The 72089-nt window shown below is 39.9% G+C and overlaps 3 protein-coding genes across 6 annotated transcripts; 2 read left to right on the forward strand and 1 right to left on the reverse strand.

Annotated features, from left to right (window-relative positions):
• The first annotated feature begins 27351 nt into the window (after positions 1-27351).
• On the forward strand, positions 27352-30958 carry LOC147636898 (cytochrome P450 704C1-like). 2 transcript variants are annotated; one of them, XM_086800473.1, is made up of 6 exons: positions 27352-27780; positions 28372-28587; positions 28693-28983; positions 29064-29426; positions 29571-29771; positions 30545-30958. In XM_086800473.1, exons 1-6 carry the CDS (start codon positions 27436-27438, stop codon positions 30737-30739), a joined length of 1611 nt encoding a protein of 536 aa, XP_086656599.1. In that variant the 5' UTR covers positions 27352-27435; the 3' UTR covers positions 30740-30958. The 2 variants fall into 2 exon arrangements, with proteins under 2 accessions (XP_086656599.1, XP_086656600.1); XM_086800474.1 differs by having other exon boundaries at positions 27455-27802.
• Positions 30959-40528: 9570 nt separating this feature from the next.
• Positions 40529-42097, forward strand: LOC147636899 (uncharacterized). Its single transcript, XM_086800469.1, has 2 exons — positions 40529-41831; positions 41928-42097. The coding sequence occupies exon 1, from the start codon at positions 40625-40627 to the stop codon at positions 41549-41551; it is 927 nt and encodes a 308-aa protein (XP_086656595.1). The 5' UTR covers positions 40529-40624; the 3' UTR covers positions 41552-41831; positions 41928-42097.
• A 4487-nt stretch (positions 42098-46584) lies between these two features.
• Positions 46585-48275, reverse strand: LOC147636900 (uncharacterized). 3 transcript variants are annotated; one of them, XR_015266297.1, is made up of 4 exons: positions 48018-48275; positions 47611-47911; positions 46988-47524; positions 46585-46895 (listed from the first exon to the last, which is right to left on the reverse strand). XR_015266297.1 is itself a non-coding variant. In XM_086800472.1 (3 exons), the coding sequence occupies exons 1-3, from the start codon at positions 48057-48059 to the stop codon at positions 47223-47225; spliced, it is 477 nt and encodes a 158-aa protein (XP_086656598.1). In that variant the 5' UTR covers positions 48060-48275; the 3' UTR covers positions 46585-47222. The 3 variants fall into 3 exon arrangements, 2 of the variants coding, with proteins under 2 accessions (XP_086656598.1, XP_086656596.1); XM_086800472.1 differs by having other exon boundaries at positions 46585-47356; XM_086800470.1 differs by having other exon boundaries at positions 46585-47524.
• Between the last annotated feature and the right edge of the window lie 23814 nt (positions 48276-72089).

A 72089-nucleotide genomic window follows, 5' to 3' on the forward strand; every position in this document is an offset into this window, starting at 1 on the left:
CTCCCATATCTCTTAAAAGCTTGAAGTCTTAAAGTGGATTGCTAAACTCGCAAAACTCAGGATACAGAAGACGGTGTGAGCATTTGTGTGATACGATCCTCCAATACGAATACTTCCGCTGCATGTTACATCGATATCAGATTTAGCTTGTCCACACACACCGTCCTAGCGTGAGGGCATCCTTGGATGGTCAGATTGCATTCTGGCACACGACCACCGATTTCAGCATCATGTCTACAGTGGAGTGATTGGCAGGCAGGAATGATTGAGTACATCACTGGTAAGCATAACCTAGTAGCAGATGCTTTTAGTCGAAAGGCCAGCATCTAGGCAGTCCAGGAATCTACCATTCTCGAAATCACAGGGAAGGACTTAGATAGCATGAAAGACCAATATGTCTATTCCCATGAGTTTGGTATTTGGCCCTCACCTCTGAGCCTGGCCATTATTTAGTACAGAACGGTTGGTTGTTCTTCAAGAACCGCCTCTGTGTCATTTGGGAAAAGCGATCAACTCTTCTCCATGATGCCCATGACTCCTTAGTTGGATGACATAGGGGTATCAACACTACCCTCGAGAAATTAGAATAGTCCTTTTATTGGCCAAAAATGAGGCGTGATGTATATTCACATGCTCAAGCCTATAATCTTTGTCAAAAAGTAAAGGTTCCACATACAAAGAAGGCTGGTTTATGTCAACCTTTGCCTATCTCGGACGGACCTTTCATCGACATATCTATGGACTTCCTAGGGCCTCTACTAGCATCCACTGCATCCACTGGATCTCTAACACTCTGTGTTTCACCATTATAGAACGCTTTAGTAAATTCTGCATGCTCATCCCATGCACCTCCAGGATATTTTATTCTAACGTAGTCAAGGTCATCACTAACCAAACTGATCCGACTGAACCCGTAAGTCTCATGGTCATATCAAGGAAGAGACTTGCACTTGAATAATAGAGTCCAATGATTTTTTCCTCATCAAGAGGCACATCTGTTGATTCTTTTCCATATAACAAGGGTTATCCGGGATTTACTTCAACTATTGTAGCTTAACAGAGTTGAGTCTCATTTTAGGGATCCATCAAACCAGCCTACCCAATCCAGTCCCATGGGTTAGCCAACCGCCCAACCACTGTAGTGATAGGATCCATTTAGGAATTTGGTTATGTTTTACCCTGGGTACCAGGGAAAAGAGTTCCAAGGTACCCTAGCTGGCGCTTCAAGCAAATTTCAAGATAGTCACACCACTTACACACCCAATATGAAGTTACCTTTTTCAAAGATTCAACTGTCTTTAAAACAATCTTTTAATGAAACCATAGTATCACTGATCATAATCCTCCAAAATATCTAGCTTGAATTCTAATTTCCAATCATTACTTCATCGGTGTACCTATGGCATCATTGGCAACCAGAACGCTCACCACCTATTCACTCAGGGGCCTTTTCAATAGTTCCTAGCTCATAGTACCCGGCAATATAATCAAATAAGAAAATCCAGATGGACTCTTCGTTGAAGATTAGTGAGATCAACCAACAGATCCATATAAAAGAGCCATGGACTCATCCGTTGAGGACCAGTAAGGACAATCTATTGGATAAATGTAATCCCAACTCCTTAGTCCAATTTAATGTGTGGTTGTTAGGCTAGTGGTCAGTGGTTGGTGTGTAAAGCCTACAAATGGTTGGTGCATGTTGTTCATGCAACTCATGTAACGAAAAATAGGGTAGAGGAGTCTCTAAATAAGGTACAAGTCGTGATCAAGTGATTATGTAAGTTTGGTTCATGCCTAATCATAATTAGTGTCTTCTTGTGTTAATCTCAAAGTAATTTTTTGCATATACGAGTTTTTGTCCCTCATATTCCATGATGTTTTGTACAATCTTTGATCCACCTTGAGTATGTTTTGATCAATCTTCATAGCTTAATTATCATATCCAACATTTGATATTAGAGCTTGATCCAATTAGGTTTAGTTGATTAGCAAAAATCTTAATCAATCTCTTAATCACCATAGCCAGTTTTTCTCTGTTTGAACCACATGCTATAGATTTCTTCCGTGCTTGCATCTGAGGAGATGATACTCCAATATTTTGATATAGGCTTTTAGCTTTGCTCCCACGCATACCCTAAATCGAAGATCATAGGCCAATTTCATCGCAGCTACACGAATTTCCCATCGCCATCATTGCAGCCCGTTTTCTGCTAATTCAAACCATTCGCCGTCATCTCAACGAATTGGCCTAATTCCTCTGAGGTGATTCAATGTCATTATGTGAAGATTCAGCATACAAAATCTTGAAGCATATGGTCCACTGTAGCTGCTGTACGACACGTTTTTCCAGTCGCCTATTTTTTGCTTCACTTGCTCCAACAACATGGTGATACTTATTTTGATTCATATTGATGATATTTTTATTATTTGGGCTTAGATCATCTATATGAGCAAGTTTTCAACATCAAGCATCAGCATCATCATGAGCTCCAAATCCCTCGACAAATTCAACAGATCTGCAATCACATTTTCTTTCCCTGGTCGATACTTTATTTCAAAATCAAATTCCTGCAGGGTTTGCATCCATCTCCTTTGACACATGTTGAGATCCCTTTGGGTGAAGATCCACTTCAAACTTTGATGATTTGTCATCAAGGTGAACCTTTGTCCCAAAAGATAATGTCTCCACAACTTCAGAGCATACACTACTGAGAGTAACTCCAAGTCATGGACGGCATAATTCCTCTCATGTGTTCTAAGTTTTCTGGATTCATAGGCCACTGCATGACCTTCTTGCATCAAAGCACCGCCTAAGGCAAACCCACTAGCATCAGTAACTACCTCAAAGGGTTTGGTAAAATCCGGCAATTTAAGGACAGGGTTGGTTACTAAGGTTGTCTTTAGCTTGTCAAAGGCACTCTAACACATTGCAGTCCACTCAAAAAGTGTACTCTTCTTGAGAAGGCTAGTTAAGGGGGATGCTATCTGAGCATGCCTAGGTATAAAGATCCTATACCATCCCTAGGAATCCTCTGACTTCCTTTTACTGACTTGGGTTCTAGCCATTCTACGACTGCTTGGATCTTTGCGGGGTCAGGAGAAATCCCATCCTTTAACACTATGAATCCCAAGTATTCCACCTAGTCAATAGAGAAAGAACATTTGCTCTTCTTTGCAAAGAGTTGGTGTTTCCTTAGGATTTCTAGGACCTTGCGCACATGATCTTCATGGTCTGCAGCATTCTTTGAGTATACCAAGATATCATCAAAGAAGAAAAAAACAAAATCATCCAAGCATTCTTTGAGAATATCTTGCATAAGACGATTGAATATTGCTGGGGCATTAGTCAATCCTGAATGCTATCTTTGGGATGTCCTGCTCCTTGATTCTAATCTGGTAGTACCCGAATTTGAGATCTATTATTGTGAACATTTGTGTCCCACTTAACCGATCTACAAGTTCATAAATCCTAGAAATAGGATACTTATTCTTAATTGTTAATTCATTCAGTCCTCTATAGTCAATATACAGAGTCTTAGCGTTCCATCTTTCTTCTTTTGAAAGAGAACGGGCGCACCCCAAGGTGATACACTGGGTCTGACGAATCCCTGTTCTAACAATTGTCTTAACTATTCCTTAAGTTCTATGGCTTCAAGGACTAGCATTTTGTATGCACGCTGGGCTACTGGTGGCTGAGCTTCAGGAGTTAATTCAATCTCATGATCTACTTTACGAGATGGAGGCATCTCAGTCAACTCTTCAAGAAACACGTATGCATACTCACTTAACCACTCTGGTTCTTTAGCCTTGCATTTTATGTCTACTGGATTCATTTTAATGACAGACATAGCTTGCTTCTTTCTGAGCCCTTTTAATAATTTGGAAGCCTTGACTAATTGTAGCACTCGAGATCCGAAAATTCCAATTCCTTGAACTTTATTCCCGTGAAGGTCAAGGAAAGATATGGTTCCTTTGTGACAATGAATGTCAGCCTGATTCTTTTGGAGCCAATCCATTCCAAGGATTCCATCATATATTCCCAGGGGTATGACTCTGAACTAGCACTCTGTTACGTTCCCATCTAGGCTAAACTGAATAAGGTCAGTCTCAAGGTGAGTGAAAAGAATCTTCCCATTGGCTAATTCCACTTGCATAGGTTTCCTTGATTTTTGATTTAGGACTAATTTACACAGACATCCTGGGGAAATAAAAGAATGAGTACTGCCTGAATCAATCAAAAGCTTGAATTGCTTACCCTGGTACTCCGCTGGAGTCTGGAAGACTGAGAATTGATGGTTATTCCCTTGATGCTCTTCTATAGCTGCATAGATCTATCCTTTCTCTTCCTCTACTTCCTCGGCTATGGTGACTGCTCTGGCTGCTGCAGCCTGAGGTGAAACTCTCTCTCTTTGGTTATTCCAATTCTGGGAGGGAGTTCAGAGATTGCTTTGCATGCTACAGGCTAAGATGGCACTCTTCTTGGGTTACCCTGATTCTAGCACGGGGGTCCCTCATTGGTGGATTGATATGAAGGAGTCGGTCTCTGAACTCGGGGACCCTGGCTTCCTTGGCCCACTGAAGGAGATGGGTAATCCTTGAGCTAGTGCCCAAATCCTTGACATCCCCAAAGCATTTGTTCTCGCTTCGAAGCTCTTCCCTTTGCATTCTGGAGAGAGCCAGAGTTCCTAAGAATGTACTTCGGGGGAAAGGTCTTCCTTCATTTTTGAAGCTTCCCATCTCCACATTCTGGTTTTAGGACCTTTATGTCTCTTTGGGGAGGCAGAAAGTTGGAAGAACTTCCCGGTGTCTAAAATCTTTTAAACGATGAGGGAGCTGGCTTTGGCGGGACTTTCACAACCAAGGCTTTGGCAAAGTCCTTTGCCATTCTGACAGCTTCGGCCATGGACACTGGCTTGGCATTCTTGACCAGTGTGTCCAAGGGTTCGTTCATTCCCTAAATGAACCTGGCGAGGAGTTGCTCTTCATATAGAGGTGGTGAATATTTGAGTAGAAGAGCGAAAATCATCAACTACTCCTTCATCACCCTCACACCCCTTCTCCTTCCACCATGGATCATTGCTTCCTAGGGACCGGCATCACACCCCATTCTCTTTCCATGGATCATTGCTTCCTAGGAACTGGCATCACACCACATCTCCCTGGTTTCCCCTCCGTCATCACCACTATCCTCGCCACCCTCTCCTTCCACACCATCGAGAGCCCTATGGGAATTTCTTTCGATGGAGGTTCCTCCCGCACTCCACCCCTCAGTTCACCCCACCTCACCCATTTTTTTAACGCTGACTTCCCTCATCACCACCTCATCTTCCACTTCACCTCGATCTCCTATTTACATCGACATGAGCTACTTACTTCAACCACTACCACCCTCATCCTCCCCTCCACCAAAACACAGTCTTTCTTGACAGCACCACCAGTTCCTTCGAGCTTCACCTCCACCATCTTCTCCACCACTCCCCGGGTTGGGCTCTTTTTGAGTCTCCCCCAAACAATCCCGACCACTCCGGCAGACTTGACGAGGCTTCCTGCGGAGTGCTATCTAGTAGCTGACACATTGATGGAAGCCCTTCGATGGATCACAACCATGGGACTCATTCATCGAAGAGTCCTAGGTGCCTTCACCAATGCTAACCGACACTTGCATCGGTCGATCTATCTAGCAAAGCAAACCACTCAGGAGGCTGAGCTGTACTTATCTCCCATCCTTGGTGAGGATGCCATGGCAGCCATTCGAGAGCGGGAGCATACACTTTTGGTGGAGACCCACCATCAACATGAGTCAGAGATGTAGGCCCTTCGGTTGGAGCATGAGAGAGAGCTCGCCACTTTGCAGGATGCACATGAGGGCGCTCTTACAGAGTTCAGTCACAGCAACATGCATTTGAGTTAGCTAATCTTCGCCAAAAGGCTTCATCTGCAGAGAGGACGACCTTGCGGAGTTCCAGCATCTCATTGAGCAACGTTGTTCAGTTGGCCATCCACACTCCAGATCCACCACAGGTCCACCAAGGTTTGGGACTATTGCCTCCTCCCAGGGAATGCCACTCATGATGGCTAATTCGGCCTTTTGTCATTTTATTTTCTTTGTTTGCTTATGGGCATGTACTGGCCATGGCCAACTTTCATTCTGTATCTTGTATGCCTGGACTTCGTGCCGGCTTGTCGGATGAAGTGCCAACAAGGAGCTCCCTGTTCAACCATTTTTTTCTACACCTCGTTGGATGAAGTTGCCCAGGAGACTAGTTGAAGTTGCCTAGGAGCCTAGTTGATTCATTTTTATTTATGTTGTATGTATCCAGGAGGTTTTCCTGGAAGGATCATTGTATGAGGTATGCCTGTGGTTGGCAGCCTTCTTGCCGGATGTTTTTCCCGGAGGCCAGCCTTCTTGCCGGATGTTTTTCCCGGAGGCTCACCTATGTTTTCTTGGCATTCACTAGGACGGTGAATTGAGTAGTAGTGGGCGACCTGTGGACGGGAAGCCAGTTCCTCCACACTCCACTGACTGCGCCGACCACCGTCACCGCCGCTGCCCTCCGCCCGATGCGCTGACCGACGTCACCGCCGGTGCCCTCCAACCGACCGCCACCATCACCGCCGGTGTGCTCTGACCACTCCGACCATCAGTGCCCTCCGACTACTCCAACCGCTCTGATCACCATCATCGCCGGTGTGCTCTGGCCACTCTGACCATCGGCGCCCGACTGCTTTGACCACTCCGACCCCCGGTGCCCTCCGATGGCTCTGACCGTCGGTGCCCTCCGATGACTCCAATCACCGGTCACTGCCGGTGCCCTCCGACCGCCAGTGCTCTTCGACCCCTCTGGCCGCCGCTGGTCCCCTTTGACATCTCACACGTGCATGGCCAACTCCAATGGCACTCATGGAGGTAACACACCTCTCCCTTTCCCAAGGCAGGGAGAGATCCTCTTCGAGATCCTGAGCACCATCGTCCTTTCCCCTCTCCCTTTCCCAAGGTAAGGAGAGATCCTCTTCGAGATCCTCTTGAGCACCACCCGAGGAGGAGGACACCCAAGGAGGAGCTAAGGGGAGCACTCTTTGGGCAGCGGACGGTCGGGGACATACTCTCATAGGAGAGGACACTCTGGTGTATCACCTTGAGTTCTAGCATAGTCCTTCTATCAGAGCGGAGTCTCCCTTGTATCATTCCTTTTTGGTATTATGATTGTAGTGTTGTGCTCTGTGTGGTGTTTTGTCTATCTCTTTGTATGAGCGAGGTGAGTGTGGTGTGAGGGGTGTGTGTGGTGTGAGTGAGAGTCTTGAAGGGGTATTGCGGTGCTAGGTGGTGGTCGTAGAGCACGGTAGACAATGTAGAGCCTAGGTCTTGCATGTCTAGCCAGTGAGGTCGACTCACCCTTGGCGAGTATACTTCCCTGAGAGGATCCACGCTCCCTTCTCCCCCAACCATAGTGTTTGTGGCGGTTGTCTTTGAGTTCCCTAGCGAGAACAAGGAGACCAGCGGAGTCATCCACAGGGTGGATGCGTTTATGCCTGATTTATGCATGTTTATGCATAACAATTATCTAGAGAGATCTTAGGGTTTTAACAGTGGTATCAGAGCAATCTATAGTTAATTGTTGTTAATTTTTCTTTCTTATTGTAAATATTTTAGCATTTTTTAAAGTAAATTTTAGTATTTACTAAATAAAAATGTTATTTTATTGATTTGTGTTGATGATTTGGACGTGGATCGTCGATATAGTGGTTGGAACACATGTTACTACTATTCAATGGGGATGATGCTATTTTTCTCTATTTTTTATGGTTTAAAATAAGCATTAATGGAAATTTTTACCAAAATACCACATATTTTATTGTGGATATTTTTGGTAGAATGGATTCCTTGAATTTTTACAATTTTTAGGAATTTTTTTCTATTTTTTAGAAATTTTTAGAGCATTTTTATGGTTAAAAATATATTTTTATACACTGGACCGTTATCTATAGCGGTCCACACATGGAGTAAGTACACTTTACACTTGGACAGTGTCCTAACATTGTGAGGCCCGAATGGGATGCAAGATGAGCCCGCATGGCCATAGGAGTTGGAAAAAAATGCGTAGCAATTTCTAGTACATCCTTTTTTACGCTTTTTTTGCGGATATTCTATCCATTTTTTCCCAATTTTTTGCTAAAATGCAGCAGAGGCAGCATGTTGATGCATGGAATGCTCTCCCGTGTACGTGGGATCCTCTTCTTCTCTCAAACCTGAATTTCTCTTCTATTTTCCTCTCGCCTATGAGAACGCTTCTTAAGGCACAATTTTATTAAACACTAATCATAATTAATTTTTAATTATGATTAAGCTTGGTTTAATAAAATTCTTTAATCAAAAGATTAATCAAGTATTAATCCTCTGATTAACAAAGAAGAGATGGGGTGGAGAGAGAGGAGTTTATTGGAGAAGAAGGAGAGAGGAGAGTGGAGAGAGAGATCCTCTTCTCTCCCTCGCTGTAATTCGCACCGCACGTCGGCGAGGGGAGGGGGGGGCGCACTACACAGCAGTCGGGCAAAAAAATGCCTCCCCCCTTAGAAAATTTTTATAAAGCTTTGTATTAAAGCTTTTAAAATAAAAGCTTTATTATCTTTTTAAAAAGTTAAAAAATCTATTTAAAAAAAGAGATTTCTTTTTTATTTAAAAAAAAAGCTTTTCAATGCTTTAAAAAAAGCTTGAAAAAAAAAGCTAGAAAAATAGATAAAATATGAGATTTGGGAGGAAAAAAATCTCTAAAAAATTTCTCAATTTATCTTCTTGAAATCTCTTAGGTTTCCACATTCTCAGGAAACCTTTTGGCTTTCCGAATTCCGGAAAATCTTTTGACCTTTCGGATTCCAGAAACTTTTGACCTTTCACATTCTGATTTTTTTGTCTTTTCATTTTCCCGAAACTGTTGGCTTTCCGTATTCCAAGAAAACCATTGGGATTCCGAAATTTTTTGACCATTTGTATTCTAAATGCGTTCGGGGTAAACTAAAAATTTCAAAAAAATCTTAAAAATTAGTGGAAAATTAGACAAAGATTATTTTAAATTTCTAAAAAATGTGGGGTTGGTGTTTGGCATGTGGTGTGTCCATTCGGGAACCTATGACCATTCAAATTCCTTTAAAAATATATTTTTGGCCCAAAATATAAAAAATCCATAAAAAATTATAAAGTTTCATTGGATTTGAGAATTGTCAGGTGGAATTGGAAATTTCGTGAATGATGGGATTCTCGAGAAAAAATAGGAGTTTTCTAGAAATTATTTTTTAGAAATCCTAAAAATTGGTATTTTTAAAATATCAATGGTATTTTGGCAAATCTAATTGCTAAAAATTTTCTGAAAAAATATAGGTTTGGAATTCAATAAGATAGGTTTGGTGGAATTCAAAATTATCGTATTTTGAGGTGCTATAAAATTAGGAAAAATTATGATAATTTTTTTTCTCGAGAATTTAATATTTTGGAGGGTTATTTAATGTTGAAGTACATTTTCTCATGTTGACATTAGATAGATGCGGGTTATTCTATTTGGATTAATTCTAAACTATATTTTCATGATTTTTACCATTGTTTAGCCATTCTTTTTGGACATGTTCCTTAAGTTTTTCAATGATGGCTATGATCTGCGTTCAATGTGTGTTTCACCTTTGACCCTTTTCCATGATAATTTGTTTTACACTTTTTTAAGTGTGGTTTATACTTAATTTCCTAAGCCTAAAACAAATTCTATAATGGGTTAGTTGATCGGTTTGTTTTGGTGGATTTTATTGGATGTTTTCTAAGTTTTACATGGACTCATCAGGTTCTGCCTAGATCACTTGTGTCTAGGGGTTTTTTATTGAGTGCTACACACATGTGTTTCACTTGCTTACTTTGGATTTTTGTTTGAACAACACCACATTCATATACTCCGGATTGATGAGTTGGCCACCAATTTTAATGCTTCTTTTGGCATGTTTAATGTCCATTAGATGGCATGCATTGATTTTTAGCATGTTTAATGTCCATTAGATGGCATACATTGATTTTTATGATCAACTATGGTTTTCATGGATTCGAGGAGCTTCTATGCTTTTATCCATGGCTTATAAGGATCTTTGATCTTTTGGATAATACCATGTGCTTTGAAGGTAGAACTTGCCTTCATTTTTTGCACTTAATTTTGGAGTATATTTCTTGTACTCTTGTACATATTCCAACTCGGATACCTAGTTGTTTATGTATCTAGGTGAGTTATTTTTCTATCCTAGCTTATTGTGTTTATTGGGTAGTTATCATTAGAAAGGCGCTAATAATTTAAATTCTTTTCTAATGATGTACTCGAAAAGAGTTATTCCTTGATGTGGTCTCAGGAATATAGAGACAGGTTTTAGTATGTGAAAGTCTATGATAAGGCCATTTTATTCCTTTTATACATGATTTTATTCATATTTCTAGACGGCATACTAGGGAGTTTCAAATTAATAAGGTATGTATGGGTGGTATCATGGTGGTATGGGATGCTAGTGATCCCTCACATATATTATCTTGTGGGATAATTTGGGCTCAAGATTATTGCTTTGCTTACATCACTTAGCATGTTGACCTCAACATTCAAAGACAATCTCATTTTCTGAATTCATTTAAAGTTATTGTGTATGCATTCTCTAGATAAACTTCTTTTATCTATAGCCTACATGTATTGATGAGTGTAATCTCGTCCGCATATTCATTTGTTGAAATCTCTTTCTTTAGATTTCAATGAGTTATCTTGTTGTGTTCAGATTAAGGAAATTTGGATTCTTCCTTTGTTGGCATTTCTTTCTCTAGTTCCGTACTTTAGGTGATTTATACACTCTAGCTGATGGCTTACAGATGTACATATGTGACTCATCGAGACGTTGATGACTCTCTATGTTGATATGGGTAACTCGGGACGTCGATAATTCCATGAGCAGATGTGGGGTACATCGGATACCTGGGTTCTGCTGTTATAATGCCATGTTTTCCTACTTTATTCTGAATGGTTGACAACGAGGAAATTACTTTGAGTATGATCATCCATAGTCTAATGGGCAAACACAGCATATGAATTAGATTGTAGAGGATATGCTTCGTGCATATGTCTCTGGAAAAGCATCAAATTGGGAAAAGTACCTTCTAATGATGGAATTCGCCTATAACAGTTCTAAACATATGGCTATTGGTTTTAGTCCATTCATGCTTATGTATGGGTATCAACCCAGGGCACCTATTGATGTCGGTCATCTTAAGGACATCGAGCTTGATGCATCGATGGATTTCTTACGTGATATGCAGGAAATGCTGACCAAAGCTTAGGATTCTATCAGGAGTGCTCAGGATAGGGCACAATTTTATGCTGATAGGGGATGCTCATCTCAGTCTTTTGAACCAGGAGCATTGGTTAATTTTAAAGTTCCTAAAGATTTTCAGACTTTGTCAAAAGGGAAATGCTCAAATTTATCTCCTAGATATTGTGGTCCATTTTTATTTATACATCGGGATTGGCACGGTTAGGTATGAACTTAAACTACCTCCACATGTTAAAGTTCATCCAGTTTTTCATATCAATAGATTGAAAGGGAAATTGGGAGGTGAGGATAACATAGTTACTCCTCCTCAAGAACTCGTTGAAGTCGAAGAATTATCCTATGTTCCACATGAACTTGATAAGGTACTTGAATTCAGGGAAAGGAAACTTTGTAGTTGACTAGTCCATAAGGTTAAAATTAGGTGGAAAGATAGGGAAATAGAGGATTCGACTTGGGAGTCGGTTGAGATTGTCCAGCGCAGTTCTCCTTCTTTTCATTGCAAGAGTGAAATATTTTGAGAGACGGGAAGTATGTTATATGCAAATTATGTGTGCTATGTTATATGCAAATTATGTGTGCTATGTTATATGCACATTATGTGTGCATATACTAGGAGGCTAACCCACATGGGAGCATGGGAATAAGCTTGTGAGAATGAGAGCATGGGAATAAGCTCTAGTGGAGCATGGGTTAGGACTAACCTTAAGGGTTAAGGTTAGGTTCAGGCATCCAAGGGTCACACATGGGAGATGGAGAGTTAAGAGTAACTTAAGGGCCCTCTTATATAATAGGGGCATGGGGCATGTTGAGATACCGAGCTCATCTAGTGACACGATGAACACTGATGACCCGCCTGGGGGATAGGCCCCACACTTACACCACTGGCATGGTTGGTGAGATCATGGGTGATATGCGGCCAGTGGGATGACAGGCTGTGTGACAGCCATTCTAGAGACTAGCATAGTTATAGCGCCAGCTCATTTAGTTGGGTTCATACTATAGAGAACCCTAGTATGTATTTGGTTGAGTACCTTTCATATTGTGTGTACTCTTCTCTTTATATATGGTGTGTTGAGTGTTGAGTGAAGAAGAAGAAGATTTTCGGCCTCTCACCTTATGTGTTCTCTTTTAGGATTTTGTGAGTGTGTGTGTGCTTTGCAAGAGCTCAAGCTCTCTTCTCCCCTGCATCTTTCGATGGTGTTAGAGCCTGGTTCATGCTAAGGGCTGAGCTGCAAGCAAGAGAAGCACAGGAAGCAGTACGAGGGTAAGAGCTTCAACTACTCTTCCCTATTTGTGTTGGCGACTACACCCTTGTCGGGAGCTCTATGGGAGGCACCGGCAAACGATCTCTAATTGGGGAGATTTCTTCATGGGAGTAAAGCTATAGGGCAACTATATTATCCTATCGAACAGCGTTTTTTGGAGCAACAACATTAGTCCCAGAATTTACAACAACAACAACAACAACACGCAGGTGGAAGATGCCAATTCAGAGGCAGGGGGAGTTAGAGGTCGTGGAAATCGGCAAAGGCAGTATAATGATACACATGGATGCTTTTATTGGTAAGCCTGGACATGTGCAGGGCAGATTGTTATAAGAAGCAGGTTGACATGCAAAATGGAAAATTGCAGCAAAACAACTATGCATCCTCGAGCAGAAACAATGAGGATAATGAAAGGTTGTTTGTTATGTAGCATGTCGTGAATGCCATGTCTGAAAATGTTGAAGCAGCACATAAAGATGATGTATATGGTACGTTGATTCAGGTGCTTCAAACCACATGACAAGTCATGGGGAGTGGTTCAAGGAGATGAAAAACCTTGAAAGACTAGGTTTTGTGGAAACAGGGGATGTGAATGTGAAGAGAATGAAGTCTATACAGACTAAAGGAATTGTGACAGGGCTGCCAAAGTTTAAAGTTGAAGGTATGCAGAGAATATGTGAAGCATGCCAAGTTGGAAAGCAAACAAAGCATGTATTTTCACGTAACAGAAATGTGAGAAAAAATGCACTAGATGTTGTGCATTAAGATGTATGGGGTCCTACGAAGACCATGTCTATGGGAGGCTGCAGATATTATGTGACATTTATTGATGACCGCACAAGGAAAGTGTGGGTATACTTCATGAAGGAGAAGAGTGAGGTGTTCACTCATTTTCAGAATTTCAGAGTTATGGTTGAAAAGAAATCAGGGAAATATGTAAAGTGTATACGGTCAGATGGAGGGGAAGAGTACTTCTCCGACGAGTTCTCTGAATTTTTGAAGAAGAATGGTATTTGGAGACAGTTTACATGCAGGTACACTCTGCAGCAAAATGGAGTTACTGAGCAGAAAATAGGCACATTGCTGAGATTGCGCGAGCATTGATGGAAGAGAAGAATATGCTGCATAGCTATTGGGCTGAGGTTGTTTCTACAGCAGTTTACATCATGAACAAGAGTCCAACTGCAGCCATACATGATGTAACTCTAGAGGAGAAGTTTACTGGCAGAAAACCTGACTTGTCTCATCTGAAAGTCTTTGCATATGTGCATGTGCCAGATGAGGTGAGAACTAAGCTGGATCCAGAAGCAAAAAAATGTGTGTTTATTGGATACTCCCTTGAGCAAAAGGGATACAGGTGTTATAACCCTGCTACACATGAAATGAGGGTAAGCAGGGATGTTGTCTTTGATGAGATGAGTAGCTAGTATGCTGCTGAAAAAGAAGCTATTGGGACTGATGTGAGTGGAAATGTGGTTTCACAGAATACAAGTCAGCAATCACAGTCTTTCAGTGGACTAGGAGAGTCCTCATCTAGTGTTTCAGTTGATAGACCATGGAGTGGCTGGCTACGTCATAATACTGGTCCTGCAAATGTGATTAGTATATCACGTAAAGGAAAAGAGAAAGTGGTTGAGCCCCTTAGTATGCCTGACATTTCTGCAGGTCATTCTCATGTTGATGGAGAGTCTAGTGGCTCAGAGATGAGCCTTGATGAGGAGCTTGGGATACCAGCTATGAGAACACCTAGTGTAAAGAAGGCTATGGAAGCCATGAATGCAAAGCTACAAAGATCCACGAGAGTGAAGAATCCTGTGCAAAGGTTTACCTATGATGGTTATGTGGCATATCACTATGCATACATGGCAAAGGTTGTGCAAGTTGTGGAGCCCACATGCATTGATGAGGCTGTTGGAAATGTGTGTTGGGAGGAGAAAGCTATGGATGAGGAGATGGATGCACTATATGGAAATGAGACTTGGGATTTAGTGCAATTGCCTAAAGGCAAAAAAGGCATTGGATGCAAGTGGGTGTACAAAGTAAAACATAACAGTGATGGAAGCATAAGCAGGTACAAGGCTAGATTGGTAGCCAAAGGATATGCGCAGACATATGGCATTGATTATGAGGAAACTTTCAGCCCAGTTGCCAAGATGGCAACAGTGAGAGTTGTGATAGCAGTGGCTGCGTCAAAGAAATGGTCTTTACATCAAATGGATGTAAAGAATGCATTCTTACATGGGGATTTGCAGGAAGAGGTGTATATGTTGCAGCCACTTGGTTATGAGGATGTGAGTCACCTCGAGCATGTTTGCAGATTGAAGAAAGCCTTGTATGGCTTAAAACAAGCACCAAGGGCATGGTCTGAGAAGATTTCTGAATATCTTGTCACTATTGGCTTTCATGTAGCCAATGCAGATTTCTCGCTGTATGTGAGACACAGTCATAGAGGGGTTGTGCTTGTTGTCATCTATGTAGATGACTTGATCATTACGGGGGGCCATGATGCAGAGATCTTTGATGTAAAGATCTTACTTCGACAGAAGTTTGAGATGAAGGATGTGGGGGAGCTCAGATATTTCTTGGGCATTGAGGTGATTACGTCACCACATGGTATTGGATTACTGCAGAGACAGTATGGCTTGGATATGTTGTCCAAGTATGGTATGACAGGCTGTAAGCCTATCTCAATGCCATTGGATCAAAATGGCAAGTTGAGTGCAGATTCAGGAGAGATTTTGGATGATCCTACTATGTATAGGCGCATAGTAGGAAGCTTGATCTACATGACGATCACTAGGCCAGATTTGAGCTATGCTATTGGGTTGGTGAGTCAGTTTATACAGGTTCCTCGAAAGCCACATTTAGATGCATTGAGATGCATACTGAGGTATGTGAGGTCTACTCTGCATTGTGGACTATTTTATGAAACTGGGACGGAGATATGTGTACATGGGTACACAAATGCTGATTGTGCTAGTAGTATCTCAGATAGAAGATCTACTAGTGGCTTCATGTTTTCTTTGGGGAGTGCTGCTGTGACTTGGAGCAGCAAGAAGCAGCCTACGGTTGCTCTATCTAGTACAGAGGTTGAGTATAGCGGTGCTACTATGGCAGCATGTGAGGTAGCTTGGTTGAGAAAGCTACTTGCAGATTTGGGTCTATCATCAGTGGATAGACAAGTCATTTTCTGTCACAACATTAGCACTATACAGTTGGCCAGGAACCTAGATTTTCCTGCTCGTACGAAGCATATAGAGATCCACTACCATTTTGTCAGAGAGAAGGTCTTGGCAGGAGACGTTGAGCTTGTTTATGTCAGCACAGAGGATCAAGTAGCTGACATCTTCACCAAAGCATTGGGTACAGAGAAGCTTCGCAGATTTAGGGCTTCGCTTGGTGTACATGAGATGGAGTTGAGCCCGAGGGGGAGTGTTGAGATATCGAGCTCATCTAGTGAGGCGGTGGACACATTGATGACCCGCGTGGGGGATAGGCCCCACACGTACACCATTGGCATGGTTGGTGAGATCATGGGTGATATGCGGCCAGTGGGATGACAGGCTGTGTGACAGCCATTCTAGAGACTGGCATAGTTATAGCGCCAGCTCATTTAGTTGGGTTCACACTATATAGAGAACCCTAGTATGTATTTGGTTGAGTACCTTTCATATTGTGTGTACTCTTATCTTTGTATATGGTGTGTTGAGTGTTGAGTGAAGAAGAAGAAGATTTTCAGCCTCTCACCTTGTGTGTTCTCTTTTAGGGTTTTGTGAGTGTGTGTGTGTGCTTGCAAGAGCTCAAGCTCTTTTCTCCCCTACATCTTTTCAGGGCACACTCAAGGGAGGCTTAGGCTATGGTCTCTTGATGTTATCTTGAGGCTAGGTTATTTTATGTTCTCTTGTATAGAGGATCATAACTATTGACCTACCATTTCACACTATAGCTTCATGCGATTGGATTGGAGTTATACCTCTTGATGATATGGGACATTAAGGTAAAGGTATGATTTACTTCATTATAATTCATGTGTGCATCCCTTGGGCAAAGGGTGGATGAGTTTATGCCTGATTTATGCATGTTTATGCATAACAATTATCTAGAGAGATCTTAGGGTTTTAACACCTATGGTTTAGGGTTTATGAAATAGGCTTATGCATAGCCTTTATGCATAAGGCTATGCATAGCCTTTATGCATAAGGGTTTATGAAATAGGCTTATGCATAGCCTTTTAACACTTATGGTTTAGGGTTTATGAAATAGGCTTATGCATAGCCTTTATGAAATAGGCTTATGCATAGCCTTTATGCATATATGTTGTTATGGATCACCCTGACTCGCCTTGAAACACATCCAACAAGAGATTACTTGGTAACCCGCAATTGTTGTGAGGATCTTTCCAATGGCCGAGCTCGTAGCCCTCTAGGTCTCCAAGCTTTACAACTCCTTGAGAAGCAATTCCATCGCATCTCTCGCGAGCATGCGCGTTGCACTGCGTGTACTCATCCCTCCTCTCACCTCAATTCACTCACACACACTCACTAGCATGCATTAGAGAGAGAGATTAGGAAAAGGATTAGCAAAGAGCAAGACTCTATTGCACAATGGGAGAGTATGCTTGTAGATATTCACTTATATACATGGCCATAAGTGTTCACACTCACTTAAACTGTGGTCGATCAGACACTTTAGGCTCACAAGAGGCCTAATGCTATTAAAATAACTACTCTCATAATATATCAATGAATTACATCACTTGGGACTTCATCCTAACTTGTTACCACAAGCTCTTGAAGTAGGAATTGCCTTAGGTATTCCATCGGACCATTACGGGCGCCCGTCCAAGTTATAGATTTGGATACCATTGCTTCATATCTTGAATGTATGACCTTTTGGTGTATCTACCTTCACTCCTTGATGTAAGATAATGGTGGTAGATCTTGTTAACCCTAAGAATGGATTAACATAGGCTTATGCATAATCCCTCATGCAAAAGACTTAGGATTTAGGCTTATGCAATAGAATTGGAGTTTATGCAATTATAGGCTTATTCATAGGCTTAGGGTTTATGCATAGGCTTAGGGTTTAGGGTTTATGCATAGGCTTAGGGTTTATGCATACGCCCTTATGCAGAGCTTATGCATGCCTAGAAGTTTAAATGTGTAACTAATCACTTAACCTCAGGTTATATTTTGTAGGTCTTGCATTGTTGTCCTCTTCTTGCTTGACATTGCCAAGGTAAGCTCTCTTATTCATGCAACCTCATGTTTATGGCAACCTCATGCTAGTTTAGGGTTTAGGCTTATGCATATAGATAGGGAATTATTGTAGGCCATCTATAGAAGGTTTTTTAAGTCAAAATAGGAGTGGTTATCTGTGAGTAGGTGGTTATAGTGGAGGGGGAGCAATATTCTCTACTATCCTTCTCTTGTAAAAAAGAGAAGTTATCTTTGTCTTTAATAGTGGGGAGCATGTGGAAAGTCCTTAGAAGCTATCATCCAAAAGGGGCACTATCCACCCTGCCTGTCTAAGTAGTAATGTAGAAGGTCTCAACAATTTTCTAATATCACATGTTGCCTTGTTTGTTTAAGCTTTAAGCATTCGTCTGTTTAGAGCATTCTTGCATTGTTGTCCTCTCCTTCAGCTTGACATTATCAAGGTAAGATCTCTTATTCATGGAACCTCGTGCCAGGTTTAGGGTTTAATACTCATGCCAGGTGTCAGGCAAAATTCTGAAAGGTGTTTTGGGTCTGTGTACATATGGGATGCGTGGTGTGTGAATAAGCTTTGCCCTGAATGCCCTGGCAAATGTACAGAGCGGGTGGTTTTGCAATGAGCTGGTATACGTGTTGTTTTTTTTTTGGGAGCAGATGCTGGAGATTTGGAAGTTTTTATTGTAGCAGTGTGGTGTGCGGGTGGTTACCAAATGCAGGGCACCGACTGATTCGAAAGAGAGGCTGCTTTTGGAGCTGGGAAAATAGACGATTTTTTTATGTCATGATGCTGATGATTCTGAGTTTGTGGGCAGCTTTTGTTTTGGAAGGTTGTGGGCACTGTATGTTCATCTGAATACAAAGAGAAGGAGGGGCCATCCTTGAGGCTTTGAGGCTTTAATAATAAAAATATATGATGCAATGTGACCAGCTTGTAGGAGGCCACATGGAAGTCTTTTTTGCTGCTAGTGCAGAGCTATAGAAGTTGGCGAAGGCTGGCGAGTCGGGCGAATTGTGCGAAGGATGCCGCCTGGAATAAAGATGGCCTGGCTAAAGGTTTTGCTACAATAGAGAAGTGGCCAGTGTAGAGACGAAGCTGCTGGGACTGTTCGAAGGAGAAGAAGACGGGCTGCTGGGGCAGCCCCTAGTGTGAGGTGACGGTTCTGGGATTCGGCAGTCCAAGCAGGTACGAGGAGTCGCTCTATGGTAAGCAAGGCTCGCGCGAAGAGAAGGCCAGGGGTGGTTCTACTGACAGGTACACGGGCTGGTGTGGGCCGCGTGGGTGAAGTCTTGGTGGTAAAGGTGCTCTGGTGAGTCTGCAGAGCGAGTGGAAAAGGAAGTGGCCGCCTCGCGTGTGTGAAGGTCGCCCTGGTGATAAAGTGAAGATATAGGTTGCCGCCTTTGAGGTCGTCAGTTGGCAAGGATATTGGTACTAGAGGCGACTGAAATCGAGGGTAGTTGGGCTGGATGCAAGAGAAGGGTGCTGCGTTGAGCAGTTAGTGTTGGTGTTGAAGAGATTGTGCAGAGGCTCTGTGGTTGGCGAAGCTGCTGGTCACGACACAGAGAGAGAGAGCTGCTGAAGCTGAGGGTTGCTGGTGGGGCGCCCTCTGAAGAGAGAAGTGGCTGGTTTTGTGTGGGCGACGACTGTAGGCAGAGAGTGGATGTTGACCAGAGAGAGAGCCTAGAGCGCAGTGCAGAGTTGGAGGCTGTCTCAAGTGTCACTGGCACGTAAAGCAGCTGCAACGGTGGCTGGTAATGCTGAAGACAGGTGAGAAAGGCCGATACCATAAGGGTCGAGGGCTGATGGCAGTGAAGCAGTGAAGGAGGGTTGCTGGTGGGGCGCCCTCTAAAGAGAAGCAGAGACCGGGAGACAGAGGCTTGGTTGTCAGACACAAGGGTGAATTCCCTTGGCAGTAAATCCTGGCCAGAGTCCTGGTTTGGTGTAATTGCTGAGTTTGTTTGAAATGTGGATGGTGCTGTGTGTTTTGCTGAATGATCAGTTGTCTATCGTGTTTTTGAGCTGTATCTCTAGTGTGGGTGGGTGGTGAATCATGAGAAGTGTTCCAGCCGGTGGCTGGTGGTGCCTCCGTTGTGTTAGTATTTTCCAAGTTTGGGAGGTGAAGGGCTATAGAGGCGTGGTCTTTTTTTCTTTTTTTCACCTCACATTCTTATGGTGCCCCCATAGAGGAGAGCTCAGGTATTTCTCTTATGAGGGTGTATGCCCCAGAGTAGGAGATTGAAGAAAGGTGTTTCCAGTTTTTTCTCTTGGGTTTGAAAGTGAAGTTTGGGGATCAATATGATGTCGTATCCAGAGTTTTTTGGTGGTCCTAATGAAGATATGGCAGATTTTCTTGAAAGGATGGAGGTTGCATGCATAAGCAACCACATCAATGAGCCGGCGCAGGTATTGCGGTTGCTGAATATCTACTTGAAGGGAGATGCAAGGATTTGGTACAGAGCTTATGAGGAGTCATTGAAGGATGGTGAGCCATGCATTCCGATGACTGAGGATGGATTGAAGACTGCACTTTTGAATAGGTTTAAGAAGATTGAGGATCCAGATAGAGTTTGGCATGAAGTGCAGGGGTTGATACAGGGCGAATTGGAGCTAATTGAGGATTATGTGAAGAAATTCTCTTTGCTGTGGGAGACTTTGTGCAGGGCTTTGGGGGAGAATCAAGTACCTCCAAACATGATGAAGAAGGATCGTTTTGTTGCAGGATTGAAGGGAGGCATTCGCTGGAAGGTTGAATTAAAGAAGCCCAAATCTTATGAGGATGCAAAATCTAAGGATTGGAAATTGCAACGGATGAACCAGCTGGGGATGGTTCCAGTGGCAGTAAGGCCTGAAATGAGAAGGGTAGAAGCGGTACCGATAAGAACCGTGTTGGAAAGAGTGCAACCCACAGAAGCTTAAGTGAATAATGCCGTACCACAGGGGACAAAGGTGGTACCCACAGCTGTTATAGCTTCTCATGAAAGGCTTCAACAGGACATGAGGCAAATGGTGGATTGTATGAAGAATCTGAGTTTGAAGATGATGGAGAACATAGGTGGTGGACGTGACCGAGGCAGAGGCTATAATCAGGAAGGGGTTGAAGGTCAGACAGGTTATGGAAGTGGCCGTGGTTTTGGTAGGGGTAGACGGTTTATTCCTACATGCTGGAATTGTGGTGAACTTGAACATCTAAGTACAGATTGTGAGAAGCCTCAGCAAATGGGGGGTGATATGTATCCCTTACCCTCTTAGATTCCCAATAGGGCAAATGATTATGGAATTGAAATTAAAGGTGAAGCAGGGACCAGTGGGTTGACAAATGAGGAGAAAGGTAAAACTAAGGTGATAGATGTGGTCACCCTTGAGAAGACGAAGGAGACAGAAGCTGATGTGATGCCTTTGGGGAAACGGATGCCACAGGAAAGGGAAAGCAGGGATGCTACAGGGCCTAGCAAGAAGAAAGGTAAAGTGAAGGAAGGAGGGGATGTGAAGGTCAAGCAGAAGCGAAAGTCTGGTAGGAAGTTTCAGGTGACTGATTTTCCGCTGGGGGTTGGGCAGGATAGCTATAATTTGCAGGAGGACATGGCTGGAAGGTGCCGACTGTGGACACGCAAAGAGCAGGGGCTAGATGCGCAGGAGTGAAGTGAAGTGAGTGTTTGTATGGTTGAGTGATTGTACAGAGGCTCGTGGGGCTGATAGCACGTCAAAGAGAAGAGGGTTGCTGGTGGGGCACCCTCTGAAGTGAAGCAGAGACCAGGAGACAGAGGCTTGGTTGTCAGACGCAAGGGTGAATTCCCTTGGCAGTAAATCCTGGCCAGAGTCCTGGTTTTTGGTGTAATTGCTTAGTTTGTACAGTGTGGATGGTGCTGTGTGTTTTTGCTGAAAGTTCAGTGTCTATCGTGGTTTTGAGCTGTTCTTATTGGAGTCTTACTGGTGTGGGTGGGTGGTGAATCGTGAGAAGTGTTCCAGCCGGTGGTGTGGCTGGTGGTGCCTCTGTTGTGTTAGTATTTTCCAAGTTTGGGAGGTGAAGGGCTATAGAGGCGTGGTCTTTTTTTCTTTTTTTTCACCTCACATCAGGTATAAACCATGATAGCTTAATCCTCTTAGAAATCCTTTATACTTTCATAGACTTTTGAATATCTGAGACAATGCTTTATCTAGAAAATCCTAATCTAAAGAATTTAGGATTTCTATAGGAAAACTCTCTAATGTTCTATAAGCTTCTAGAAGTGCAGGGAGAATATACTTAGCATTGTATAAAAAAATCTGCTTGTTAATGAAAAAGAAGATGGTTAATTGGAAAATAACACTTTCCCAACATTAGCATGCATAGCTTTGAAAGTCCCGATGAATGACTGCACAATGCTTGTTGATGGATAAACATCTATCACGTATATAACACATATGATTAAACCATAAAATCATAAAGAACATAAATTAAATTACAAAAAACACCTTACAATGATCTTACAATGCAGATGCTAGAGTACAAGGATGCATTTGCATGTCTCTTGTTGTGTACACATGTTGCACCTTTGTCTTCCACTCATCTTCTACTATCTTGAATTCCTAGATACGCCCTTTCCAATGGTATTGTAGTAAGCCTCTTCTTTGCCTTTTTATCCTATGGGGATCTTTGCATGATGGTTGCATAGTCACCCAATAGTTTAGCTTAAAGTTTATGCCTTTCCACACACCCTTGTTATCTTTAACATTGTGAAGAATGCATGAGATGAAATTGCATTAGGAGTGCACCTCGGGTTGGACTATTGTCTCAATATTGTTTAATGATGAATAGAGGAGAGGATGATGTAGAAAAATGATGAGAAAGAGGTGCAACTGCGGTAGACTAGGGAATTTGAAATGCATTTACTTAAATGTACAATGTATTTTGGGGAAAACCTAATTTTTAAAATTTTATATTCTTGAGTACTGACATTTGGTATGTGGGAGCAAGTTTTGAGGTTGAAACACCCCAAAAATAGCCACACAATATTACATAAATTGGTGATGACCTCCCTAAAATAGCCAAAATATTTATGGTTGAATGTCATGTTTCTTTTGGTCCAAAGCTTAACCCAAATCTGATACAAGTGATTAAAATGTGACCCTTTTTCAAATATTTTTGGCCCTAATAGAGGTTGTCCTAGAGCTTTAGGTAGGCAAATAGTTATGTCTAATGTCCTATGGTGTCTAGTTCAAGGTAACAAATAAGACACCAATAAAATAGTATAAGTATAAATGGGTTGGCATGTTTTTATATATGAACCTAAAACTTTGGAAAGTTGGACGAATATTTAAATTTTTTTATCTTATATGGAAGTATGTAATGTGCTTTTGGTGAATTTATCTATGGAACCCACTAAAAGCTAGAAATTTTTGGGAGATTTTTCCTAAAAAAGTTTATGGTGAAATAGCCCATTAGACAACATCAAAGACTCCTCTAAAATTGCCCACGGGCTAAAAATAGTCCCTAATTTTGCCTTGGTCCAGTTCTAATATGCCTATCTAATTTTATTAGACCTCACCAACTCATGACATAATATTGTAAATGACACGATGGTTTCATATAAAGATACCGTAGTTCATAATAATTGGACTATGGAGGACTTTTTGGGTATTATGAGAGGTACTGAAATTAAAATTCCATCACCTCCACAATGGGAGGTGGGTAGATTGAAATACAATACCTCTCGATATAGAGGCATAGGTGCTGTCATTTAAAACTATGTCCACAATGGGAGGTGGGTAGATTGAAATGCAATACCTCACGATATAGAGGCATAGGTGCAGTCATTAACTTGGTTTGAGGATATCGCCCAACTAGTCAAAACTATGTCCATAAGTACCCTTGGATAATATCTTATGAATCCAGGGACCCAAACCCATCATGCATCCCCTAAATTCCAACTTCTCTCTCAAAGTGGAACTCTAGGTGTGGCACCAGGTAAGTGGCCATTAGTCTAGGTAGATAATGGATTCTAACCTCCACAATGTGGACGTGACATAACTTATGCTACGGACCACTTGTGCGTAATACTCTAGTACTTATGTTGGTTTTCATATATCTTTTGTAGACCTCTTTTGAGAGAAACAAAGAGGAAGAAGATTTCAGCCTTTCATCTTTGTATGTGTCTTATCCATTACAGTTGTGTAAGTGTGTGTGTGCTTGCAGAGCTCAAGCTCTCTCTCTCCTCCCCCAATCTTTTCAATAAGTAGAGGGGGGACCACCAATGTCCCATTGGTGTGTTATTAGCATGTTCCTAGTGGCCCACCTTAGTGATTAGTGCTAATGACTTTGCTTAAGAAGTGGCTATTGTTTAGTCCCAAATATACTTAATGAGGGTAAATGTGTGAGTTCTGGGATGAGAAACCTACATGTAGGAAGAGAAATTGTTTTCCGCTTCCAAATTTCCACTTCCAAAATGGGCTGTGCAATAAAAAAATTACTTAGTAGTGAGAAAACTCTATTATACTCTTGCTAATGGAAGAAAAAGACATATTTTAGTTCTTTTTTATAATAAGCTTTTATGATCTTAGCCTTTTAAGAAAAGTTATTATCGCAAAACCATAAAATCCTTAGATTTAATGCCCAAACAACCATGATAGAAGACTTTGTTAGAAGTAAAATGATTTGAAATGTAAAACTAAGCTAAAGTAAATGGAATTCATGGAAGCTGGAAACTTTGTTCTACAATTAAGGCATATTTAAATAGGTTGTCACTTGTGTGGCCTCAACTAGGTTTCTACACTCATCAATTTATCTAGGTAGCTACCTAATAGTTGGAGCTTCTATCTACATGGTTGCTTGGTTGTTAGATATTTTTTGACACAAGGACATAGCTTTCTCACTTGTTTTTGACATAGAAGATTTGGATACTTTAATTGACACCATTACTTTGATAGTGTGATAATGTTTAACTTCCAAGGCATAACATGAAGCTTGCTTCATGCTTCTCAATTACCCAATCGTGATCTGTCTTGAATGTGTACTAAAGAAACTTAAAAGAACGTTGAATATTTTTGATACACGATGGTAAGTGTTGTAAATTTTTAATCCCAATGTTTCCGTTTTTAGAGCTTTTGTTTGGTACAACCAAGTATAGAAAGTAACTCAAACCAAGGCAATTTCTCCATGAGAACAAATAGTCCTTTTTGGTATTTTATATGAAAAAATTTGAGAGATGGCTCTACGTACATAAAACATTCATACTATATGCCAGACATAATCCTTAGCTACCTTCATAAGGTCACATAGTTTAATGAACTCCAAGAGGTCTTATACTACTAAATAATGGTTGGTAAAAAGTTATATAGTATGCCCCTTCGTTAGGTCACATAGTTTAACGAGCTTCAATCTTACACTAGTAGATACTCGTTGAGCTACAAGGTTATATATTATGCCCTTCTTACAAAGGCTTAGTTATGATCTCACTTGTAAAGCATCTTTTATGTCGGTTTAAGAAGAGAATTATAACACCACAAGCACAAAGTAGGGATACTTTTTTATTTATCTAGAAATAAATTTTGAAATCTTGTGCTTTGTAACCCATTCAATCTTTACATATATGCAGATGCAAAGCATGCATCATAATTACGCTCAAATTTGAAAGCTTATTCTTTGTAATTATCCAGATTAAGATATACGTGGATGTTTGCACTCAAACAGCTATGTAAACTAATCTTACCACTTAACCACCCAAAGAAATTGAAGGTGTTATGATGGGTATAAGTAAGAGTACTAAACAAAATTCAATGTTGGTAGTCTAATAATAACAAATAATAGTTGTATACGAGATTTAGTTAGGCAAAGACTTGACGGTCTATAATGTCTTGTGGTGCCGATTTATGTTGTTCCTCTTTACAATAAATAGACCTCACCAACTCATGTGACTTTATATAAAGTCATGACAAGATGGTTTGACATAAAGAGCTTGTACTAGAGCGTTAGGTAGGCAAATACTTATGCTTGGTTTCTCATGGTGTCTAGTTTTACAATATCCCTATCTACATTTACTAGACCTCACCAACGCATGACATTAGGTAGGTTGCCTCTAATATCACACAATGTCTAGTTACAATTTTCCTATATACATTTATTGGAGCTTTACGTAGGCAAATTTACTTATGCTGCCGAATGTCTCGTGGTGTCTAGTTACAATATGTCTATCTACATTTACTAGACCTTACCAATCCATGACATTTTATAGTAATGACAACATGGTTTGATATAAAGATACCTTTTTTTTGTATTATAAGAGGGTACTAAAATTACAATGCCATCACCTCCACAATCAGAGGTGGGTAGATTCAAATGTAATACCTCTCAATATAGAGGCACAACTGCTATTGAGCTACGGATCAAGACCCATGGAGAACTTAGGATGCACTTGATGGAAAAAAGAGGGCTTATAATGGATGATCATTTTTTTCTACCCATGCTCATAGAACCCTACCCAATTGCTAATGTACAAGAAAAGTTAAGGAAGGGCCCATAGTGTGGAAGAGTGATCCCACACTAAGAAAAGATTCTACCCATGCTAACACAACCCTACCTAATTGCTAGTGTATAATAAAATTTAGGGAAGGGCTGACGAGTGATCCCACACCAAGAAAAGATTCTCCCTCTTCCCTCTCTCTCTCTCTCTCTCTTCCTCTCTCTCACGTGCACAAACACACACATGTATGTATGCGTGGGTTGTTATGTGTTTGTGTGTACATATATGCAAATATATATTTGTACATATATATACACACACACACACACACATATATATATATATGTATGTATGTATGTATGTATGTATATATGTATGTATGTATGTATGTATGTATGTATGCACACACACATACACATACACATACATACATACATACATATGTATGTATGCACACACACATACACATACACATACACATACACACATAATGTATGTATGTATGTAGAGAGATAGAGAGACAAAGACAAAGAGAGAGAGAGAGAGAGAGAGAGAGTTGCACGAATGTATGTAGGCAAAGAGAGAGAGAGAAGAGACAATTGTGCTTTGGAGCATGCTAATAAATCAAATATTCATTGCTCTATTCTTTGCTAATAAGCCATCTTTCATCTATGTTTAGAATGGAGAGAGAGAGAGAGAGAGAGAGAGAGAGAGAGAGAGAGAGAGAGCTATTCCTATATTCAAAGCTAATCAAATAAATATTTTGGGGAAGGGCTTATAGTGTGCAAGAATGATCCCGCACCAAGGAAAGATTCTACCCATCCTACCTATTTGCTAATCAAATAAATATTTTGAATGAAAGACTTTTTTCAAAGTTGAATTGTTTTAGTAATTAATTTGTAAATAAAAATGTACATTTGGTTTGAGGGCATCGCCCAACTAGTCAAATCTATGTCCATAAATACCCTTTGGCAATACCTTATGAACCCATGGACCCAAGCCCATCGCCCAACTAGTCAAATCTATGCCCATAAATACCCTTTGGCAATACCTTATGAACCCATGGACCCAAGCCCATTAGGCCAACCTCCCTCAAAGTGGGTGGCAGGTTGGTAACCAAAGCTAGCTTCCACAACGTGGACGTGATCGGTACAGAGTTACAACTTTATACTATAAATATATCTTCTATGAACATTAGTAAATTGTCTCCTCGCGCGCAACACATTTATTTTATCATGGAAGACGCAGTTTCTGTATGTGCATGCTTAGTTGTGGCTGCCCTTATGATAGCATGCGTGTGTTGCCACAGATGGAGTGAGAGAAAGCTTCTGAAAGGGCCCCCTAGCTGGCCTCTCATAGGGGCAGTCCTCTCCCATGCAGCCAACCTCCACCGTTTCCATGACTATGTCACAGAGTATTCTAGGCGATACAAGACCTTCCGAGTAGCTTACCCTGGCGTCGACTACTACTTCACCACCGTTCCTGCCAATGTGGAGCACATGCTCAAAACCAACTTCCAGAACTACATCAAGGTACTTCCAGAACTACATCAAGGTAATTGATATCGTTTGTAATTATGTCCGATGGGCTGCTCTCTCTCTCTCTCTCTCTCTCTCCCTCTATATATATATATATATATATATATATATATATATATATATATCCGGGCAATCAATATACGCTATGCTGCATCTAATTCACTGTACACGGATTATGCTGTGCATCATCTGACGTAAAATATAGCTATAAATCTCTCTCTCTCTCTCTCTCTCTCTCTCTCTCTCTCTATATATATATATATATATATATATTTAAAATCAATATACGCTATGCAGCATCTAATTCCTGTCCTGGACTGTACACGGATTATACTGTGGAACATCTCAGGTAAGTCCTGTACAGGCTCTAGCTTTGCAATAAATATAGCTATAAATCTCTCTATGGGCGTTGTCAGCCAATATATGCCATGAAGCATCTAATTAGCAATCTAATTCCTGTCCTCATCAGCACGCATTTGGTATGAGTTATATATGTTTCGAAGCTCTAGTCTATGTGTAGCTCTGTATGCGTTATACTAATTAAGCAGTTGGGCTAGTGTCTAATGGAGCCGTAATGTTACACAGGGTAGCTTTTCTTATGACAAGCAGCAGGAGTTTCTGGGAGACGGCATCTTCAGCGTTGATGGTGAGGAATGGAAACAGCAGCGCAAAATCGCCAGCTATGAATTCGCTTCAAAAGCGCTCAAAGAGTTCTGCGAGCTTGCCTTCCGAGAAAAGGCCATGCTTCTCGCAAGCTTTCTTGTTCACGAAGCCCGAGAGGGTAAAATCGTGGACATGCAGGTAACATAGCCATAGGCCCCAATTCTCTCTCAACTGTGAAGGAAGACATTTAGTAGATCATGACATACCCTCTCTCATGCACCCTTGTCTTGTGTTGTGATCTAGGACCTCATTTTGCGGCTTACATTCGATTCCTTTTCCAAACTCGGCTTCGGGTTGGAAATGTCTACCTTGCAAAAAAAGCCCCCCGCTGAACAGCTTGCCTTTGTGAATGCCTTTGATGATTGCAATGCCATTGTGTTCACGCGTTACGTCGATCCCCTATGGAGGTTGAAACGGTGGCTGAGAGTGGGCAATGAGGCTAAGTTGGCCAAGGATGTCGCCACACTAGACCGCATTGTCTACTCCTTCATTGAGCAAAGGAGAAGAGAGATGCAAGGGGTGAACAATAATCATGTGAGACTCAGTTTTTTGTTATGTGGATGGAATAATAGGTTAACTGGCTCAGCTTAAACCTATGTGATCTGCACTGGCAGGGTAAATCTGATCTACTCTCGAGGTTTCTAGCTCTCAGCAAGAACGATCCGGATGAGTTCACTGATCGAAAGATACGGGATATCATCCTTAACTTCATGATTGCAGGACGCGACACAACCGCACTCACCATGTGTTGGTTCCTCTATGCTCTCTCTCAAAATCCATGCGTACAAGAAAAGCTGGTTGAGGAGCTTCAACAAGTTGAGAGTCTTATCACATCAACTGCAAATGGTGGAAGTTTCCCATCCGAAGAGCAAATCCAGGGTTTTTCCAAGCTTCTAACCTATGACAAACTCAGCGAGATGCATTATTTGCAAGCATGTTTACAAGAGACGCTGCGGCTGTACCCACCTGTACCCGAAGTAATCACATCTTTTTTGAGAACTTGATTAATGTTGCATGTGAGCATGATGATGAAGAGAATGTTGCATCTATTTTGAATGTTGCATCTGAGCATGATGATGAAGAGAATGGACATGAATTTGGAATGGGGAGCCCTCCTGCAGGATTTAAGAGTTGCAGTGGAGAAGGATACATTTCCTGATGGAATGAAGGTGAGAAAAGGTGACTGCATCCATGTATCACCCTATGCGATGGGCCGAATGGAGTGGTTGTGGGGAAAGGATGCCATGGATTTCAAACCTGAACGCTTCATCAAAGAAGGGGTTTGTCAGCAGGAGTCTCCATTTAAGCTAACTGCCTTCTTGGTAAACCTTAACCCAATATGGATTTTGAAGCTTCTTAGCCATAAATGTGATCGTGTGGGTATTTATCAAAGAAGACACGTCAATTTAGGCTTAGGTGACTGATGGAGCATGATCAGTTTTGCACATAATATAATATTATTGTCTCAATTTCCATAATATTGAGTAAACCACATGTGCATGGGCAGGTCCCATGCACATGTGGTTATGTTCATGGGTGGGTGGGTAGGCATGTGGGTGTTTGTGCAAAGAAGACAGGTCTATTTAGGCTTAGGTGAATGATGGAGCATGATCAGCTTTGGACATGATATAATATTACTGTCTTAATTTCCATAATATTGCGTAAACGGCATGTGCATGGGCAGGTGCAGGTGGGTGGGTAGGCATGTGGGTGTGTATGCACATGCATCCTTTTGTTACATTGTCATAACCAAGATGGGTGGGTGGGTAAGTAGAGGTATGTGTGATGCCTGGGCATGGGTGTGCATGCCTGCATCTGTTCATTGCACTGTTTTTAATCATGGACACACATGCACGTGTGTGCATTTATGTCCTTTTGCTACAATGTCTTTAACCACTTGAACTGAACATCTGACTCGCTCTGCTTTCACTGTTGCAAAGCATGGGTACATATCATCATGGATGTTTTAGTAAGCAATATGGCATGAGGATCCCAGTGCAAAACTGTATGAAACTCTAGCATAGCGTTTAGATCTCATGTCGTTTGAATGGCAGGTATTAACATATGATTATTGTTCGACTGTTGGGCTGTGCAGGGCGGACCACGCATGTGCCTAGGCAAAAACTTTGCATTTCTACAGATGAAGGTCACTGCAGCTATACTGCTCAGATTCTTCAAGTTTGAGATTGTCCCTGGACACAAAGTCCAGTATAGGATCATGCTCACCCTGCATATGTCTAGAGATGGCCTAAGAATGAATGTTCTTCCAAGGTCTCAAAAAATTGCTTGAATTGCACATGCTACACCATACCAACCTTTTTACTCCTATTTTCAGTCATTAGATGCCCATCAAAAATACATACATATCAGTGTCCTGATGCGTAGAACAAACCATCCTTATACTTGATTAATGAAGCAATTACATGGACAGCTTATTGGTCAATTATGCCAGGAGTGTAATAAATGTATGCCATAAATCTACACACCATGCAGAAATATTTTCAGCTAATATTTTTTTTGCTATAAAAGCCTTATGACAAGTCTTAATCAAGTGTGTAAAGTCTCTAATGAGTCATGTCTCTAAGACAAAACTCATAATAATGTGAGGGGAAAGATAACAACCTTGTGGCCCCTTTGGCATTGATTGGTGATCGATTGAATAATTGTTATCAGCATATCAGCATTGTGTAAACCAAAGTGAACATGACATGAATCCTTCTCGAGTTGAGTAATTTAAACAAGAATTTTCTTTATAAGTTCATCCAACTACTACTATTTTTTGAAAACTTGGATGTTGCACTTCCCTTCGTGTCCTCTCAAGATAAGGTGAATTTTTTAAAAGTAGGTGAGGCTTTAGGATTAAGCGAACATGTCTTTTATTGAATTATGCACCAACACCACAATTCAAATGTGCACATTACCCCTAGTCCTTAATTAACTAGTTGTAGAGTTGTACGCACACGTCACTTTGGCACAAATTAGCCCACACTATTCGCAATATTAAGGTGTTTACAAACTACGGGCTTGTCCACGAAAAAGGTTGAGAGCTATGGGTAGGCACCTTTTTGATAAAAAATTGATGGGCGACAATACCCTTTACAGACCGTGGGCATGCCCATGAAAAAGGAGTCATGCAATTGAGAGCAGTGGGCCAGGCTATTCCACCCGCCGGGATTGGAACAGTGGTTGTTGGGCTCCATCAGTGCTGACGGTGCATGGGCATGGTCAGAGTCTAGAGTCTGTAAAGAAATGTTAAAACGAGTGGGTGATGTGATTGGTTGGGCAAAACTTTTTTGTGGGCTTCCACCCAAGTGTGTAAACACCCTCAGTCTCAAACCCATCTTCCAACTACTAGATAAATGACCAAAGATAGTCTAGGTCCTAGCTCTTAACAAAATAAGGTCTAAGTTGTGCAAATCACAAGGGTAATTTTGAAAAATTCCCATGTTCATGTGGGCAAAGGATTGTTTTTCCCACATCATGAAAATGTTTTTTTTTAAATTCTCCATGTGGCTTGTACACCTTAAACCTTCTTGTGTAAGCATGTGCAACTATGAAACTTCAACAACAGTAGAATACACTCAAACCATGTCAATACTTATATCAAATTCTAATTTGTGAAAGGCATATTAGAGCTAAAAGGTTCTCAATTCAACCACCAATACCTCATGCATGACCCCAAATTGAACTTTTAAGGAGACTGCCCAAGATGACCCACTCATGAAATTGATTCATTTTAGAATAACATATTTCATCGTACCCAAATCAAGATTTTTATGAGGTTTAGTGAACCCAAAATCATGTTGGAGACAACAACTTGAACCAATGACTACCAATATGCCAAAACAAACTAGGCTTACAAGCTAGCTTAGGAAGTTGGAGAAGAGAAGTTGCTACATGTGTCCATCTAATTAAGAGGGGATTACCTTGAAGGCCACCAATACAAGGTTAAGAAGAGGAGTTTCCACATGCGTCCATCTAATTAAGAGGGGATGACCTTGAAGGCCACCAATACAAGGTTAAGAAGAGGAGTTTCCTCATGCGTCCATCTAATTAAGAGGGAATTACCTTGAAGGCCACCAATACAAGGTTAAGAAGAGACAACATCATGTGCATTTGGATCCAACAGTCTCATGAGTTTATATCAAAGCTCGTCGTACCTATGTTGATGTGCATGCACCTACACCTCTGCTTCCTTTCGCACCTATGCGCTTCTTTGCCCTCTCTAACCTCGTTGTCCACACTTCTATTTTTGGAGCTAGGAGATGATATGGTGATGTTTTCGAAGGCCTCTCATATACATCTCTGTGACTTTTGGACAGCCTTAGTGCCACCATTAATTGGCACAATTCAATGGGATTTCAGATCAGTGATTCTCCATAGGAAGATTTGGGTTTGGATGTGCAGTTCACTTGGATTGAGAGAGGATGGACTTCCAGATACCTTGGCTTCCAGGTTGGCATTAACATCTCCCCAGCACAGTAGTTTGTGTCTGTGCTCATGAGCATTAAAACCAAACTTCATCATTAGAGTAGCAAGAAACTTGATTTGGCAGTAGTAGCTGGGTTTTACCAAGTGTTGATGTTGGCCATTGCTTGGTTTATCAACTCTTGTTGCCTCATTTAAATTTTTCTTTGGTTAAGATTAGATGGTATAATACACATTAGGACTACAACTTCTTGGGAAATCATTATCCTACCCAGCAAGAGGCATCAGAGACCCAAAGGTGTAGTGTAGGGCAGCATTGCTTTGTAAGATGATTGTCAGAGGTGTAATGTAAGGCAATGTTGCTTTGCCAGATGATTGTCAAAGGTTTTCTTTCTGACACTGAGTCATGGAAGGACTTTCTCATGCTGCAGTAAGGTGTACTCTGGTTAGGGGAGGTAACTAGAGATTCAACCCACACTCTATTTTTTCAGATGTAGAGCATCTCCTCCCATCCTCCCCTTTCATTAGATCCCTTATATGGGCTTGGCATTTCATGAGGAAGTTCTTGGTTCACATACCTCTGATGAGGCTAATATATAATGCCCATTGTGTGGAATGACTTCATTAGATAAGTATGGTAGACCTCTTGGGTCAGTTGCACATATTGAATGGACTTTCTAGGAGACACTCTTCGCCAAAATGCTAGATTGGAAGAGGCTTAAAAGCCTTATGGAGGATTAGAGAGGGGTGCTTATGTAGTAGCGCATCAAAGGGGAACTAGTCATTATTAGGATTATGTAGATTGTTGCTACTGGATACCCAATCAATGGATCATAGGGACCTTCTTATAAGGGTTTCATCATTCATGATTGGGAGTAATGCTATTGAGTTCATTGTGCATTTTTGTTATCTTGTGTCTTGCTCTCTTGTAAAAGCGCGATTCTGCCAGGTGGAGCCTTGAGAGAGAAATGGTGTGAGTCTGTGGAGTATTTTGCCATAGGTGATTCCTATGTAGCTAAGCTACCAAGAGGGGCTAGAGAAGAAGACTCAACAAATCCAAGACATGTGTGCATTGAGGATTGTCGTTGACATGTTAACTTCTCAAAGTGTACCCCACTTATTCTCTCGTTACTTTCCCATGTGTGGATTGTTTGTTGGTATAGAATGAGCGGTCCAATAGTTCATCTACAACTTACTATAAAATTTGGTGATCACAATGGGACCCTCATTTAAGTCAAGTAAATTTCATTTTTGAGGTGGTATCAATGTATAAGTCCTAAAACAAAAGCTTTTGGTGGTTCTTCATTCCTATTATCTCCACTAAAGAGAGAAGCCATAGAGCTTGTTCTAGCAATCCTTTCCTGTTCCCTTAGTCTTGCTGCAGAGACCTCTCTTACTCTTGTAACTATGGTTATTCCTCAAGAACCAGAACCCTTAGTAATTGTGCTTAACTGAGTGCAAGTAAAGTTATCCGCCTTCAAAGGGGCTCTCACAAAGGATCCAAAAGATCATGTTCGTAATAGTTTCTTACCTTATGCAACTCTTGGGGCCTCAACATAGATGATGCTCAATTGGTCCTCTTTCCTACAATCCGTAAAGAAGGAGATGACTGCCACCATTGGTGGTATAGTTAGAATGCCACGAATCACCCATCTAATTATTATGACTTGATTACTCATCATGAGCTTACTGATTACTCATAAGATTAAAACACCATTTTAGGAAATTTCCCAAATGGCAAATCCACCCTAAAAAGAAAGTGACTATTTTCATAAGTAGGGGCACAGATTGTGCTTATTTTAGGATGTGGATTAGGAATCACACCAACTTTCATGAATTTTATGTGGGCTTGTATTGTGTAATACATATAAAATAGTCCAAAAAGGTACTATTATGCCATTTCCCAAGAATATCGACACTATAATGTACAAAGAGTTTGAGCATCTCAAAAATGGTGGTGTTTAGAAACGCCTTATATAGCTTCAATCTTACAAATATTCAAAAAATTGTGAAAATGTATACATGCCAAAAGTATTATTTTTTCACTTATCATTACTCTCTTCAACATGTTACAAAAAATCTCCGCTTTTTGTACAACACTTACGAATGATTTGGCCTTAGTTTTCTTGAATCGTGTGTCATCTAGTTTTGAAAGAGGAACGTATCTCAAAAGAATTTGGTGTTTAGAAACACCTTTCATTGATCTCATGTGACAAGCTCAGATTAAAATATTAAAACAAGTGCATCTTTTATAGAATTGTGTGTCATTTGGTTATGAAAGAGGAAATTTTCACTTATCATTACTCTCTTCAATATGTACAATAAATTTCTACTGCTGTTTGGCCTTGGTTGCTTGAATTGTGTGTTTTCAAGTTTTGAAAGAGGAATGTATCTCAAAAGAATTGTGGTGTTTAGAAACACCTTTTATTGATATCATGACAAGATTTGTTTAGAAACACTTTTTATTGATACCATGGCGGCAAGCTTTGTTTAAATATAAAAATAAGTACATCTTTTATTGAATTGTGTGTCATCTGGTTATAAAAGAGGAATGTATCTCAAAATAATTGTGGAGTTTAGAGACCCCTTTTATTGATCTAATGACAGCATTGGTTGATATATAAAAACAAGTACATAGCGTGTTTGCCACCTCAAGGTCACCTCACACGTGTCTTCAAAAGGTTACATGGAGATACCCAACATTAGTTTGATAATCCAAAAACTTCATTGCAATGGAGGCAAGATCTACATATATCAAAACTATTTAAAAAAACACAATTTGGAGTCCAACATTGAAACACCTTTAAATAAGCTACTTGTGGCTTCATGGAAGGATAAAACTTCCTTCTTCAAAGGTGTCTCCTTCATAATTGCATGAAATTTTCCACCTTCAAAGGTATCTCATACATGTCCTTGCACTTGCATCACCTATAGTACATGATATTGGTTTTCTAGTTAAAGTGAACTTATTACATGGGCATACCTAACTTAATTAGCAAATATAACCCACACACTTAGTTGCAAAATGTAGTTAAGAGCATATATCAAAACTTCAAAAAATAAACATAAAGTTGAGTCCGACATTGAAACACCTTTGATAAGCCGCATGTGGTGGCTACATGAATATGAGTTACAACAAAATAATTTGATTAACACTTATTGTGATACCCATCATGTATGAGAAAAATAGATATGCTTAATTACAACAAATAATACAAGATATGGCTTTGTAGCTTGGATATAAAAAATATTTAATGGCTTATTTGCCACTTAAAGTAATTTGGGTATATAGCAATACCAATTAACTTTGTGACCCTTTGTGTATCCTTTCAAAATAAACTCTCATCACATACACGCTCTCAAGATCTTTAGAAGTTGTTAAAAATGTGTTATATTTGTACTTTATTTTATCTCGAGAATATAACTATCTGCATAACGAGTGTTTTCAAAAAGATTTTAAGTTGTTGAGTTGTTTGACTCCTCATCTTACCTCACCTTGCTAACAAGTGTCATGTCTATGTCCATCAAAGTGACTCTTCTTGCATGGGCAGCACATATGAAGCTATCATTCATGAAGTTTATAAGAAAGTCTTCACAAGCTTCTTGAAGACATGCCAGCGCACTGCTCTGCCATCTATAATGTCCTTGCTTTTGATACTGTCACTTACTGTTCTTACAATTCTAAGGAATGGTGCGCTAGGGATGAGCAAATGTGTAGCCTCTTGTGCTTTCCTTATCTCAGCAAACAATTTCTTTTGTCTGTGGAGGAAAGTTCTAGCCTTAGATAAATTGGTTCTACCCTTTACTTGTTTCTTCTCTAATGGTTGCTTATTAGAAGTTGTTGCCTCTGGCTCTTGCTCTGGCACTGAATCTTTAGGAAGGGAGGGATCTGGGTAAACCATCCTCACAATCTGCTTTGTACGAGCCATACTGCAAGGAAGCTACAATGCGATAAGAGAGATCAAAGCATGCCGAATACGTCTACTCGTGCCGTGGGAGAAGGGTGAGAAGGCGCTGAGGAGGCTGTCCACGGTGCGATAGGAGGTATTGGAGCCTGTCGGATATGATAGATTGCGTCGTACAGGGATGAAGTCGAGTAGTCGCTTTCAACGGCACAATAAGCCTAATTGTACCTTACCGGATTATTCTATTTGCGACGTCGAGGGAGGAGGGTGAGAAGGCGTTGTCCATGGTGCGATAAGCCTGATTGGAGCCTGACAGATGGTAGTACTCGCGCCGTAGAGGGAGGATTGCAAAGTTACAGAAATAACCACAAAAAACACTCGCGCTCGTCAATGGTATCCGACAAAAAAAAGAATATTTTATCCATTTTATAGAATGCGATGTCATCATTGCAAGGATGATGTAAGCCCTACATCGTGGCACTCCGATAATGATGTCAGCCCTACAACTGGCACAACGACACATTTTGGTGATGTCAACCCTTCACTTTCGTCGTACATGTATGACATCAGCCCTAATAAAATCTATATATAGTCATGCCTTGTTTAAATTTTAATTTTTTTATTTCGGTCCTCCTTTGTCCCTTCCTCCACACGTGCTTTTAGTTCAACGTGCGATAAGAGAGTTTGTTTATAGTCCTTTCTTCGTCCTTGCGCCGTGGATTGGCTTCCTTCCCCCCCTTCACTCGTGCCTGCAATTCACCGTGCGATAGGCAATTCCGCTTCTTGTTAGTTATTCGTCCTCACGCCGTGGCCAGCATGGATCATGTGGTTCACCCCTATGATCCTTTGAAAGATGTAGAGACACTTGAAGAGGTAAAAGATGACCTATTTGATTTATTAAGGAGAGCTGGGCTCGATGAATGTCTTCCACATGTTGAGCATATATTCAATGTGCCCTTTAATTTAGAACAAATTGTTAAGGACATGGCAAGCTCTATGTTAGTGAAAGAGTGGGAGGCATATAGTAAATTTGTTAGAACAGAAATTATAAATGAGGGATTATCACAATATGTTCACATGTCTAGCTTGTCTAGCTTGGCCCTATCCTCATCTGAAAAGAAGAGTATGTCAGGTAGTTGGGATGCCTATTCAGAAGATAAGAGGATAGAGATTTGTCTTGAACACTGCCCTCTTTACAAAACCCAAAGACGCGGGTATCAAGATTGAAGACGTTACGCATAATAGGGACACTAGGACTGCAGACCAAGCAAAGACTAAGAAGGGCAAAGAACAAATATCTTATGAGGAAGAAAGGAGAATTGATGAAGAAAGGATAATGGGAGATGAGCTGATGGAACTTAAGGAAAAGAATCTTCAGGATTTAAAGAAGGTACTTGGACAACTTGTTGTTCAGGTGAGAGATTTTGTTGATGGTTCAGAATATCTTGATATAGCACCTTCAAATACATATATGCTTGCAGAGAGAAATTGAGAAGTCAATGATGTTGTGATCTTGATATCTCTTAAGTATGTAAGCTACCTTTTAGAAAATTTTTCCATTGATTTATTTTTTAATCCTTTGATACAATGCCTAAAATATACTCTGATTTATGATTTTGTGGTTTGTTATTTTGCAAGGCATCTAAGCGCATAATAAGTACATTTAGAAACACTCCATCCTCCACTCTTCAACGATGAAACTCATCAGTTTTTTATTTTGCCAGTATGTTATCATAATATTAATGATAACTTTAAAGTTTGTAATAAAGCTTTAGTTAAAAACTGAACAAGAACTATCATTGCTATAGGCTCCATTATAAACTGACGGAAGCTCATGTGGATGGAGAGTGGTCGCAAACACATGGAGATACATGCAATCAAAATTTCCAGTAGACATGTAAAAAAGAGTAGTTAGTGAGACAGACACGTCTTGTGAAAATTTATACATTTTACTTAAACTTTCATATCCTACTAATATATACTAAGATTTTTATCATAATTTATTGTAGTTCACAACTTCATGTTATACAAACGCATATATTTAGTGGGTGAGAGCAAGGGAAATCGGATTAATGCTCGATAATCATTAGGGGAAGAGTGAGGTATATAGTGTGAGAGGCGTGGGGAGTCTTGGGATTTCTATCCAGCCTCACGTGGTGCTCTCGAGGGATACTTGACCGCACCGAATATCATGCATCTATATTCGGTGCGGTCAAGTATCCCTCGAGAGCACCACGTGAGGCTGGATAGAAATCCCAAGACTCCCCACGTGGTGCTCTCGAGGGATACTTGACCGCACCGAATATCATGCATCTATATTCGGTGCGGTCAAGTATCTCTCGAGAGCACCACGTGAGGCTGGATAGAAATCCCAAGACTCCCCACGCCTCACATATAGGGGCCCTTTAAGATGGCATCTTTAAAAATTAAGGACACTTATTAATTTTCATATCCTTCTTTGACCAGGTATTTATTTGGGCCCATATAGCCTCTTTTTTAGTTTTAAAAAAAAATCCTCTTGTTTGAAAAAGGAAATGCTTCATTAAAGTCTTTCCCTTCCCTCAAGCTTTTTGAGGCCATAATTTTGAAATGCACTTATCTCCCTCTCTTCGTAACTCTCTCTCTCTCCCCCTTTGTGAGTTGCTAATGATGCCCCTCTGTTCTCTGTCTGCATCAGCACCCAATTGCTCATATCATTCTCTCTCCTCCTTTTGCTGGCTCCTCTAGCTCCAAACCCTTCTACTCATCACTACCCGCTTTAGCTCCTAATCACTCTTCTATTGATTGGATTGCTCCTAATTCTATTCTTTCTTCTAATGATAATCTATAGGCTTTCTTTCGCCTCCATCTCTTGCTCCTGCTTCTACTATTACAGTTGCCTCTTCCCATAGCATCACCTATCGAGTACACAATGGTTCTTGCAGATATCCCCAATAAACCAGCAAAATTTAAGCTACATATAGACCTGGATCGTGAATATGCAACATTACAAAGTGCTGGAGCAATAAAACACTATGCTCCCTCGTTGCATCAATTGCGCATGGGAGGCTGCAAAAGTATTGATTTATGGGCAGATGGAAGCATATATCCAATGGATCCTTGCACTCGTTTACCACCAATGTTTCTAAATGTCACAGAGCTTCTGTGTTTTATAGGAGATGGCTTTTATGGGCTGCTTGGATATTGCATTAGGCTTCATTTACTTGCATTAGATTCGCTCCAGAAGGATATTTTACAAATGCTGGACAATGCTGAAAATAGGGATCTTCTCAATATAATTCGTGATAAATTCATGAAAGGCTTGAGAGACATGGTAAGCCCTGTAGATGTGATGGACGCAATTTACAAAGCTAGGATTAGTCGTCATAAAGGCTATGATGCCTTATACAGGCTCATCACTCTTGCACATAAGGAACAAGGAGTTCATAGGCCTTTGCTTCCAACACCATACAGCATTATGATGGGTGGCTAGGAGGTGTGCAAATACAGAGGTAAGCACCATGCTTGGTGGGTATCATTATGTTTCAGATTGTATGGAAATAGTCAACAAGAGACCTTTCAACTTCACATGAGTTTAACAATGTGTACATAGATCTTGTGGCACTTCAAAAAGCAATGATCATGTATTATGGATTGACATGGAATGAATGTGATGGAATGGCTATCTTTGTCTTAAAGCTCGATGAGTGTTAGGTGGTCAAAGGTCATAAACTAGAAAGGGTCAACTTAACCTTGATGAACATGGTAGAGATATTGTGTCTGAGGAAGGAGCCTTGATTGAGCAACATGGATGCCTCCAAAACAGTTTAAAACAATACTCTGCAGGTGATGAAGGTGTCAACATGGGTCAAGGTTTACGGGAAGGTGTGCATGCTAACAATGCTACCACTACCTCAAAAAACAAGAGAAAGAAGAAGGATGCAAAGGAATACTTTGGTGTCCAATCTGAGAAGCATATTTGGTGGCTTGCAGCATTTGAGCTCCCAAATGAGAGCCATAATGCACTTATATGGTATTTTTCAAGGACATGCATTCCAAGTGTAATCGCACATCAAGAAAATGGAGGGAGCATAGAAGTGGATGGTGTTGGAACATTTCAGGTTGAATGGCACTTGGCGGGCGACTTAAAAACACTCAAATGTATGCTGGGATGCAAGCTTGGAGCCAACGCCAAGTTTCCATTTATCTATTGTTGCCACACAAAAGTTCCTGTGAGTACAAAAGATACAAAGCGTAAGAAAAACACAGTGAAGAATTCTAGCAAGGGCTTGAGTTCAAGCACAAAGAAGTCAATGAAACGGATGAATGGAATCAAAAGTTGCAACCAAGGAGCACCTCCAAATCAAGACCAACATGACCCAGAGTGGGACCCTATCTTGGCTATTCCATTGGAACAAGTTCATGTATGCTTGTTGCATGCTAGGCTAAGAATCCTTGACAAAATTTTGAAGCTACATGTCAATTATGCATACAATATGGAGCCTCAAGATAGGCGGGCTGAATGCATAGAGAGACTGGAATCAAGCATTGGGTTGCACGGAGGGGCGGTAACACTATCTAAAGATGGAAAAGCATCTGGGGCCACAGAAGATAATCCTCAAAAAATCTGTATGGGTGGATCAAAGGCAAGGCACCTACTTTCAAATCATTGTGGCTCACAAAGCCACACCGAGTTCGAAATGTGGAAGAAGATATGTAACTACACTATATACAGAGGGAACGATGCAAAGATGGGCCTAAAGCGTGCCAAGGTTTGGAGACAAGATTAGATAATGTTGTTCGTCTCCTAGAGAAAGCACGACTATCTGAAGAGGAAATTGTGTTGTTGAAAAGTGATATTACTGAGTTCACAAATGACATGGTTTTGGCATGGGGCGAGACTCACATTACTCACTACATGCTAATTTTTTCCATGTAAAATATCTCTTAATACTTATCTGTGTCATTTTTTGCAGCATATTCTATATGCCGATGCTTCCTTCTTTCTTGAAAAATATGGTTCATTGGCATTGTGGAGTACACAAGGGATGGAGCGGTCCCACTGCCAAGGTAGATGTGTATATTTCAAAAACACCAGGCATGGGGGTGGCAATACAAAGAGCAATGCATTGCATGAAATGTTTAATTGGTTCTTTCGATCACCAGGTGGATGAAAGTGTCAAAAGCCGCATAAGGATACTATGACATGTTGTGAAAAAGGTTTCACAATGGAACAACTATGCTTGGCACGCCTCGCGCGCAAAACAGGGGATGCAGCATTGGCTATCCACACGCCAAAGACATGGAAAAGGATGGGTTCCAAAAAACCAATTCTTTGGGGGACACACAATAAACTTGGATAGTATCTTTGCTGTAACATTTTATAAGCAATATATTTCAGATTTGCAGATATAGATTTACGTTTGTAGGTTATGTATCCAAATAAATATGCATGAATGTTCTAATAACTAGACTTCTTCAATGTTACCTCTTAATTCTCATGGCTTCAATGTTTTTCTTTTCTCTTGCATGTGGGCTGATATGTACAGACCTGCAATGAGGATATAAGCGAGAGTATCATGTAATCAAGTTGTATCACTACATTTGGAGGAGATCTCTCATGCTGCATGCTTTTAAAACAATTTAGTGCTTGCATTCTTGATTTCATTAAAGTAACACATGTCTATGAAAGCATGAGCATAATATTGTTTGCATAGATGTTTAGAGCACCATAATACAGATACTTTTCTGCCACAAGCATAGATCCATTGCATCCACATCCAGCTTCTATGCATAACCATTAGCAGGCAAGATGATTGAGAAGGTAAGATTTTCCACTGCTTTGCTTTCCCATCAAGGAAATGACTTTGCCTTTTCCTTTCCAGCTAGCTAGTGCCTACCACAACAAGCTTACTCATCTTTTTGCCCACTAGAATCCTCAATTCAAACTTTGAGCTGACGACCATTGGAGAGCCGGTGCCGAAGCGGGAGCTGGCTTTCATGCTCCTGAACATCTTGCCACAGGTGTACGCCCATCTAGTCCTCACCATCGACAAACGAGAGGAGGCCAGGGATTTGGAGTACATAGCATAGGCAGATTGGAAGAAGAGGAGATCTTGACAAAGACAAGGAGGCGGAGACAGCACTTGTGACTCGAGGTGACTGGAAGAACAAAGGGGGTGACAAAGGAAATGGAGAAGGGAAGGCAAAAATGGACCATGCAGATCCTGGGGAGGTGATATGCCAGTACTGCAACAAGGGGGATGTGCAAAACGTTTGGCAGATCTGAGAAAGAAGAGGACGGGGAAGGATGTCCTATAACATGTGGCAATGATGTGCAAAACGTTTGGCAGATCTGAGAAAGAAGAGGACGGGGAAGGATGTCCTATAACATGTGGCAAGGATAGAAGATGACGTTGGAGAGGATGCATGGGTAATCGACTCATCTGCGTGGTCGACACATATGTGCGCGACAAAAGGATGTTCTGTAGCTACAAAGAATTTAGGAAGCCAACCAGAATATACCTTGGGGATAATGGGAAGATAGATGCAACTGGAGCAGGTGACATATAGGTCCAACTCATGGGAGGGAAGATCGGGACCATCACAGACATGCTGCTGGGGACAATTGGGAGGATTAGAAGAAGGCAATAGAGGATGAGCTAAAGTCACATCATGAAGAAAACAGAACATGGGAGTGGTCATACCTTCCGATAGGGAGAAGAGCAATAGGAAACAAGTGGGCTTCAAAATCAAAAGGGGGCACGCCTGGTGGGGGGTTTAGTCAGGTTGAAGGGATAGACTACAATGACACCTTTGCTCCAGTGGCTTCTATAGGGAGCATCAGAATGCTGTTAGCATACGCCTGTGCAAGGGGGTGGCTAATCCATCAGATGGATGTAAAAACATCCTTTTTCCATGGGGAGATAGGAAGAGATCTATATGCAGGCCCCTGCAGGCACAGATAGCAGAGGGGTGCAGGTGTGCAAACTAAGAAAGGTGATTTATGGCCTCAAACAGGCCTCCAGAAGCTGGTATTTGAAGTAAGACCAAATGCTGAAAGGGGAAGGATTCAGGTGCAATGAAGTGGAAGCTAGCGTTTACAGTCAATGAGGATGAAGATGTGCTATTGTCAGTATATGTGGACGACATCATCATCATCATAACTGTGACAGAGGAGAGGATGAAGGCCACAAAGCAAATAATGAAGAAGTATTTCTCCATGACAGATGGGGGAAAGATCAATTACTGTCTTGGTCTGGAAATCAGGAATGATATGATAAAGAAAGTGTTGAGCATCTGCCAGGGGCGCTATGTGGACTGCATACTAAAGCGGTTACGGATGAAGGAGGCGACAACAACGATGACGCCAATGGAATTAGGAGATATTAACAATCCTAGTGACGATCTACCACCAGACATGCCTTACCCATCATTGGTGGGAAGCTAGTATTTCTCCATGACAGATGGGGGAGAGATCAATTACTGTCTTGGTCTGGAAATCAGGAATGATATGATAAAGAAAGTGTTGAGCATCTGCCAGGGGCACTATGTGGACTGCATACTAAAGCGGTTACGGATGAAGGAGGCGACAACAACGATGACGCCAATGGAATTAGGAGATATTAACAATCCTAGTGACGATCTACCACCAGACATGCCTTACCCATCATTGGTGGGAAGCTTGATGTATGCAGCAACCTGCACTAGACCAGACATCTCGTGGCAGTAGGAAGGCTGAGTAGGTACTTGGAAAGACTGAGCCTTGCACACTGGAATGCGGCGAAAAGGGTACTGAGGTACCTAAAGGGAACAAAGTGGTTCAGGCTGATGTATGAAGGGGACAGAGAAGTACCCGGCAAAGGTGCGTGACCTTGTCCACAGCTGAGGCTGAGTACATGGCATTGGCATAAGGCGTGAAAGAATGTCTATGGATAGGGAATTTCATGCAGGAAGGAAGGCTAGAAACCAAGGTGAGGCCTATGACCCTGTGGTCAAACAATCAGAGCACAATAGCTATGGCAAGACAAAGTGCACCAAGTAAGAAAGTGAAGCATGTACACATAAAATTTCACTTTGTAAAAGAGCAGGTGGAGGAGGGGACAATCAGTCTTGAGTATTGTCCAACAGCTACCATGTTGGCAGACATCTTAACCAAACCACTGCCAAGGGAGAGGATTGTGTGGCTCAAGGAAGCCATAGGGCTGCAAGAACTAAAGACAGTAGAACAAGAAAAATTTATTACAGAAGATACAAGCGAGTGCCATAGGCTGTGGTGGTGTCGCCAATGACACGTCACAGGGACAACAAGCAGGTGACGAGGCAGAGAACGTGGAAAGTGCTGATGACCACGTGGACTGATCAAGACAAGAAGTGGGGGCCACCCACTAGGGGGTCTTGGGGTGGTGGGCGCCAGAAAGTTCTTAACTGATGTTCTTGCTATGTTGTTCTCTTGCTGTGTAAGGGTAGTTAAAGTATGGTATGTGTAAGAAGGGGGAATTGTCCGTGTATGCATATCCCTCCTCCCCGCCATGCATGCAGACTTGTAATCACCCTTCCACGTTTTTCTTTCTTTTGTATCCTCTGAATTTAATAACAGCAGCCATGCAGTTCTAGCTATTTCTCGTCTCTTCCTCACAATGTTTTCCTGCACACATACTCAACACAATCACTTGAATGTCTTCTTTGGTTGCACAGGACCTGCACATTTCGTCTGTATATATGCCTTGCCCTGTCATAAAGCTTCTCCATGCAAAAACCAGATCCTCTGTTGCCAAATGTGTATGATCTGAAAAGGTGGGGGGCGATGTGACTGTGTGGGTTGCTTGATCGTGCTGAACTGCATTAGAGATTGTAAAGAGGGGAAGAATTCCCAGTGTACATTATGACAAATTTAGTGCTTTTGTTAAACTGATTGAGCTTTGCACTCAACCACATAAGAGATCATAGAGAATTAGATAAAAAGGAGGCCTTATGTACTTGAGTTGAAAACACAAAGTACAAATCGAGCTTTGATTTGCAAGATGATGACAAAAAGATAGGATGTAATCCTTTTACATGAACAATGTCAGCAGCTTGCAATAGGTGACAAAATCAAATTACTTCTTTGCATTGTACCATCTGTGTCTTTCCTATCATGAGACTGGGGTACATTTCCTATATGTGTAATTTGATGATGTGTATCATCACCTGTGTAAACAAAAGAAGTGTGAAAGTCTCACATGCCAACACGACATAACTGCTGTGACTGTATGAAGAATTCACAACATAAAGTGCACAATTTGCAAGTACATCCAAACAATCCCTGTATACATACATCAATCCCAATAATCACTGCCATATATACATAGATCTGAGATTCTGAGACATAACTGCTGTGACCATATGAAGAATTCACAACATAAAGTGCACAATTTGCAAGACATAACCCAATCAACCCTTGTGCTGCTCTGGTACCATGTCAAGAGCTTCTGTGCATAACACATCATACACAAACACATAGAGAGAGAGGATAAGAGCCTGTAAGATTCTTGCTAGAATGAAAACCTAGGTATACAATGATAAAAAATTAAACTTCTGGGCGCCCATGTGTGATTGTCTGCACCTGTCAACATGTCTAGCATGCAATTAAAACCTGTCAACATGTCTAGAATTCCCAATGATTGACACAAACTTTGACAAAGACTTCCTGGCAGCATACATACTCAAAAATTGAAAAGAAAATACTATGACTATGTTTGAAACAAGTGTGATGAAGCAGAACTAAAAATTAGCATGAAAAAAAATGGACTCAAGACAACATTAAAAAAGCTGATTCCGTTAATCAAAATTTAAAACATGCATTGCATGTTTTAGCCATGCTTGAGAGAGATGGTCTGAAATGCTACATCCTTGCACAATGTTGCTTTCTCAGATTGTGGACGCGATGTCCTACCATCCACAACAAAACTGAATGTTTGATCTAGAGAAAAGTGCATCACTAAATATTCACGGAGGTGGTGCAGCTTCCAATCATCATTGACTATGACATGATGCAAGTCATTGTCCTGCACCATGATTGAAAGCTCTATCTCCTCTTTTGCAACTACATCCGAGTCCAAGGGTTCCCACTCATTCCCCGTTCGCTTCCATCTCCTATAGGGAAAGACCATGGTGAGGTTTTGTCTGCCAATGTGGAACCTTGCAATAACCTTTTCCGTAAGTAACAGAGCACTTGATGTAGTCACCTTGGTGTGCAGACTCTTTTGTACACCATCTTGTTCCAAGAAACTTGTCCAAAGCAACATGAGCTTCGTTGTACACCATCTTGTTCCAAGAAACTTGTCCAAAGCAACATGAGCTTCACCTTTGCATATGAGCATTTTTGGTGTTCTGTGTACATGTACCAAAGCAAACATGTGTACGTTTTGTGCATGGGCATAAACCAACCCAAGTTTGCCCTATGTGACCCATATGTGCACTTCATGGAGGAATGCACATCCATGGCGATCCTACGCTTGAAACCCTCAATGGTTGCTGTATCAGGGATGGGCCACTCATGGCAAGCAAATGATGGAACAAAAATTGGTCGTAGTGACCCCCAACCATCCTTGCCCCTGAAACCACATAAGTGCTACTGTATAAGAAAACTCCTTGGCTTGCAAGAACAAAGCCCGTTTGTCCTGCATATATTAGTTTACCAAACTCTGCAGCATGAACTATCTCAAAAGTCCCTATAAAGCACTCCACGGCTTGCCATTCCACACAAGTAGATGGGAAAACATCTAAAAAGGGCATATATAAATGTCTAAGTGTAAGAAACAATCTTAAATATTGCATCAGTACGTTGAATACTATAAGAAATGCTTACAGTTAGGTTCAAATAGATGCATGCCAATGTTCTTGATCTTCAATAAGGATGGTGTGTAGACATGTTGAACCCTGGCTAACCGCTTCCCATCTTTGCTTATCTTAAACTCTAGAATTCTCCTCTTCCAGTGATGTTTTCGAGAAGATAGAATCCTTCTAGGAACCTTGTGTGCCCCTTTCAATGACGGACACATTGTCACCCACATAAATCGACGAAACTCCATTGTATGCAAATGTCCATTCTCGTCCAAATTGTCATTTCTGGTTATGGACTCGATGGTGATTCTTGGTCTCTTAGAAGTCTGCAAAGACATTCTTAGTGAGGAGGAGAAGAAATGTAGTGCTTCAAGATGAAAGAAAAGTTAGTGATGTAGATGAAGCCCAAGGGTAAGAGGAGAAAGAATATACAAAAGATTGTAGGTTTGAAGACTTGTAACAGTCATAACCCATCAACAATTCTACCAAGAGGAGGTGTTGAGAGCTAAAGAATCAACCATAGAGCATTAATGGAGTCATTTAGTAGCAACAGTAAGACCTATGAGCTATGGGAGCTCTTGTGGCAGGAGCTATGTGAGAGCAATAGCTGCAAGCCATGGATAGCAAGGAAGGAGAGATAGAAGAGCCCACAGATTGCGTATCCTAGAGAAAAAGAAAGGAGGCGCCAAATTTTTTAGAGAGAGAAGGTATTAAAAGTTAAAAATTGAAAATTTTGGGAAAAGGGGGGAACGACTTACTAAAACTTTATTTTAAAAAATTAGCACTAAAGCCTCTAAAAGCTAGGCCCCCATCTTTGACTAGATTTTTTTAGAAACCTGAACACCCAACATTTTTGAGGAGGTGGAACTCTCCTATTAGCCCTAATGTTAATCACCCTCTTAATCCCATGGCAACTTAAAGGGCCCCTACATACCTCACCCTTCCACTAATGCGTGTGGATCGTCTCTCCGATCCAAATTCACCACCACCATCAATCCCACCTGTGATGGCACAGGTGATGGCACAGAAGCCATTGAAAAAGAAAAGACTTCCCACAGTGTCTCCATTGAAATTCGGGTCATCTTCAAAGAAGAAAATGAAAGACACAGAGAAGGGAAAGGCTTCTGAAAAACGGAAACAATCTAAGGAAAAATACTCGAAGTCAAAGGAAACATCCAAGAAATCGAAGTCCAACCCGACCAAGAAAGGCAAAGAGGCCAAAGCTTCTATAAACACCGACCAGCCAAAGTAGATAGTTTTCTTGTTTTCATACATGGTAACCAAGCAATTTATATAGATACCATTGTAATAAATATATATATGAAATTAATATCGATTTTAGTTTGTTATTTAACATTGGTCATCTTGTCTTAATAATGTTAAATAACTAGTTTGAATCCACAAGACAAGATAGATGGGTACAAAATTATATTGTATTAAGAAAACTTTAAAATTACAGGGGACAAACGTTTCATATGACTAAAAATATTTTTGGATCTTCTTCCCACCATAATACCATCTACCTTAAATTTTTAGTCTGATAGTATGGCTTCTAATAGAGACTCCAAGCACGTGCACACATCCCTCAATGTTCATTTTGCATTTATAGGGATGACTCTATTGTCATTATCACTCAAGTTGATCGTTAGGTCATACTACATAATTTTTTCCTGTGAATCCAATGGCATCCAAGTCCCTCTATGTGCCTCATCATGTGCACCAATTTGATACATGGGTATATTAAACTCATTTGTCTCACCTTGTTGCATAGGCATCCTCAATGCACTTGTCCCCTCTTTGTGCATCAATGGTGAAAGCAAATTCTTCTTCCTAGAAATAGAACCACAACTTCTTGTTGCAAATTACCTTGAAGGCTATGTATTTCATTTTCATATGAATTCATATAAAACACACAACAATATCCAGTACTACAAACACAAAATTACCCAGGGTTTCACTGCTGCTAAACAGTGACCACAATAATGTTTTTTCATTGCACAGCAGCAAAAAGACGCTGCTCAGCAGTGAAGCTAGTAGCGAAATTTCACTGCTCAGCAGCGACCTGCAAACTGTGACTCCCGCCTAAATCACGGTCGACGGGTGTCAACACCTACCTACTTTCCCTATACGTAAGCCCTGTTTATTTATGCTTCTTCTCTTTATGTTTTTGCACCCTTGGGTGCTAGGGATTAGGTTTAGGTCAAGAGCCTATAGGCCTTATGCATAGGCCTTATGCAATAGGGCTTATGCATAGTTCTTATGCATAGTCGTATGCATAAGCCTATGCATAAGGCCTATGCATACGGCCTATGCATACATATGCAAAGGCCTTATGCATAGGTCGTATGCATAGGGCATATGCATAGGCCATATGCATACGGCATATGGCCTATGCATAAGCCCTATGCATATATGGCATATGACCTATGCATAGGCCATATGCATATGGCCTATGCATAGGTTGTATGCGTAGGCCATATGTCGTATGCATATACGGCATATAACCTATGCATAGGCCATATGCATATGGCCTATGCATAGGCTATGCATAGGCCGTATGCATAGGTTGTATGCGTAGGCCATATGTCGTATGTATAGGCTAGTATTTATAGGCCGTATGTATATGGCCTATGCATACGGCCTTATGCATAGGGTATGCATACGCTATGCAAAGGGTATGCATACCCTATGCATAGGCTATGCATACGTTATGCGTGGCGTATGGTTTAGACTATGCATACACTATGGTTTATGCATAGAGATATGGGGCATTGTTATATGTCATCTAGAATGTTGCTTATGTCAGGTTAGGAGTGGTTATCCACGAGTAGGTGGTTATAGCGCAGGGAGATCCCTCAATCTTCTCACTGTACTTCTCTTGTAAAAGAGGAGGTTCCTTTGGCTTTAATAGTGGGGAGCATGTGGATAGTCCTCAGAATCTATCATCCGAAAGGGCACTATCCACCCTGCTTGTCTAAGCAGTATTGTAGGAGGTCGTAACAATGTCCTAATATCACAAGTTGTATTTTTTATCTAATCTTGTGTTGTTGTTTTCTCTTGGTTGGCTTGACATTGTCGAGGTAAGTGGACTTATTCATTCAACCTCACACCCTTGGGTGTTGGGTTTAGGAAATGGACTTATGCATAGAGATATGGGGCATTGTTATATGCCATCTAGAATGCTGCTTATGTCAAGTTAGGAGTGGTTATCCATGAGTAAATGGTTATAGTGGAGGGGGATCCCTCGATCTTCTCACTGTCCTTCTCTTGTAAAAGAGGAGTTGCCTTTGGCTTTAATAGTGGGGAGCATGTGGAAAGTCCTCAAAAGCTATCATCCAAAAGGGGCACTGTCCACCCTGCTTGTCTAAGCAGTATTGTAGGAGGTCTTAACAATGTTCTAATATTACATGTTGTATTCTTTGTCTAAGCTTTAAGTGTGGCTTGGGTTAGAGCAATCATGTTTTGTTGCCTATGCATGTATATAGCAGCAATGTCGATCGACCCATCACAAGATCCCGATGTGGCCAATCTGCTGTCCATTATAAATGAATGATATGGGCAACAATCTTGTCGCAGTTTACACAAACATAGGTATGGTTCCATCAAACCTTTTCACATATACACAAAGTTAATCTTTTATGCATTCTCTATAAGTCTTATATTTTAATCTTATATGCATGTGGCTCGTAGTGGGCCAATCAACGCCGTGGGGGAAGACTACCCCACTTGGCTAGTCAACACCATGGGAGCAATCTACCCCACTTGCTCGGTCGGGGGCAGACCACACCTTTGATAGGCGTGCGGTCGAGTGGTGCAGGCCCATCACGATATGGTTGTGATGAGCTTACACCATCTTCCTCTATTAGACCCACCCCACTCCCTCACATCCGTCTTCACCACCACGACGATGATGTAGTAGGGAGTCTGGGGGGTAGTAGATGTGCTAGCGAGGGGGGGGGGGCAGGCTCAACTACCTAGGTTTGACTACCCAAACAACGTCGAAACAGAGAGGCTAAGGGCTTGTTGTGTAGGTCTAAGGGAGTAATATGAGATTATGTAAGCACCTAGACTTTAGTCCCAATGTGCTTTGGCAAAATTAGGGTTTAGTGCCTGTGCAAGAATTATCAAGAGTGGTTCCATTGGGCTCATATTGCACTCCAACTTGCAATGCATTGCCTCTTGCTCTCCCCCAAGTATAATGACCATCAAAAGAAACTCCATTCATCAATTGTGTGCTATCAGTTCTCTCCACGCATCATGATTTTTGAAGAAATTTTACCACAATCTCCTTTCTATTATCAATGAAATTTCAATTTTTCAAGCAATCAAAATGGCATTTCCACAATGTCCTTTGCATTTGCCAATGCACTTATCATATCAAGTCATCATTGACTATCATTGCATAATGAATTTGGCATCACTTCCATTGAAAAACCATTCCGTTTTTTCAATTCATATGCATCACATAGTGTTGGCCATTATGACCTCTTGCATTCCATACGTTATTGATGCTTGAGTGTCAATGGAAAGCTTTTTCTTTCTAATCTCCTAGCCAAGCCTTTCCACCCCCTTAGTGAGTATTCTCAAGCCAAGGGTTGGGGCCAAGTCTTCATTGGTATCTAATCCTCCGATGTACCACTTTCCTAAGGCAATCATGGTACACCGACATGATATAGCTCACAGATGAGATACAAAAGAATGAGGGTCTATTTATAGGTGAGGGAGACTACTAACTGAGTCCAACTGGGTTCTAGAATTTTCCAGCTTCAGTTTGACTCAATTTAGATAAGATTTTGACCAGTTTGGCTCCCCTTTTGATCTAGTTTGATCCAGGAGAGAGGAGAGAAAAATATATCACAATTTTTTGAATTAAAAAAACCTTCCACACATGTGAAAGAGGCACCTACCTCAAAGGTCCCCCTCTCCTTACCAAGGTGTCAAAAATTCATCATTTTTTAAAAATATCTCATTATTTTGTAAGTAATATCTCTTAATTTTTAACTAATAAACCTTGTACTTAATCAACTCTTCATCTTATGTGAGCATTTACTCATTTTTGGGCATTTTATTTTATTCTTAGGATTTTTCTCATCCCAAAACTTGGATTAATCCTATTGGCCCATAGGAACCTTAATTGGACCATAATCTAGAAATTTCTGAAAATCTAGACCCTTAGGCTAAGGTCCCTTATATCATTTTTAATTGATTCCTTGTGCACATTGGAGAATTTATTTTGAACTTCTGTTTCAGGGAAATATATTTTAGATATTAGGAGAGTTTTTATATCTAAAAATATCTCAATATTGAATTACCTCTCTCTAGAATTTTTCTTCTCTCTAGGCAAAAACAAGGAAAAATAATATTTTCTTGTATTTTGAAATGGGGAATGATTACAGGGAATTGAGGTAAAAGCTTATTCATTATTTAGGCTAAGGAGGAATCTTACACCCTTCCCCACTTGAAAAAACGCGAGATGTTCTCATCTCGCAAAGTGGGGGTAATCTTTTACCATCTCTTCTTTTTTCTCCCAAGTGGCGTCTTCTAGAGGGAAGAACTTTCACTTGACTAAAAACTCTCCGTGAGGAGTTTTCTCCCCTGAGAACCTTCTCTTGAACGTCAAGGACTTCTTCAGGTTAGAGTACCATCTGGCCTTGAGTCGGAGAAATCAATTGTTCATCATCAAGCACGTGACTCGGGCTGGGTACATATTTCTTAAACAAAATGACATGGAATACATTATGTACCTTGAGATGAGAAGAAGTTTATAAGCTAGATCGCCTACTTTCTTTATAACAGCATACGGTCCACAGTATCTGGGAGAGAGCTTCTTATACTTCCCTAAAGATAAGGAACTTCTTTTTGGTCGTACTCGAATGAAGACCATATTTGATTCTTCTCAAACTCTCTCTCTGATCTCTTTTTATCTGCATACTGCTTTTGCCTATCTCGGGCTGCCTTAATATCTTTACGGATTGATTGCATTTGCTAGTCCATGTCATCAAGCATTTGTCTGGACATTTTGACTCTAACCAATGGGTCGGACCAAGTCAATGGTGGTGTAAGGCAATGTTGTCCATACAGAGCTTTGAAAGGGCTCATCCCAATGCTTCGATGATAAGAATCATTTGTAAGCAAATTCAACCAGGTGCAAATGGCTTAACCACTTCTTGGGTCTGGCCATCTGTTTTGGGGTGATAGGCTCTATTGAGATCCAAGAACGTTCCCACTACTTCAAAGAATGCAGTCCATAATTTTGATGTGAACTTGGGATCTCTGTCACTTACTATCCTCTTGGGTAAGCCATGCAATCTGAAGATCTCTTTAAGGAAAACTCTGGTGACATCCATTGCAGTGTATGTTTCTTTCATTGGAATCAGATGGGTAACTTTGGTTAGTCTGTCAACTACCAGAAAAATGGAGTTGTAACCTGATTGCACTGAAGGTAATCCAGTGACAAAGTCCATATTGATACATTCCCACCTCATCTGTGGATTTCCTAGCATCTTGACTCTCTGACACCTTAAGCATTGCCGCACATTCAATCAAATACATCCTTTTTGAGTCCTGGCTAGAAGAAGCTTTTCTTCATAGACATATAGGTTTTTTATAAACCCTCAATGTCCAGCTATTAGGCTATCATGGGCTTCTCTTAGAATCCTTCCCTTTATTCCCTCATCATTGGGAATACATAGCCGATTATTATAATACATGCATCCTTCATCCAATTTGTACCCAAGAACTCGACTCATTTCTTGAGGAGTCTTGCTTTCTTGCATCAGAAGGGTAGCAATAGGGGCAAAGAATTTGTCCTGCAAGATTCTCTCTCTTGCTTCACTAATCAATGGATTTGACACCACTGTAATTGCAAGCAAGGAGGCTTTTTTGCTGAGCGCATCTACCACCACATTTTCTTTCCCTGGCCGATACATAATTTCAAAATCAAATTCCTTCAAGGTTTGTATCCATCTCCTTTGACGCATGTTGAGATCCCTTCAGGTGAAGATCCACTTTCAGACTTTGATGATCTATCATCAAGGTGAACCTCTGTCCCAAAAGATAATGTCTCCATAACTTCAAAGCATAAACTACTGAGAGTAACTCCAAGTCATGGACGGTAAAAATTCTCTCATGTGTTCTGACTTTTCTGGATTCATAGGCCACTCCATGACCTTCGTGCATAAGAGCACCACCTAAGGCAAACCCACTCGCATCAGTAATGAACTACCTCAAAAGGTTTGGTAAAATTTGGCAATTTAAGGACAGGGTTGGTTACTAAGGCTGTCTTTAGCTTATCAAAGGCACTTTGACACAGAGCAGACCACTGAAATAGGGTACTCTTATTGAGAAGGTTAGTTAAAGGGAATGCTATCTGAGCATACGTGGGTATAAAGATACTATACCATCTGGTTAATCCTAGGAATCCTCTGACTTTCTTTACCGTCTTGGGTTTCGGCCAATCTACAACTGCTTGGATTTTTGCGGAGTAAGGATAAATCCCATCTTTAGACATTATGAATCCTAAGTATTCCACCTGGTCAACAGAGAAAGAACACTTGCTCTTTTTTGCAAAGAGTTGGTGCTTCCTTAGGATTTCCAGGACCTTGCACACATGATCTTCATGATCTGCAACATTCTTTGAGTATATCAAGATGTCATCAAAGAAGACAAGAACAAAATCATCCAAGTATTCTCTGAGAATATCCTGCATAAGACGATTAAACATCACCCCCGGGCATTAGTCAATCTAAACGGCATGACTATGAACTCATAATGCCCATAGCAAGTGTTGAATGCTGTCTTTGGGATGTCTTATTCCTTGATTCTGATCTGGTAGTACTCGGATTTGAGATCTATCTTTATGAACATTTGGACAGAGAATTCATGAACTACAGGGAGATGAGGGATTTTGGCTAGGTGCCATTGTAAAGCGGGATTCCAATGGTACAAGGGAAAATGAGTTCTCGCAGGACTCAATCAATGTAAATAACTTTTCCGTAAATTTTCAGGGATTTTCTAGCTACGGGTCACTAGTCTTTGTAAAAGCCAAGGATTTGAAGCATGGCATGCGTCGACATGTACAAAATGAACAAAAAAGTCTTGAGCAGTGTGGTCTTTTGGAGAAGAATGAGTTTATTTCAGGGGTGCTTGATGAGGTGTCATTTGTGGATACTATGGATGTGCTTTTTGCTATGGAAAGAGCATGCTTACAGGGTGGAAATGAGATGATAGAGGTGTCATCTGTGGGGATGTATGATATAATCCGGGAATTTGAGGGGATGGAATGTAAAACATGAATTGGTTCCACTTAACCGATCCAGAAGTTCATCGATCCTAGGGATAGGATACTTATTTTTAATTGTTAATCGATTCAATCCTCTATAGTCAATACAGAGTCTTAACATTCCATCTTTCTTCTTTTGAAAGAGAACGCGAGCACCCCAAGGTGAGACACTGGGTCTAATGAATCCTTGCTCTAACAGTTATCTTAACTGCTCCTTAAGTTCTATGGCTTCAAGGACTAGCATTTTGTATGCATGCTGGGCTACTGGCTGAGCTCCGGGGGTTAACTCGATCTCATGATCTACTTCGCGAGTCGGAGGCATCTCTGTTAACTCTTCAGGGAACACATCTGCATACTCACTTAACCACTTTGGTTCTTTAGCCTTGCATTTTATGTCTATCGGATTCATCTTAACAACATAAACAGCTTGCCTCTTTCTGAGCCCTTTTAATAATTTAGAAGCCTTGACTAATTGTTTTGCAGCACTGGGGATCCGGAAATTCCAGTTCCTTGAACTTTATTCCCGTGAAGGTCAAGGAAAGAGATGGTTCCATTGTGACTGTCAGCCTGATTCTTATGGAGCCAATCCATTCCAAGGATTCCATCATAGATTCCCAAGGGTAGGACTCTGAACTGGCAATCTGTTACGTTCCCATCTAGACTAAACTGAATAAGGTCTATCTCAAGATGTGTGAAAAGAATCTTTTCACCTGGCCAATTCCACTTGCATAGGTTTCCTTGATTTTTGATTTAGGACTAACTTACGCAGACATCCAGGGGAAATAAAAGAATGAGTACTGCCTGCATCAATCAAAAGCTTGAATTGCTTACCCTAGTACTCTGCTAGATTCTAGAGGATTAAAAATTGACGATTCTTCCCCTGATGCTCAATTGTGGCATAGATCTGTCCTTTTTCTTCCTCCACTTCCTCAGCTATAGTGATAGCTCTAGCTACTCTCTGTAGTCTGAAGTGAAACTCTCTCTCTTTGGTTACCCCAACTTTGGGAGGGAGTTCGGAGCCTGCTTTGCATGGAGGCTGTAGGCTGAGCTAGCACTCTTCTGGGGTTGCCCTGATTCTGGCGTGGGGGACCCTGATTCAATTCTTCATATAATAAATAATCACTTATATAACATGGAATTTTTTTACAAAAAATTTCTTTATTTATATAAAGGTTGCAATATGTACATAGAGCATCTCGGCTCTAGAAAGTCAAAACCTCCTCGGGAAATGCATAAGATGACGATACTGGGCTACAGACATGCCCCGATATACAAACGTTCCCTCACTGCCAAGGGAGCTACTATCTTATCCTTTAGAATAAAGTAGCTAAGAAGTCTGTAGATATGGCAGGAAAGTCTGAAATCTCGAGGCATGGGGTGATATAGAATAACACCATGAATCACTTTTAGCCTCATCAGAATCATGGTCAACGAGATATCTTCCCTCAGCATTGTGCACTGGTTGTAAGAGGCCTGGACATACTGCCCTACAAACCACTTGTGCTGTCGTCTCTCTGCCGCTCGGTCTGGAAATATAAATCCTCGAAATGGCTTGCGAGATTGGCTCAGCTCGTTCGAGTCGTATAGTGGAAGAGATGATACGCTCGAAGGCGAAAGCAGTCATATCTTGTGAACTGGGTAAGATCGGCAATACCGAATAAGCATGGAACTTCCATCTATAAAACCAATTTCTTTGATTAAAAATCTTCATTAATAAAGCTTAAGGAATGAAAATACAATACGTAGATGCTCTTTTTGAGTTCTTATTATGAATTTCTAATAAGAATTCATTTTTCCTTATTAGCTTTCAACAAAGCTCTGATACCAGTTGTGAGACCCTCGCCCCCTTTGAGGCGCTGGTGGCAGAAGCAGCGTTAGCCTCTCACGCGGGGCAGGGATCCACACCCCACGGATTCCAGACAAGAGACTAGCCAGGCAGTTCCTCCAAAATTGAACCCGGAAAAACTTCCCTTGCCCGAAAGGCACGGGCGATTTCACCAGGAAAATCATCTAATGGGAGAATTGATCTGATGAGTCAAAGTCTTAACTAACCAAACTGATCCGACCAAACCCGAAAGTCACATGGTCAGATCAAGGAAGAGACTTGCACTTGGTCCATATAATCACCGCTTTTTTACCCCTTTTTTGAGGCAGAACCACCGATTCCCTCCCATAGAACAAAAGTCTTCCTAGGACTTAATCTAACTAATGTAACGTAATCATAACTATTTGTATTGTAGGAATCCCTTGATTCGGCAACCGGCCCATGGGTTACCAATCACCCAACCTTTGTATTGGTGGGATTCCTTTATAAAAATTTGGTTATGTTTTTCCCGGGTACTGGGGAAAAGAATTCCCAGGCCCAATAACCTGCGCTTCAAGCAAAATTCAAGGTAGTCAAACCACTTACACACCCAATATGAATTTGCAATTTATTAGATTCAGCTATCTTTAAAACAATCTTTCAATGAAATCATAGTATTATTGATCATAATCCTCCAAAATATTGAGTCCCTTGTTTTACAAAGTATATTACCTGGACTCCCCGTTGAAGACCAGCTGGTCAAACAACGAGATCCAATATCAAAATTCAGTTCACAAAAGTAATTCTTTTCAGTTCAACCGTATCTCCCTCGACATACCCATGGGTGTCCTAGCAACCGTGAGCCCGTGCATCACCTGGTCAGAACCCTCTAGGATCCTACCAAGGTGTCCTAGCACTTCACTCAGGAACCGCTTCGTCGGTCCTCATCCATCGTACTGGAAGCATACCATTTTAACCATACCGAGGCTGGTCAAGACCTCGGCAGGATTTGCCGCGAGCAACGTCCCTCGATGACTCCCCGCAAGCTGTTGCAACGAGTCTCTCCTTAGCTAAACACATACCAAATGCTTTCTCCAAACAGTCCTTTAAAAGAAAACAGAGATTCTATGATGTAAGTAGAATTCTTGGTTCGAGATTGGTTCCACAAAACCCTTTTCCATTAATCCAGATTTTCTTAATGACAATCATTGATCTCTCATCAGGGTAATCTACCCATCATTTGACTGAATTTCCAACTAGATTCTTGGTGATTTCGGTTAAGGGAAAACTACGCTAATTCAACGGTAGTCTATTCTTTCTGTCAAGAATTGGAATTGGTCACGAGGTTTTTTCTTGATTTAGATTCAAGAGATGGGCAAGTAGTTTACTGGGCACCATTCTCACAGTTGTGGTCTAACCAAAATTATTCAGTTTACCACTAACTTTGATTCCTAATAAGGATTTTCTTCAGATAAACATCTACTAAACTTCTAACCGTAAGGAAAATTCTAACTTTATGAATTTCATTCCTTCCTAACCATAAGGAAAATTAAGAAATAGTTCTATACGAGAATATCAGGTTTTTATAAAGATACTCTTCTTCCATTAATCCAATTTTGGGTAAATAATAATTTGGTGATTTATCCACTTAAAATATTTAAGAATATTCTTTCCACCAATTGAGTTATCAACCCTAATTTTCTAGGTGGAATTATGGTGAAAATTTCTCTTTTTTGATATCAAAATTAATTTAAACCTTTTTCTACTCAAAATACCATTAAAATTTCTCTTTTAATTAAATACAAATATCCATTTTCTTGAATATGCTTAAAATTTCTCTTTTTTGTATTTAAATGATTGAATTTCGAATGTCATGGGAATTTCTCTTTTATCATTTAAAAATTCTTATACATAAAATAAATTTGTCTAAAATTTCTCTTTTTTAAATTAAATAAAAATATCCATTATTTTTGAATATGCTAAAAATTCCTCTTTTTGCATTTAAATGATTGAATTCCAAATGTCATGGGAATTCCTATTTTATCATTTAAAAATTGTTATACATAAAAAATATATATATATATAAATTTCTCTTTTTCTTAATTAAATAATTATACATAATTACAAAAAAGTATTCTTTTCTCAATTTTGTCAAAATCATTCTTTTTTCTTTAAATTTCTAAACCTACAATAATATGGTAGGAGTTCCTCTTTTAGTATTATGCATAAAAATAAGATATGTATCTTTTTCAGAAAAATTTGCCATAGCTTTGCCGCTATTACTGATAATTTTTATTTTTTCTAAAAGAATAAAACGTTGTAATGAAAATATGATAGAAGATCTATTTTTTGAAGCTTAAATCTAAACTATGAATTTTAATCATAATCATAAACTTAATTATGATTATCCCACTAGATTAAGCTAATTCCATTATTCCTCTTTTCCAAATTTGATAGGATTATCTCTTTCTCATTTAGAATCAATCAAAGTAGTTTTTAACTACTTATAAATAATCTAAAAGAACTAACCATTATTTTGTTAACACAAAATCATGAAAATACCATTTTCTTAATCTCTAGCTTATCAAGCCTAGAGTTTGGTTTTGAAATAAGACATTATCAATGAGAAGCATCCTAAAGAATTAACTATAGAGATGACTATTTTTTTTTAAAGAGAGAGAGATACATAAGAAAGCATTCGAAATAAGCATAATGATTAATTTTCTCTTAATTGAACCTTATGATTCTTAGGGAAAGATCGATTTGAATTAAAACAACCATTTAGAAAACTTCTCAAGCTTGAGAGGGGTTGAGAAGAGAAGTCATTTGAGGAAATTAACAGAAAACCATAAAATTCATTCTTACCAGGATTAGCTTGTTTCTTTTTCTAGAAGTGAAGCCCCCAACCAATCAATTGGTTTAGCAAGTGCAGAAGAGAGCTCCAAGAGTTGTTGAAGAGAGAGAAGCTCCAAGCTCCCCAAAAGTAGAGGAATTTTAAGGGATAATAGAAAATATGATTATTTTAATGTAATACTGGCATGGTATAGCTCACAAATGAGACACAAAAGAATGAGGGTCTATTTATAGGTGAGGGAGGCCACTACTGAGTCCAATTGGGTTCTAGAATTTTCCATCTTCAGTTTGACTCAATTTGGACAAGATTTGGACTAGTTTGGCTCCCTTTTTGATCCAGTTTGATCCAAGAGAGAGGAGAGATAGAAATATCACAATTTTTTGAATTAAAAAACCCTTCCGCACATGTGAAAGAGACGCCTACCTCAAAGGTCCGCCTCTCCTTACCAAGGTGTCAAAAATTCATCATTTTTTCAAAATATCTCATTTTGTTTTAAGTAATATCTCTTAATTTTTAACCAATAAACCTTATACTTAGTGAACTCTTCATCTTATGTGAGCATTTACTCATTTTTGGGTATTTTATTTTATTCTTTGGATTTATCTCATCCCAACACTTAGATTAATCCTATGGGCCCATAGGAACCTTAATTGGACCATAATCTAAATTTTTTTGAAAATCTAGACCCTTAGGCTAAGGTCCCTTATAACATTTTTAATTGATTCCTAATGCACATTAGAGAATTTATTTTGAACTTCTGTTTCACAAAAATATATTTTAGATATTATGAGAATTTTTATATCTAAAAATATCTCAATATTGAATTACCTCTCTCTAGAATTTTTTTCTCTCTAGGCAAAAACAAAGAAAAATAATATTTTCTTGTATTCTGAAATAGGGAATGATTACAGGTGATTGAGGTAAAAGCTTAGCTGGAGGAGCAATCTTACGTGTGCATCATTGTTAGTTCACCCATGTCCTGATAGTGAATGATGTAATATGTATTTTCTTTCGCGTATAGAAAGTACATATCAATCATTGAACTATCTTTACCAATATATTAGAATTTAAGTATGAGTTTTAGGCTTACCTCTCTAGTGGTAAAAATCAAGGTTGGGAGTAGCCTCTTGTTTAGGTTGGTTGCCTTTGTCTTCGTCTTGAACCACGTTCACGGCCACAACTCGATTCTTTCTCTTTTCGGGACACTGATATCCATAATGTCCTTCTTTGTGGCATATGTAGCATGTAATCACATGTGATTTTTGATCTCCATTATTGGTCTTTCTGTAGCTTCAGTACTCTTTCCATTCACTAGTGGACCATCGTGCTTCTCTGTTTTATCTTTGTGTTGAAGTTTCTTATAATGTGTAGATCGAGAAGATGGAAGAATATGAGAATCCGCACTGTAGTATCCCTTAGAAATTCATTCTTCTTCTTGCAATATGTTCTTAGAGAGATGGAATTGCTAAAAGAACGAGGATGAAACATGTTCACTTCTGCTCTAATAACTGGCTTGAGTCCTGCTATGAACTTTCTCCTTTGCTCTTTCTCACGCACTTTCTCTATAGCTTGAAGTTGCAACAATAGAGTTTGCCAGAATCTATCAATATAGGCTCATATGTTCTTCTTTTCGAGCTATCTAAAAATATCCCATCGTTGTCTGACTTTACTCTTATATGATGGGGGTAAGAAGTCCTTCTTAATCAGCTTCTGGAAGTCTTTCCATGTCTTTGTTTTTTGTTTTCCCTGTCTAATAATATTCCACCAAAGAGCTGCACTATCTACCAAATGATTAGTAGCACATTTAATCTTATCTTTCTCAGAAAACTTTTCACCAGAAAAATAATCATCAATTTGACTCAACTATGCAAGTATGACATGTGGATCCTTTTTGCCATCATAATCCTAAAAAGTAAAAGCTTTTCTACTGATCTTGTGTCCCTTTCAAGACTCTTGAGCTTTGAGAGTAGCTCGCACAGTTCTTTGAATAGGGTCATTGTCAGAATCCAAAGAATCAGATTCGGAATACGTACGCCTTCGCTTCTTGCGAGTAAATCTCCGCTCGAAATCTTTCTTTACCTCTTCTCACTTAACAACTGAGCTCGAAGTGCATTTACTTGATCTTGGATGGTGGGTGGTTTTGTGGATAAATTGCCATTGTAAAAGAAACAAGTAAAATATTATGGAATTTGCAGAAATAAAATAGAGAAGGTGGAAAACTTATCTGAATCCTGTGTACTTTGAAAGAAGGGTTGTCAAAGAGCTCGAAGTTGATGGCATCCCATGAAAAATAAGTATAATAATCCGGTATACTTTGATGTTGACAAATTCGAGAAAAGAGCTTGTTTGAAATCTCTTCGAAAATCTTCAAACATACTCCTTGGAAATAATGTGAAATCTTAGTTGCAAGAATCTTTTAAATGATTTTTTTTGAAATTATAGCCTTCTCTCCTTTGAAATCTTCAAAAGCTCTTTTTTTTTGAAATTATGCTTATATATATATATAATAATTATTAAAGATTTAAGTTATAAAGCTTTTAATGTTAAGCTTTATATAATAAGATTTTAACACATAAACTTTATAATAAGCTTTAGTAAGCTTATATATATATATATATATAGGCCATGGGGAGATACCGTCTATGATCCATGGGTTTTCAATCGGGAAACTATATCCAAGCTTGCCGGGCATGCCGTGTGCTGCGCCTCCGTCCCGGACTTGAGAGACTTAGGAACTGAAACATCATTGTAGCTAAAGGAAAGAAAATCGACAGAAACTCCTCTAGTAGCGGTGGCGAGCAAAAGCGGATTAGGCAAAGAAAGTGGAAGGGGTATATATATATATATATATATATATATATATATATTATATATATATAAGCTTACATTACACTAAGCTTATTTAATAAGCTTATCAAAGCTTGTAAAAAGCTTCCCAACATGAAAGGCACCACAACATGCAATCTACGCACAGTAGAGAAACGCCCCACCACGCGCAACGCGAATGGGAGTGAAGGAAAAGAAAATGAGTAGAAGGCCGCCATCACCGTCCGTTGAATTGGAGAGAAGAGAGAGGGGAAAAAAAAAGAATCAATTGGATATATATATATATATATATATATATATATATATATATAAATCTTCGCTTTCCAATAAAAGTAAACCACTAATATAAGCACTGTTATTTTTGGAGAAGGGGAGGATAAATTTTATGAGCCCTCCAATATCGAAATTCTCCGTGAGATGAGCTTAGCAATACTCAGAATAGGCTTGTAATCTCCTCAGAAAGCTGATTTCATCCATAAGGATATATTATGGAGAGGAATTGAATTGAGAAAGGTGGTTTTTAGAGAAGAAGGGTGGTTTTGGGAGAAGAAGGGTGGTTTTCTTCAAGAGGCTGGCTTTCATCCTAGCCCTTGATCCAAATTCCTAGCCCTTGGTCCACAAAATTCATATAATCATAGCTTCTTTTGTCCTAAGGTTTTCCATACCTTCTCTTCTTTACCTAGTCTTCTTCTCTTCTTTACTTAGTCTTCTTTTTACCTCTTGGATTTTCTCTTCTTTACCTCTTGGATTTTTGGATCAATTGTGTCCTTGTCCAAAGCCTTCTTCTCTTCTTTACCTAGTCTTCTTTACCTCTTAGATTTTTGGATAAATTGTGTCCTTGTCCAAAGCCTTCTACTCTTGCTGCAAATTCTACTCTTCTGGTACAAGTATTTTTGAATTTGTTGAAAAGCCTTTAAATTTGCTCCAAGCTAATAACCTTTGAGTATTAATCAATTTGTTGATTTTTCTTCAACTCTTCATGACCCAAATTTAATTCTTGAATTTGCGGTGCTCTGATACCACTGTTATAGGACCATGGCACATGGAGATTATATTATTTTATAAATTAAATAATAATAAAAATTAACCATAACATTATAGCATAAATTAAAGAACATAAGAATCAAAGAACACAAGACTGGGTGCAATCTCCCACCCCCCTGCGATATGTGTGGCTCCACTCCCACACGCAGTATTTAAATTATATTAATATATTTAGTCCTTGGAGCCATAAATAGTATAGCTTTTCCAAAATTGGGCTTTTTACAAAATTGAACCTTAGTTTAATTCTTTTAAAGCATCTCATCAAAAATAAATCTTGCCCAACATATGTACAATGGACCAAACTATGCAAAATTAAATATTTAGCAGCACACATGTGCTTAGCTACATAATCTCGTCCAATGTCCACCTTGGTTGTCTCGAACTCACGATCTATACTCAACATAATCCACAATGTTAGATCACAATTACTTTGGAATCACTCACAAAAATAATTATAACAAATGGAAATCATTCATCACTACCATGCTTTACACATGAACCATGCATCACAAATAATTATTCGAATTCACTCCTATGATAAAATATTCTAAAAAATCTCACACCCGCGATACAAGTTCCCAATTCCGTGACCGTTTGGATGGTCAACCCCTCATAGTTGACTTTCATCTAAAAGTCAAAACAAAGAGGTATATGGGGTGCTCAAAGTGGTGATCCAGGGTGATAGTAGTGTTCCTCTCATCATCGAGATGAACGTGGAAAGCCTTTGATCTTTCAATTCCGACATCGATAGCACCAAAAAATCTAATTTGGTACCATGGGTGACCGTAAACAAGAGGGAATGCCTTTACATGACATGAGTGATCACATGGTGAATGAGGGCATGCCAGGGCACACGAGTGGAAGTGCACAAGTTTCTTTAGAGCACATTACTTTAGATATGCTAAAGGTTACTATCACCGAAGTTATGAAGGATGCACAAAGAGATATTTGCTTCCAAAACAGGGAGCTTTTGAGGCAAAATGGTGAGCATATGCGGCAAAGCAATGTTCTCATGGGAGAAAATGTTCAATGCTATGAATTAGGGCTTCAAGAAGCTTGGTGATGGGATAAATGAAGTGCAAAGGTCTGTGAAAATATTGACACTTCTCTTGATAGGACAAGAGGCTGATCACAACCATAAAGGTCATTTCCAAATCCATCATCTTATGGGCTTAGTTGGCATGGAAATGTTGTAATTGAGGTGAGAACTTTCAATGGGAACACTAAAAGTATGAAGACAACACTTCAAGAGAACCCAAAAGATGTTTCTCATGTTGAATCACCATTGTCAAAGCCCTATGGAAAGGAATAAAAGGATAGGCAAGATTTGATGGAGTCAAAACAAAAGGAAATAGCCATAATTTCTAATGAAGATGACAAAGATAGGTATTCACGGCTGTATGATGAGGTCATACACTCCAAGTTACCAAAGTCCTTGACAAAGGATGAATTTGTGTATCGTATAATTTCTAATCCTATGTTGGAAGCTTATGGTTCAAGCATGGTGAATCATTTGTAGAAGCTTTGCTCTCTTTTAATGGGGAAGGAGTCATTTGTATAGAGCTCAAGGAATGGATTCACAATTGGGATGCCTACTTTTGTGCATTTCCATGCGATGAGGGAGACAAAGTGAAGCAACTAACATGAAAATTTGGAGGCAAAGCTAGACAATGGTGGTTGCAAGTAATGCATGAGTACAAATGGGATTGGGAAAATCTAGCCTATGAAGTGGTACAAAACTTTGTGGGCTAATTAAGAGTAATGGAGCTTTAGGGAAAAATGCATGCCATTATTACATGTGGATTCATTGCCTAAGTGGAATATTGGTACCTTTCCTTCTTTGTGCCTAACATTGAGGAGAAGGAGATCATAGGTGGATTTGTGCAAAAATTAGGCAAGGAGTTCATGCAAGTGGTGGATATTGACAATGACATTGCTCTTAATGAGATCATGTTGTTAGTGGAGCTCTTCTACAAGCCTACCCTGTCTATACATGGGATTTCTACTAGGAGTTCACTTCAGTCCACATCTCTTATTGTTGAAAGCCATTGCTATGGGGACACTTCAAGTGATGAAGGTGATGCTAATGATTTATGTCAAGTGGCTTCAATGCATGTATGGATGGCTGAAAATGAACCAGTGGACAGGCATGAAGATGCAAGTGTTGATGGGGAATTTGAAGAGCAAATGCATGGATATCTTCTTAGGGAGAATTATATGGATATCTTCTTAGGGAGAATTATATGGATAAAGATGAATGCAATGAGACTCTTCTTGATGAAGGAGACAACTCTTACCAAGATCTTCATGGTGTTGCATTACATGAGGAATTTGTGGTTCCGACCATGAATATGTGGCACATGATATGGATTCACAAAATGATGGTGTGGATGAAAGCAATAATGTGGTTGATTGTGATCCTTATGATGACATTTATGAGAAAATGTTTTGGAAAATGATGATGATGATGCTTTGGTTTATGGAAGTGATTCATGGGTGAACTTTGATGGTGGATCTTTGGTCGGTGATGACACTTCCAACCATGATGTTTCATACCCATTTGATCCTCGTATACATGGAAAGATACTTGATGTGGATTCATTTCCATATGATCCAGGTGGATAGCATGCATTGCCACTTGAAGCGGATGGATTTCCATATGACCCGGGTGGATATTATGCATTGCCACTTGAAGCGGATGGGTTTCCTTTTAAATCGGGCATTTCTGGAAGTCAACCTTATGGATGGGGACTTGGTGTGGATCACCTATTACCTTATGCTTGAGTCTTCATGAAATAAGTACAGATGTATGGTTTCTTTGGACAACTATATGTATGGAATGGGATGATGGCATGAAAGGTGTCATTGCTGCAAATTTACTGTATGGACAACCATGGCCATTGGTGTACTTCAACACTCATCAATCAACACTCAACAATACTCCATGGGCTTATGGATATCATAGAGAGCAGTCCATATGAACATCAAATAAGTGGACAGAACTATGTGGAGTTCTTTTGTGTGAGGCACTTTTGGAGTTGCAAAAAATGTACTTCCGCATTCATGAGAGAAGACAAGAAGATTCCCAATAGCCCATGCATTGTACCATACATGGTTTCGAGGATGAAACCTTTGGGTGGGGATGGTTTGTAATGAAGGGGGCTTGGAATTAGACTCAAAGGGAGCCCATGTGCATGGATATGGCCGGGCAAGTATGGAGGCCCAACATTAATGAGTGTGAAAAGGTGAGCAAGTATATAAGTGAATATTGTAACTAGGGGCATAATACACTTTTGACTAATGAAATCATACTTCTGGGAGCTATATGCTTCTATGACATTGGTGGTACTCCCTTGAGTGCATGTGGTACTCCATCTCATGAGTGCATGTGGTACTCCATTATGAGTGTAATCTTTCTCTCTTTCTCTCACCATCATTACACTTCCTTTATAATCTTTACGATGATATCCTCATTGTATCTATCTAAGCAAGTAGTTATGATCAAAGACAATGTGAAGCAAAAGCACATGGGCTACCATTTAAAGTCTCCTTAGAACTTATATTCTCATGGTTGGAATATAGTTACAAAATGATTGCTTTAAGCATTGCTAGTGAGCCTATACAAAAACCAAACAAGGATTTATCTTACGAAACCGACTACCTTGATTTGGATTTGAATTTTAAAATTGCATTTAAATCAATCGATATTGCTTTTTAATTAGAATTGATACCAAACAAGAGTATTGAGACGAGGGAGGATGGACCAAGAGCCTTAAGAGGGGCCAAAATGATGCATATGTTTGTTTGTAGACATTGACACGCACATGCACAAATTTCTTAAGAGACGCCAAAATCATGTATATGTGTGTTTGTAGATGTTGACACACACATGCAAAAAGGTCTTGCAAGATAAACAAAAAGAACAAGGAAAAAAGCTACACCTCTCACAATTGTGACTCCTCCCAAACTCCAAGTCCCTTTGTTTAAGCACAAACTTAGGTTATTTGAAAAAGGGAGCATGATCACCCCCTTCCTTTCACCTTACTATAACACCATGCATCTTACTATAACAGCATGCACCACTAAAAGGTGCAAGTGACACAAACTGTTGTTTGGGTTTTGATGCACCAAGAAATCTCTTAATGTTCCGTACATCATTGTGAGTAGTTTCTGGTCTCTCCTACTTGGCCATTTTCTTGACACGGGACCCTTTAATCTTCTTGAAGAGAATAATAAAAAACTCATAAATTATATCAAATATTAAAACAACTACTTGAATTAAATTGAAAATTAAAGCACATAACAAAACATAAGACAAGAGAAAGAAAAACATCACCATCAACACAAGACTGGGTGTAATCTTCCCCCCCTTGTGCGTGGCCTTCCCCCCACACAAGAGTATTTTTATTAGCTTCCAAGCAAAAATAGGCCATGGCTCCCAAAAATATACAAAGTGTGCTTTTAGAGAGCACGACACTCTTCCACAACAAAAATAGAGTGTCCCAAAAATTGGGGCTAGGGTAAAGCCTTTAGGATTTAATAAATTCAACATTATAAATGTATTTTTTCCAATGTATCAAAATGGAAAAATCAACTACTAAGGTTACAAGCTACGCTTGTAAAAATAAATATGATATGCATAAGAAACATTCTCCTCAACATTATTTATCAATCCTCGTAATCTTCATCACCTGAAAATATAAGCCCAATTAATAATTAAATTAATCCCACAAATATTAAACAGGCACAAACCATAACCAACTCATGACTACCAGGCGTAAGTATCCAAGGAATCACCCTGCCATACAAACCTAACTGAAATAATCATAGATGGCCCCAAGCATACGTTATATACCGCATGTATTAATATTTATAGTGGTGTCACCCACGATATTAACCTAGCCGGCATGATGCAAGAGTAACCTAGGCGTCCCCAAATTACTCAAGAGGGAAAAATAATATTTTTAAAGAGAACTTAAAATATATTCTCATGACATCTCTCTTGCTTGAGTTTGCAATTGCCCTCAATTGCAGGTTTGCTGGGTTTGAAAAGAACGAAGGATCTCACGATAAGCTTGGAAAAATTTCTCGAGTATCCATTAAATATTAAATGACCATGACTATCATTCGTCAAATAACATGGATCATAACAATCTTCCCTATTGGGAATCAACTGTCCTCAGTTGCGCAATCAATGAGTGGATGGCTTCATGGCACAAGTGGAGGACAAGATCATCACATCAAACAATTTCTGAAAATAAAACCAAACAAGTGAACGCATGTGAAATGTATCTAAGTGTCCCATTCCACAGGTACCTTCCACATACAAACACTCGCTGGTGAAAGATAGAAGACATAGATACGTCTGGTGTAGCCATGTGAAACCAATCTAATGTCCCATACCATAGATTAATTCCATACGACACTACCTTAAGAACAGAAGTTTGAGACGGAGTAGCGAATTCCCTCTGAAACTTTCATTCTGACATAACTTTTCTCTATCCTTAAAATTAGACTACAAGTCTTATTCCAAAAATGAATTAGGTCGAAATGGAAATTCTTATCAACTTAAGATTGAAAAAAATCACTTACATTACTGTCAATAACTTGATGAATTATGGGGATTTGTTCTTGATCTTAATCTTGTAATTGTCTAACTAAATTCAAAAATTATAATCTTTGAATAGGTTTATAATTCTTGAATTTGTGAATCTTACTTGTAAACAATGAAATCTAAAGGGGATCTTGATCTTAAGGTTAATCTTAAACTTGAAGTCAGAACTTGAAGAAAAATAGACATCTTGCGTCCTAGTTGATAGCAAGAACTTGATATACTAGTAATGAATCTTGGTTTAGATTAAAAATACTTGAATGGACGAAAATTGAGAGATTAGTCTTTAATTAATCATAATTGCAATTCTTGAATAAATCTTGTTTTTAAGGGGTTTAAATCTTGTGATTGAATATATCTTTGACTTAGAGCAATTCTTGGTCTAGAAAGAATCTTATACTTGGATAGATCTTAAACTAGAACACTTAAAAATTTAGACAAAACTTTACTTGAATTGGTATAAACTTCGTAATTGTGATTGGCATATAACTTAAGCTTGGTTTCTAGTCACTTGAGATCTATTTCTTTACTTTTCTCATCATCACTAAATTCGATGGTGAAGCAATTGATAACTTGAATCAAAGACTGGAGAAACTTGCTTGGTTCTTGAATCTTCAAATTGGTCTTAATCTTCTATGAAATATCTAGCAATCATTTTTACTTGAATTTGGGCAACTAGATCTTGAAGATAACTTTTGCTAATCTTGTCTTGATCTTTCTAGTTAGGTCACGGTATCTAAAATTCTTTTCGGGAGCTAAAGTTTTCTAAAATTCTAGAACTAGCTCTAGAAGGAAAGAATATTCAGAAGACACATACAAAAGCAAACAAGAAATTGTATACAATAAATAATTTTTAACACATACCTCCACCTTTGGTTAATGTGTTGAGTGGGTTAACCTCTTTGGTGTCAAGCTTGTCCTTTGGTGCAATTTGGTTTTTCTTTTTAGTTGGGCAAGATTTAGCATAATGTCCCATCATCTTACACTTGAAACACTTGACAATAGACAACTTGGATATGATGTCATTGGTCGGGATATGCATGTCAGATGCTTCCAGAGTTTTAACTTTCTTCTTAATATATTTGTTCATTCTAGACAGATGTCGTTCAATCTTTCTTTGAAAGTTGTCCCGATGCTCTCGTTCTTGATTCAAAAGAATATGGAGAGAATCAAGCTGTTCCTGAATAGTACGACGGTGTTGCGGATATTCACCCATTTTCTGACAATTAAAAGGAATAGGAAAAATTTAAAATAAGAGAAAAGATAGGGTTTCTTATCTCATATGAAACGTCGACATAGATGTGAGTCCTGCCAGGTTAGCTCAATCCACAAATGCATAATTTTTCAAGAAATAATCCATGTACCTTTTAAAATTAGAAAACTAGCCGTAGGTTAAAGCAACATTTTAATGATATCTTCACTAACAAGCTGTTTATATTATTCGTACTTCATGAGGATTTAGAAACAACATTATTCACCACAAGAATTTGACTAAAGTCTCAAAATTTCTCTTGAGGTAAATTCTAAAAATTTGTAGAAGAAATCCAAACTAACTATATGTACATGGGATCCTTTTCCATAAAATATGATGGGAATAGTCAAAAAGTATTTTCTTTTGTAAAACATTTTATTGATCTTATTTGTAAAGCTTTAAGCTTATTTGAAAGCTTTTAAAGCTTAGTCAAAAGCGTAAAAATATATATATATTTTTTAAAATCTATAAAGCTTTTATGCTGATTAATAAGCTTAATAAAGCTTTTATAAGATTTACAATTTCTTTTTCTCCCACGCCTATCTCGACAGCGCAGCGTGCAAGAGTAAAAAGGGAGAATTTTAATATGAAAAAAAAAATCAGCGCCTACTGAATTTCGCGCAGCCGGCCAAGATTTGAGGGAGAACCCCCTTTTTTTTTAATATGGGTTGAAAGCAAAAGCTCACAAAGCTTTTAAGCGTCAATAAGCGCAAATAATAAATTGTGGTCTGAAAATTCCTTCCCCCCTTGAATTCGCAGCGCTCGCCCGCCGGCGGTCGGATGGAGAGAGGAGTGCGCTGCCGCCCGGGTATGAAGGAGAGAGAGAGAGAGA

Source organism: Cibotium barometz, chromosome 7 (assembly GCF_041138505.1).
Source record: "Cibotium barometz isolate CiBa-2024 chromosome 7, ASM4113850v1, whole genome shotgun sequence".
NCBI classification, from domain to species: Eukaryota; Viridiplantae; Streptophyta; class Polypodiopsida; order Cyatheales; family Cibotiaceae; genus Cibotium; species Cibotium barometz.

What these genes read in the sequence shown, in the direction of transcription:
- LOC147636899 (XM_086800469.1), top strand. Translation starts at nt 40,625, where the DNA reads ATGGGTCAAGGTTTACGGGAAGGTGTGCATGCTAACAATGCTACCACT.
- LOC147636900 (XM_086800470.1), bottom strand. Translation starts at nt 48,059, where the DNA reads ATGGGTTATGACTGTTACAAGTCTTCAAACCTACAATCTTTT. An exon ending in CTTCAAACCTACAATCTTTT is followed by an intron (nt 47,912 to 48,017) that starts GTATATTCTTTC and finishes ATGTCTTTGCAG; the next exon opens with ACTTCTAAGAGACCAAGAAT. An exon ending in GCATCTATTTGAACCTAACT is followed by an intron (nt 47,525 to 47,610) that starts GTAAGCATTTCT and finishes TGCCCTTTTTAG; the next exon opens with ATGTTTTCCCATCTACTTGT.
- LOC147636898 (XM_086800473.1), top strand. Translation starts at nt 27,436, where the DNA reads ATGAACATTAGTAAATTGTCTCCTCGCGCGCAACACATTTATTTTATC. An exon ending in AAGGGGTGAACAATAATCAT is followed by an intron (nt 28,984 to 29,063) that starts GTGAGACTCAGT and finishes CTGCACTGGCAG; the next exon opens with GGTAAATCTGATCTACTCTC. An exon ending in TTAAGCTAACTGCCTTCTTG is followed by an intron (nt 29,772 to 30,544) that starts GTAAACCTTAAC and finishes TGGGCTGTGCAG; the next exon opens with GGCGGACCACGCATGTGCCT.